Source organism: Achroia grisella, unplaced genomic scaffold (genome assembly GCF_030625045.1).
Source record: "Achroia grisella isolate CSIRO2021 unplaced genomic scaffold, CSIRO_AGI_Agris_v1 utg782, whole genome shotgun sequence".
NCBI lineage: Eukaryota > Metazoa > Arthropoda > Insecta > Lepidoptera > Pyralidae > Achroia > Achroia grisella.
The window spans coordinates 1,285,188-1,357,276 of record NW_026713022.1 but is presented as its reverse complement, the minus strand read 5'-3'; positions in this window follow the sequence as shown (position 1 = coordinate 1,357,276).

Sequence of the window (72,089 nt, the reverse complement as noted above, 5' to 3'; positions counted from 1 at the left end):
TGTACAATTACAGAAATTGTTTAAATTTTGCTGCGTATTCTTCTAAGTTGGCCCCATAGAAAGACATTCTGCGAAATTATAAAGTTTACGTAAGTCTAATATTAATTAAAATTTTTCTAATTAATTTTCTTTCAGTAATTAATTAATGTCCGTTTAGAATTTTAATGTATTAAGGTAAAAAAACATAGGTTTTCGTGAATATAATTGACTTTATTTTGATTGGAAGATTTTTTGTTGCATATCTAGTAATACTAAGTTTACCTGTGAATTCGTCTGCTTTTTTAAGATAAAAGTTACCCCATGTATGTCCTCATGGTACAGTCTATTTCCGCGCCAAATTTCATTTAGAACCGTTTAGCCGATTAGTTCCGAAAATTTATAAGTTTGCGCCACTTTATTATATGAATATGAATTATAATATGAATATGAAGTTGTCTTACATAATTATAAAATACTAAATATACTAAGTAACTATTAACTAAAATTGAGCATCGACGAAATTGAAGTGAACCATAAAAAGGTGCCACAACCGTATTTATCACCGCAAAAAGATCGATAGGTAATTAGTTCACGTTGCTATAACAAGCAGGTTGCGCTGACAGCTCGTTAGTCCCTCATAGAGGATTAGCAAGCCTCCTGGGCTTAATGTTTCCTTGAGGGGCAAGTACTAAGGGATATTAAAGACATTTGCGTATATTATTCATACTTGCAGACTTGATGGCTTTAGTATATTCATATATAGAAGAAAATGTTGTTTAAAAGTCACATGAAATCAATATAATAATAAGATCAACATCACGACTTAACAGTTGTCGTATCCCAGATGTACTAATTGATCTCGATAGAAAGCAAATGCGACTTCACGACCCCGAGACCAAAAGCGTTGGAGGGCACATTGGAGTTTTAGCTAGTACGATTCCGTCCATGAGATTTTTTTGCAGGGAACAAAAAGAGGTGGTATTAGGACATTGTTAATTATCGACATCTCAAACTCACATTCCGCTGGGTTTATTTGAATTCAACGTGGTAGGTAGCCCACAGCCGTCTCTCAGTTTCAATTTGGATTTGTCATCGGTGTTTCAATTATCAGAGTCATGCTGAAATATTTTAGTATATTAAAACAAAAAAGAAAACATTTTGCGTGTGAGTTTAATAAAAAAATAAATGTACAATTCTAGTAATTGTGGAACACTCACAAATTTTTCGAGGTTTCTAAGAGTTTAGTAGCTAATATAAAGTTGCTTCGAAAATAAGGTTTCTCATGTCAAATAATTAATAAGACGTAAAAATGATGACACTTCTCTAATTACAAAAAATATATAGAGAGAAAAAATAATACTAGAATACAAGTGCTGTTAATCATGAGATGATCTGTTTTATCTGCGTGGAATTTCAAGTATTATATAATGGGAATTGTTTTTAATAAAAATGTGATTTTAATTAATATTCTTTTACTGAATTCCAGTGATTCCCGTACAAATTCCAGAACAAAAATTCACAGAATTAGACATACCTATAAATGAACCAGACAATTAATACCAAATATAAAGTAATACCAGTGGCACTCAATGAGGAAGTAGCCATTATTATTGCTAAAAGTTGCATATAGATGGCGTGATTGGTATCGATGGAAATCTTCATAGTTTTGCAAACGTTTTAAAAAACAAAACTGTGTTTTCAAAAATGTTTAATCAATTTTTAAAAAGTTATATATACATGTTAAAATGAAATAATGCGTTTAGAAAAGTAATTTTCATATATTTACTCATTTTGTTATTTTCCAGTACTTAATTACACTTTAATCATTGCTAATACGGGGCTCAATGTTTTCAAAATGCTTTCATAGATGGCATTGTCGACATTTGTATCGGGCTAATTAAATGTCTTTTTTATATTTTCCAGTAATAAGCACTTAATATATTATTATTGTAAATTAAACATATAAAATTTTTTTAAGTAAATTAAAAATAGCCGAACAGGCAAGTAATACTATTTCCAATAATACTTATGTATGAAGTGTTGTCATATTAAAAATAAATACATGTATTATCGATTTTTTTGAATAATCGATAACAGGATTTTATTACAGCGCATTATTCGATGATGCTTTTAATGAGTCGTTGTGAACAGTAAATTTTCATTATTTTGTATTATATTATCTTCCGTTTCAAAGAACGGAATATAGTAGTACATTATTAGTGTCGTTGGTTATTTACATTTGTACTGAAAAATCGATTACATAATAATTTAAAATATCGAGTACGAATCGTAGCTGTCTTCGAATACTGGCAACTGGTAAGATTAAAATAGTATTTAAAAAAAAGAGAGAAATCGACCCTAACTCGAATACCATAAAGTTGATTTTCCTTTCTCATTAATATCATAGCAGTTTGTTTTTAACTTGCGTATGACTCTGTGGTATGATGTTTAACGTGTATTGTTATTGTACGGTGCATACATTTCAAAAATTATATTTTAATGTAGGTACATACATTTCATACATGTCAAAAATTATCTTCTAATGTAGGTACATACATTTCTTTTATACATTTCATACATTTCAAAAATGAACTTTTTATGTAGGTACATACATTTCTTTCATACATCTCATACATTTCAAAAATTATATTTTAATGTAGGTACATACATTTCATACATGTCAAAAATTATCTTTTAATGTAGGTACATACATTTCTTTCATACAACTTTTTATGTAGGTACATACATATACATTTCATACATTTCAAAAATTTCATACAATACAATTCTTTCATACATTTCAAAAATTTCATACAATACGTTTCTTTCATACATTTCAAAAAGTATCTTTTAATGTAAGTACATAACACCCCATGTCAGACCCCTTGTATTTGGAAGAAACTTAAAAATAATGCCCAAAATATTAGATGAATATATTTTTAATACGAATATTGTTTTATTTTTGTTCATCAACTTTATCCCTCACTAACAATACTAGTAGTAGTACATAACCTGGTTTATACCGCTTGTGTGGGACTGTGTATAGGGCGCTGGGGTCGGTGCAGCCAACGATGGTGGTAATTAAAGATGCAATATGTAAAAGGATAGTATATTATAAAAATATATGTCGTAACAAACTATATGAAAGCAAGAGCAATACAAGGAATAGTAAAAAGGAATATATAACAAAACCATAGCAACCGATATAAATTATAAATATTTAAAAATAAGGAATAGTCGTACCAGCCAGCGGCCCAAATGTAAGGAGTCCTGTACATCCTCACCCCCAGTGTGAAGCACTATTTTTACTATGGCGGAGCCGCTGTCTGGTCGACTGGGATGATATGGCGGCGCATCGTGCTACCGCTTGGGAGAGTCAGGTCTACGACCTGTATGATACTGTCCGCACCCAGAAGATGTTTGCTTACTGTCCCCAAAGGCCAGATGCCACGCGGTGAATCGGCACTGATCAGCATCACGACTCCGACTTTCCATTGTGTAGCTGTCTGTGCGGTGGCTGGACATGGGGCTAAGGTAGGCAGATGTTCTTTGGCGCATCGTGCCCCCACAGATAACCTGCGAGTATGAGCATGCGCTTCCAGTCGCTGCGACGAATGAGGTCCGTGTCATCTGAGTGTTCGGCGAATTAAGGTGTCGGTTCACGACATTCCGATTAAGAAATGAACGGTGTAATAGCCTCTACTCCGTCCAGGTCCGTAGTAATATAAGAGAGCGGTCTGGATTCTGTCGGTGCGATCTCACGAAGTATGTATACAGTCGAAGGTGGTCTATATTGACTTGACTAGACGCTCCCAACTTCCAACCATAAAGAAAGATATGGTTGCTACTAGGTGTTGATAGTGGTGGTAAAGTTTCGTAATCAGTTGTATGTAACTACGAAGCCCGTGCTGATATGAGAGAATGTTTATGTCTTTCTTTGCGGCGTCTGCGCCAAAGATAGTCACGACACATGGCTTTCAATCTGTTGCTACAGCGAATAACATAAAACCTCTGCTTGACCTCGTTTGTTGTAGGTCTACGGTTGCCATGCCTGGTTGCAAGTATGAGACGTAACCGGACTATATGGTGGCGACCATTCGCGGGAGGTTTCATTAACTCACTGACATCTGGGGCACGACGTATTTGTGTGCTGAGTCGTAGCAATCCATTTTTATCGAGACGTAGGGTGACTTTGCGTAGGCGGCTGTCCTTGGGGAGGGGTGCGGACGTTTGTATACACTCATGTTCTTTACTGAACTTATCTAATGTCATGTGAGTGTATATCATCTCTTCGGTCAATGTTGACGCGGCAGTTGCTGAAAGACAATTTTGATTAGAATATAATTTAGAATTTGGGTCAACGGTGGGCTTAATAAAAGATCGAAATAATCTGCGTTTATTAAATATTACGCGCGCGGTAGCCCTTACGAGGCGCGAAAGTTTACTAAACCGCATCACGGTAGGTGCAGGCGGGATGAACGTGATGTGGTCATGATGGAAACCTATCATCTCACATGTTTTTAATTTGATAGATGAAATACCTGACAGGGTTGCATCATTGATAGGTTCTGGTGGCCGTGCCTCTGGAGAGGCGTGATGAGAAGATGAGCCTGTGCACTGATTGTGAGATGAATCTGAACTGTGACTGGTGATGACTGTATGGATTCTATGAGTGACAGATGTAGCGAAATTAATGTTATCTGTGTCTGTATGTGTACGTACAGGCCCAAATAACGCCCAACCAAGACGTGTCTTACACGCGATTGGTTCGTTGTATTCGCCTTTCCTAAATTCGCGGCCTAAAGTTAAATACCAATCTGCGGCACCTATGAGGACGGTAGGTGTCGCGTCGGTATGACACAGATACTTTGTCAAGTCGGACAAGTGACGATAATTATCAATATCAGTGTCTTTGCCGGTCTGTGGCGGTAATGCAAGTGACGTTATTGAGCGAGCGTTTCGTATGATATACGAATATAACATTTCGCGCCCTTTAATATAAAAGTTTACGTAACTCACGTCACTGTGGCGGGTCATACCACCAACGCCATCGATACGCATCCGCTCCTTGGGGCCCACAGCTCCGATGCGTGATGCGATATCGCTGTCGATGAGCGTGGCGGTGCTGCCGTCATCAAGCAACGCAAACGTATCGCATTCGCCGTCCGGTCCGCGTACTGTCACAGGGATAATTTTGAGTAGAACCCGAGGATGTGTGGATGATGACATGTCTGACATATATGGTGACTCAGATACAGTCGAAACCTTGGTGATAGTTTCAGGTTTGTATAACTGTGTGATGTCATCATTAAGAGACGAAGTTTGGGGAACACTGGTCGAAATAGTGCGTGATTCGACATAGTTTACGGTAGGTGTGTTTGTCGGGATGTGTGGAGCAATACGGTGGAGCAGCTGATTGTGTTGACGTGTACAGCCGTCCAATCCACAAGGCTTACATTTACAAAGGTTCCACTTGTGTGGATTTCCCTTTAAACACCTATAACACAACTTATTTTTACGAATGAAATCCCACCTATCGTCTATAGGGAGAGATTTAAAAATGGAACATAATTTAATATTGTGTGCCTTTTTACAAAAAGCACACGGGGTCGGAAGTCGTTCGGTTGACGTGTGTACTCTATCACGGTGAATTGTTGTGTGTTTATCAATGTGATGAGTACGTGAATAGTTATGCCCAGTGATGGGTTTCACGTCTAAAATACTGCCGAACTTTAATTGCTTGTCAGCCTCGAGAAGCATAAATGAAGACAGCAATTCGAATTTTGAAATGTTATTACTTGAATGAATACTAGCATAGTCGAACCATCTAGTTTTAGTGCACTCGCTTAGCTTATTTACAATACTATTGAACAATTCGGGTGAGTGTAAATATTGTTCGTGTGCGAGTGCTTTTAGGGTTGCTACGCAATTATTAATTTTGCAGGCAAACATGTTTAGTTCTCTACAGTCGGTACTTAACTTAGGCAGGCTTCGTAGGGCGACGACTTCATTGTGTACGAGCAGCTCCGGGCGCGCGAAATGCAGTTCCAGTGCACGTACGACCTCATCAGGCTGTACACCCGAGAATAAGAGTGAGGCGACGGCGTCACGCGCGGCTCCGCGCACTGCCTGCCGCAGCCGGCCTAAATTATCCGCTGTAGAAAATTGCCGTTTAGTTTCCTCGTATGATTTTTTAAATAAAAGCCATTCCGAGGTGGAACCAGAAAATGGAAATAATTCTGCACATCTCGGTTTATGTGCCATGTTATTGATGGCGCTGGCTAAAAGTGCAATATCAGATTGAACTATTGTGTTCCTTGGAAGCGGTCCTAAACAATTGGTTGTAGGCAGAGGTTGAGTGGCTGCTGTGAGGTGTGTGGCAGGACCACAGTGCACGTCGTAACCCAGGACCGAGGTATGCGGCTCGGCGTATACGAGCCCCTCTGTGGTCGTGGGAGCGACTGTGTGCGGGACACGCTCGCAGTCCTCTACCCATTGTCTAGTCCTATCGCTATGAGAAACAATATGGGACTTATCTGATGATGCCATATCCAGCGCAGCGAGCTCGGCGCGTAGTTCGCACTCCTCTGCTCGTTGCTCCATCTCTAGCAGCCGTCTCTCCCGTTTTAGCTTGCGGCGTTCAAAGAGCGCCTGGGCAGCTAGTTTACGGGCAGCCACCGAACTTCTGGACGATCGGCTGCGATGTGTAGTTTGTTCGACGATGGACTGCTCCCGGCTCGAAGGACCAAAAAAGATGTGTGGGACTGTGTATAGGGCGCTGGGGTCGGTGCAGCCAACGATGGTGGTAATTAAAGATGCAATATGTAAAAAGATATTATAAAAATATATGTCGTAACAAACTATATGAAAGCAAGAGCAATACAAGGAATAGTAAAAAGGAATATATAACAAAACCATAGCAACCGATATAAATTATAAATATTTAAAAATAAGGAATAGTCGTACCAGCCAGCGGCCCAAATGTAAGGAGTCCTGTACACCGCTAAAGATATTGAAAGATATACGAGTAATTCAGAATGTTATCAAGTTCAAAATAAGCACACATTACTTGCTTAGATAACAGATAAATATTACTCGTAATAAAAACATTTGTAACACCCATATGTATACTACGTATGTATAGTAAGTACTTACGCTGCGGCGCCGTGAGACTCGTCTACGCGCGGTAACCGCGCCGACCGACCAATAGGAGCGCGCCTCTCGTGTTTCCAGAAAGTTCGCGACTAACGGACGATATAGTAGTAAGGCAATGAGTGTCCCAGTGACATCATTATAATATTTTCTCGTTAAATTTTATTGTAATATACACAATTTCGCACTAAATAACGTGTTACCCCGTTACACATTTCTAATAATGAAAAACCTAGACCGACCCTGTTCACTTCATCTTACAAGATCTGACTTTAAAAATTACGATATCCTCATATATGCTTTCATTTCCCCTTTCAATACTTTTTCGCATTAAAAAGTAGCCTTTCTCAGGGTCTACATTATCTGTCTACCAAATTTCAATTAAATCAGTTCAGTAGTTTTGGCGTGAAAGCGAGACAAACAGACAGACTGAGTTACTTTAGCATTTGTAATATTTGTATTAAGAATATCGTTATTAAAAATAGGGGTTGGTGAAAGACGGGTGAAAATTTAGGCGTGTATGTATTTTCAATGTAACATTATAAATAAATAAAAAATTGTCCATAATACAAAAAAATATTTTTTCGGGGTAGGCCACCCCTATGACTTAGGGGTATAAAAAATAGATAACAACCCTACCTCAGACCTGACAAGTATACATATCAAATTTCATCAAAATGTGGGAGAAATATGGCAACTAACACTGTGATACAAAATTTATATATAAGATATAGCGGAATTCTCATTAGGTAAAAGAGGGGTACATCGTAGAATACATGAGGTATATACCAGTAAATTAATTGTAGCTAAAATCAGTCTCATACATATAACGATTGAAATAAAAAATCGTATAGCCCGATGTTGATACGTACGAGTATAAAAGTATCAAAATCAGGCTATACGTATAGCGCAGACGCGTTACAACATATCAAAAAAATAGGCATGGAATGTAAAATAAACCATAACATAATAGGTATATACATTGGCACATAAGCCATATCTGCAGAGTGTCGGCTAACGATATTATACCTACACATTTATATTGAATCTTGAATCGTCCCTAATGAGGTACACGATACAGTTACCTACATATCTATTATATACATATCTTTGCAAAACAGATGTCATGTAGACTGAATTGACTGCCATCTATTTTCATGCTTTGTTACTAAGCACCCACTAGTAATCCGAACTGCTTCAGATCTAGCGACATCTAGCGGCTACGGTGGCGAAATAAAATAGCCCGAAGAATAGCCCGAGTTAGGAAGGAACCATTTTCTTGTATGGGATGGGGTATCTGTATGTAATATTATGTTATCTGTGGTAATACTATACATGTTTCATTTAATAATACATGCTGAGTTATAATGTTTAGTACTTATTTTTATTTAATTATGAGCTTTATTCAACATTATTAAAATTTATTTTATAAGTAGGTATATAGATAGGTAACGGCAAACCACAGAATGAGTTACATTTTATATTCTTCAGCAATAACAGGTTGATAAAATTTTATACCACAAAAAAAGCAAGGTTTAATTGTGACGATACGCTTTGTAGGTAACAAAGAGAATCATCAAAAACAGTGCCGAAAAATGGAGTTCAATTGATAATCTCTTTATCTACGTTTTGAGACAATGTCTTTATTTGTATATCTAATGAAAAAACATGCTTGCTAAATATACATCGTAAACATAACAACTCACTGCAGCAAAAGTCAGGTTAGCAAGTGGGAAAAAGCAGAATACAAATGGTATTGTTTTTTTAAAAAAATCTACGTTAGGTACTTACATAAGCCTACGGCGCTGTGAAATTAATGACGTCATAATTTCCGGGTCGTCAGTCACCCTAGGCGGGGCGTGAATGATCAGCCAACCATTACGTGATGCTGGAGCCTTTTTAAAAACTTGACGCATTGTCCGTAATAGCTTTTAATAGGATTATGAAGTGAAAACTATACCGAGGGGAATGACAAATATTTAAACTATATTTTTAGCAATACTAAACAATCGTTGTAGTGATCAGTTGACATGTGTACATGGAATCAGTCTTAAACCGCAATTAAAATTAAACTTAATAAATATAATAAAACACGTTGACACTTTTTTTATACTAACAATGGAGGCAAACAAGCATACATTTGATGGTAAATGGTTACCGTAGCTTATGGACGGCTGAGACACCAAGTGTGTCACGTGCGCATTGGTGAAATTGAAATACCCCACATTGTAATCTCGTGAAAAAACCTCGGCAGGTAGTTTATTCTCAAATCTCAATCTAAATGAGGAAGCTCCTATGAAACCGCACTGTCCAAGTCACTTAGATTCTAGCGCGTGAGGATAAATTCCCAGTCGATGGCGAGCATTGCGATGGTAAAAGGTAGCCGTAGGCATCATGTTGAACAATTTCTCAGAACACAGTTCGTTGTATAGAAGAACACACAAGTTTGGTGGTAGAATACATAAAGCGAAGAGAAATCTCGTCTGAACCCAAATTGTTCGAGAGATTGGAAGTATCGACAATTCTCATATTTGAATGTGTAGTGTAGTATGTGTGCATATTTACATTTGTGGTACCTAATTACTATACATGGTTAGTTCTAAAGAGCTGGAAGCCAGTTTTAGTATTCATGACTCTGAAAACCTTTCCAGAAGAAACGAATGTAAAATTGAAAAGTTTTTTTTATTACAAACTGCGCGCTCAATTCACCAATTTGAATTTGTATAAAACGTCCAAATTAATATTCAGATTTCCATATTGTTTTTTGGTGAAAGTGATTCAGTTTTATGAGCATTTTATCCGCTACTACTACTACCTACCTTCCGACTTCGCCTATTTATATCCGTACCTCACAAAAAAAGTAATAATAAGCCAGGACAACTAACACAGCGCTATCTAGTCCGAAATGTAGCAGATCTTGTATTGATGTATTTCTATTAGTTGTCTAGTACCCAACTAAACAATTAATAAAAAAAACATTTGTTCTACATGCATAATAAACAGAAAACATCCAGACCAGATATGAACAATCATATACATGAATACAAATGTTACAAACATTAATATTCATGTATATGATTGTGCGAGAAGTCAAATACGCGACCATCGGAAGTAAACCGGTGTGTCAAACTGCTAGATCTGTTCATATCAGAGGTCAACAGTAACCTTAATACGATATTGGCTATTAAATTGTAACACTAGATTTGGTAACATTTCAACTATGCGGCAAGGGTAAAACCGCCATTTCTCGAACTAATTATATTTCTGTGTTAGTAATATAAATTGGCACAAAGTTTTTGGTGTTAGCCAGAATCATCACATCTCTTTGACATTGACTGTCGTGCTTTCAAATGAATAAACTAATGAGTAGTTACTAACAATTTCAAAGCAATGAATTAATGAGTCGTAAGTCATCATTTCAAAATCTATATAAAAAAATAATTAACAGCTTCTCACTAAATGCAAAGGAAGTTATATATGGTCCGGTCTGTTTGTCCTTGCTGAACACAGACCACGGCTAGGCCGATTTTGACGCGACTTTATAGTAATGTTATAAGGAATACCGAAAATAGGCTACATTTATTTTAATTGGAACATGCTCTAATCCTCCCAAAAGTAAGCCAGCTTATAGGGTTCTTCTAATATCAGTCAGAGTTCTTAATTATTATAATTTGTGTATGAATATGACAACACGTCATATTTATGTTCAATAAATAGCGTAGCCAATTACGTTACATCATTGCCATTTAAATGAAAAATTAATTCAGTGATCAAAGCAAATAATTAATAACTCAAAAGGACCACAAGCCTCAGTCCCAAACACTGTTTTATCTCACAGTTACGCAATAGGGCCTTGTTTATTCTGTACAAAAATATAAAACTATAGTTAGACCTTTGAATTATCCTAAACATACAAAGGCTCAAGATAAAGCCACTTTTTCATTCTATTCTATTGTGTTAGTAGGAGACGGATTAGGCTTCCACGCGATTATCTATTCACAATTTTCCGATGCCACTAATTTTTCCAGCAACACATATCTCACTTATAATATTGCTACTTATCACACGCAAGTTTCTTGCTCGTTCTTTTTGTGATGTCAGCTTTCTGAATGAGCGGTAGATTATAAAAATAAGTATGGCTATTTATCAGTGCTTATATTTAAGTTAATTTGAGTAAAGAATTTTCTATTCCATTCTATCTTTTAGTGAGGTTTAATAATACATTATCAAATATCATTTTAATTCATGTTAATTTTATATTTACACCATATTTCTAGTAAAAATCATTATTAACAGAAGTCTACTAGTCTGATGATAAGTAATTACCGCCGCCCATGAGCATTCGCAACACTAAGGGAATTGTCATTGAAGTTTTCAACATCGTATCGGTATGGAAATACCATTGCTGGAAGGTGATCCCACAATATGGTTGTGAATGACAAAGAGTTTTCAAATTTCTATAAACAGTTTTAATTTAAAAGTTACTATTGCTTCAAATTCACACGACACACGATTATTTACGATTATGTGTGTATACCATGTAAGACATATCAGTGAGAATAATTTATTGTATTAAGTGTATTATAAATTGACATAAACAACAAGTTAACTCTTAACTTCCATCAAGTCGGGTGTAACAGAGAAAAGGGTGCTAGGAAACAAACGGCAACAATAAAATGGTACGATTTGTCGTGTTAACAAATTGAAAGAGATTAGACCTACGGGCTGGGGTGTAACTTTTTGAATTTAATCCAAGGTAGTTTATGGTATAGTGGTAATATTTTTACAGATTGGATAGATAGAATTTGATAACAAAAACTTGATAACATAGCTGGTTTAAATTGAAAACCGCTACAGGATATCTACACTACGATACAATTCAGCTTAACCGAGGCACGCTTTGTAAAAAGTCGTCTGCTTAATTACTCTGCCTACTTATGTCAGGTTACTTTTCGGACTGTATTTTGGTTGAAGGCTAAACAGTGAAATCACAGGATATGAGGCATGACATGTTAGTTGTCCGGAATGCCAACGCATGCGTGATATCACGGCAGTGACATGATAACGTGATGTCGTAGTGCTGTTCATGTGTATAGGCGACGGTTCCCTTCTTCAGTCATTCACTCTTGGCAGTGTGGTCGTGGATTTTGTGATGGTATATCTTGTGGTCTTTGGCGACAAAGCTCCTTGCAATTTGCCTTCACCTGGTACGGTTTTTGGCTGCACGAGAACATTGTACAATGGACTGCTGTGTAGCCATTCTATCTATAAGGCGACGTTTATCATTTACAATTTAGGTGGTCATTTGGCTTGAAATAGAATGGTGTATTTATTGTAGGCGTGATTAATTTACTTACTGTATTTTAAGAAACTATATTAGTAATCACAGCTTGTCGTGTAAAGGCGCCTTAATATAGAAACGGCTATGCTTGGTATTTCGTTTACGTGATAGAATCCGAAAGGAGTTTAATACACGGGATTAAAGTGACCGCCATAGTCTAAAGGATCAGTAAGCAAACAAAATGACCAACAAACGTTAGAAATTTAAGGTTCAAGTGGCGAACCCCTTTGAACGAACGTAATATTTTATCTCTTATGTTATTAGAAAATTTAAGGAGCTGAAAACCTACATATACAAATACACATTAAAAGCATTACAGACATATCATCATATCATTATCATGAAACGTCCGTATTACTCATCATACGTTACCATTGCGGAGGACTGAAGTGTCATGTCCCCACACTCATATCATAGCTTTTAAAACATGCTACTCTACGACTAAAATAAATGAAAAGTGTTAAGAAATATTGAGTGTTTAGTGGCGTAATACTTGTATATAGGTAGCTATGGCTGTTACAATACGATAGTGACTGTTGTACGCTACAGTTTATGACTTATATCCAATACAAAGGAGGATTTAAGCCGTTAGGAACTCTCAGCGACGCGATGGGAGTAACATCCGAGATTACAGCACAGTTGTATTTCAACTTCTCGCGGTTTATGACCGAAGTTATACGGAATGGTCCGGCTTCTACAGGGTTGTCGTCGTTAGTCATTTTTAATAATAAAAAAAGATAAACTAATCTGTACTCATAGTATAAATTCTGTTTAACTTTTCCAGTAAGTCCAGTAATTACTGAATGTATATAATAAAATACATGAATATATATTGTATCACGAACTCGGCGTTGGATAGATTTATTTTTATGTTAAAAACATATCTGGACTGCGGTTCAAGTAGGGAATGAAAGTCTGTGAAAGCAGACGAAGTGGCGAGTACGAGAATCGCTAGTTCTATTTATAATAGTAATAATAATATATATAGCGCTGAATCGATTCACATATATGGTCCTTATTAAGATAATTGATTTATTCTTAGGTGTACGTTCACTAACAATCGAAGGGGGTAGCATGTATGTATGTATATCATACCTACGAGTATTAGAATATTAGAAAGTGCATATTATTTGCGTAACTTAAAAATATTAACGTACAACCCTGGAGTACACTTTGTAAAGATTTTGCTTTTTATTTATAGGTTGTTCGTGCAAACTTTTCTCGGTCTTGGTGTTCACGCGGACACGGAAATTAGGGTGGACTTCAGCGAAAGTTCAGATTGGTTTTATATTAAATTATATAACTTTTAAGTCTGATAATACCAAGTATGATGCTATTTCAAGTAAATGTGTTATAATAAATGATTCTAGTAAATAAGATTACCTGTTAGGTGATCAGTTTATTGGCAGTAAACATTTTTTTCTATAAATGGTATTAAGTCGATAGTTTCGTCTATCTGCCTATTCGTTTACGTTACTTAATTATGCTGCGAATTTCTATACTGTTTTCATTATTATTTAGAGATGTTTTGACGGAAGGCTTGTATAATATTTGCATATAGTTATAAGACTTTTGTCACAGATAGTTATACACTTAAGGACACGTATACTCCATATATATGTATATATATATGGCTTGCTGGACATCAAATTAACCTATATCTAGTTATTACTTCCTATATTCATAATTCCTATACATGTATATATTTATATATTTTAATATGTTGGCACAGGTTCTGTTCCATTCTCTTGTATTTTCAGTTAATTATTTGTATTAACAGTTTGCTTTATGTTTACGGTTTAAAACATTTTGTAAGTAACAGAACGGAATTAATATAAATTTATATATTTATAGCAGTGTAAATATTTCGGGTATAATTGCCGGGTATACAATAGTATAAACAAAGTAGTCAAGGGAACGATCAACTATTGACGTTGTGGTAAACGCACCACTTAACATGTATACATTATTGGACATAATTTAAATCGTAATGTGACAGGGAACGCATCTATCCACGGTCGTTTGGATTAGTTGATTTATTATCGGAACTTTTCATCGCCATACAGTTAGTTAATGATAGTTTGGGAGTCGGGGAACAAAAACAAGATTAGAATGCTCTATGAGGTTGTAGTTTTTAATAGGTTACTTCCAATACAGTTTACACAATGAATAATTAGAATTATTCATTGTGTAAACTGTATTGGAAGTAACCAATCATTAAATCAAGATCATTTTAATAAATCTGTATTTCAACTCTCTATTATTTTAATGCATGAATCTATACTAATACATAGTGTTTTCATTTTACGAGCCAAACGGCTTAAACATTTGTACTGAAGACAGACATGGGCATCTTATGATGAAAAAAAGTAGACGATATCGCGGGTAGCAGCTAATACAGAATAAATAGGCCACGGTCATGTTTTATATAAAAAAATGTGTTCATAAATAATCAGTGCGGAGAAACCATAAAATACAATGACGCAAGTCGACTAGGGACCTTCGGAAACTACTTCTTGTGCAAATGGAAAAATGCGTATTTTATGACTTCTACATCTTCGAATTCAGAGCCTAGTCAATAATAGAGTATATTAAATGGACGATCACAAATTCAGCTGACACTTAAAATGGGAAAATGTGATGACATATTATTATCTTATAGAAAGTCATGGTAAAATGTCATTTATAGGCTTTCTAAAAGATAAAAATTGTTAAAAATTTTGCTATATTGAAAGCAAAATTTTTAACAATTTTTGCGAATTTTTGCAATTTTATTGTCATGTTTACTGTAGTTATGTTTTTATGAGCAATCTCATATTACAACAAGCATGGTGATTTGACTGTTATAAATATAAAATTCTATTTTTCCGTTCTTCGTTATTTTTCTCAATTCTTGTCTCTTAAGACAAGAATTGAGAAAAATAATGTATCTTTCAGTAATTAAGAAATATACGAGCAATGGACAGCTAGAACAAGATGTCTTCGAAGTAAAACATTAGCAATATTCATTTGTAAGGATAAACCGAAATCCCCTGAATGGATGGCTCGAAAATACTTAAAGATCGTTGGCATTCAAGATCATCTTAAGCTTGTTTAATGGCGCGAGCTCAAGACAAAAGTGCTCATTTTCAAGTGAACATACACACTTAAAGGATTTTGAAACGAGACTACTGAAAATGAACTTTTACGACCTGAAGAACAGGCCGTGGTGAAAACAAGTGAATTAGTTATTCATAAACGAGGCGAAGCTAATAACTGGATTTCTGTTGTTTTAATAGTAGATGAAGTTTAAAAATACCTACGACGAGGAATTCTTTTGAATGGATGAATGAAAAGTTTGTATTCTTTTTCTCATAGAAAACAATTATTTTATAAAATAAGAACTATCTTATACAAGGTATCTATTTGTTAAACATTTTTTTTATTGAAAGATGTATGAAAATTATTTTTATATTCATATTTACCTATATTCCATAAATCTTTTTGAAAATAGTCGCGTTACAAGTATTCACAATAATTTCACTTTTTGTATATATTGTATTAGTCATTAAAATGTAAATATAATATGTAAGTTCAATTATTGTAATGTCTACTTTAATAAGACGTTTTGATGTATATTATTGAAATGACGGAATATGAAATAGATACGATACATCAAGGTCTACTACAAATTGCAGCAAGCAGAATATCTTGATTGAAGTAGACAAAGACGCAAGATAAGGCTTGTAAGTAAAAAACATGTAGCATATTACTATATTTGAAGATTTTTACTCCATATTACGTGCTACATGTGATGTAAAACAAAACTTTATTTGGATTTATGGGATATGTAATACTTTTCCTAAAAAAATGTTATTATGTTATCAAATTGTATTCTGTATTTCTGCAATCGGAATGCGAAGTAAGCTAAGGGTCCATCTGATGGTATGTGTTAATCATCGCCTATATACACGAACAGCACTACGGACATTGTACTATCATGTGAAACCCGTGACATGATACATGCGTTGTTATTCCAGAGGACTATGATGTTATGTCTCTTATCATGTTTAAAGCACGACACAAGCGGCTTCGTGGGGTGTAGACGAGATATGCAACCGATTTTTTACAAAATCTACCTCTGTAATTTTTTCTGTAATATATGAAATATCCGAATATTATAATATTAAGTAAGAATATTTCGTATTTAAAGAATTATATTGAATGAGAAAATGTAAATAATACTGATATAGATAAATGTTTTCGTCCAATTGACAGGGACTATTGTTTAATACATTTCTAGAAATTGGCTATAAATACATCCAAATAAACATCGAAATAATAATGAGTTGTCAATATTAATAAACAAGATATGCCCAATGCAAGGAATTCGTAACAAATTTGTAGTACATTGTCATATTTCAAAGGAATTTTCATTTGAAATCTGTAAAATTTAATCAACATTAAAGTCGAGGGGAAGTATTTTCCGAGTTTATGATCTGAATTTAAGAATAGAAATTCTCGCCTAAAGTTCATTATCTAAAATAAATAACTTTATGCCAGTGTTAATTTGCTATTTGTTAGCAAACTTTGATAAGATTTCGTATTGAAATAGGATGAAAATCATTTAATGGAAATTTTAGTTGTTATAATAAGACAATTGTTTTATCATACATTTTAATCTATATTAGAGAAAGACTAGATATAGAAGAGAAGACAAACTTCTTGGTATTCCATGTATTAATGGTGCGGGAACCGGCTCCATCGTGTGACAGAACGATATTATTAAATTATTTAGCATGTATTCTATATCTAGTCTATATCTATTTCTAGTCTTTTTTCTCTTTCATATAAATAGATAGATAGATAAAATATATTATTTTTTCATTTTTTAAAAGTTTACAATTACTGTCCTGCAAAACTACTGTTGAGGATTGTTTGTAATAAAAAAGTTTTTATTTACTAAATAGGTACATATTTATATTATTTAGACAGTATTGTAACGCACATATAAAATACAATATTCCACATACGCTTTCACAATATTTATATATTGCTATTAAATAAAGAAAAGTGATTAGAATTTTCATACATGATAAGTTTCTATGTTATTATGTGTTTTGAATAAACGGTTTAAATTAAGTAATTGTATATTGTTTATACTATTAACAAATATATTAATTATCGGTTTAGTTTACTACAATCTAAACCAAAAAATACTTGACAAAACACAAGATTGGGAGTCATTAAAATTTCTGACTAACTCTCGACTGATGGGAAACACTAATAATAAATTAATTTAATCCGAGAAACCCTGTGTTCAGACACATGGACATGTCAAGTGTTACTGTTACATTCACCAGCTGACAATCTCTCAACTGGTTAACTGCCCTATCTGGAATTACTAACGTCAAGATGTATTTGTCATTGTCTAACAATTCAACATTGAAAAGGTGTTCTACTAGTCAATAATTGATATCACAAATAGCAATATATAGTCATTTTAAACATATATAGGTTTAAAATTAACAATGGTAAAAGCACTACCACTGCTTTACTGGATGTTGTAGATAATATTCTTGACAAGATGTTGGTAATGGTACTATTTTGACTTTACTCGACTACTCTCGCGCTTTTGATTGTTTAAATGTAAATGTATTATGGTTTGGATCGGCGTTACCTTAGCTGAAATTGGTTATGGTTTGGATCGTCAGCTAGTCAGTAATAATAGTAAAAGCAACTTACAAAAGATATATGCATATTACATATACATTGAAAGTATATTACAGACGATATACATACGTTTATCTATCCTTATGGGACAATATCCTAATGGGTTTCCCGTTTAAATTCAGTTATATTATTTACAAACTGAACCCGCCGACTTCTTACCCGGGGTATTTGGAATTGATACTACTATTGATTTATTGATTGTTAGTAATATTATAAATGTGAAAATGTTTCTGTCTATCTATTACGTTTTCACGACTAAACGGTTGAACGAATCTTAAAGAAATTTAGCGTGAATATATTTTGTGATAAGAGAAGACTATCTTTTATCTTAAAAGAGCAGAAGAAGTTACGGGAAATAACTAGCAGTTTTTAATTTGTATGTTTGAAAACAGTCAATTGTTAAGGTAAGTATGCAAATATATATCAGTTAAAAGAGTATTGCTGCAGAATAACTTGATATAAAGCCAAAAATACTACAAGGGGTTTTTGACTTCGACGGCGTAAGTACAATCTAAGCAAATAGATTTTTTACACGTGTGTATGTATATATGTGTGTGTATATATATATGTTATTAATGCTGCATGTTGTTAAGTCCGCCATATGTACTTTTAATTATGTGCATTAAAGTTTTAATAACTAAATAATTATTGGATAATTAAAGTGGAATGAAATAGAAAATCTAGTACTCAAATAAACTTAATTTAAGCACTTTTGAATAGTCATAGTTATAATTTTTTTATAACTATGACTATTCAAAAGTAGACACAAGAAGAACGAGCAACAAAATTGCGTGTTGCTCTTTTAAATAATCATTGTAACTTTACATTTCCAATTTAAAACGTGCGAATACAAACCACCAACTAGCAATAATTTATTAGCTTCAGATATGAAGTACACAACAAGATTAAAACAGTCATAGTGATTAGATCAGACCACTCCCTACAAGCACGCTCACGAGTATGACGTATGATATAATGATGATGTGATTATGCATATTGAAAGCAGGATTTCATTCGTATGATGTAAATTTATTGTTTCATATAACACAATGCTATAAAGTCGTGTAATGATGAAAATGTACTGTGATGCATCTAAGTAATTTTTCGCGTTAGTGGGTCGACTTAATGGTGCCCTTAAGCTTTCTCACAGGAGGACGTGACGACATATTCCAGACATGCATATTTTATGGAGTTCACTTATGGTGTCCTATTTCTATGACACTTTCGCAACACATAATGATTAAAAATTAACTTAGTTTACATATAGTTCTATAGGCCCTGGAAATATGGTCTTCTTTATAGATTTTGCTTTGTTATATTTTTCTATAAAAATTACCAACTCCCAACCTTCTATCGTCGAAACTATCGCGTCAAACGTAATGTCCTTTCAACAGTTTAAACATAAAATTTTCTTCACTATTTTCTTGTATATATTTTCATTAATATTACATTAGCATTATTCAATATCAAGCTCTCTAAGCACGAAAGGATTATGAACTCTGACGTATTGTAAAGCATTTATTCGTATAAGGCCCGTTTAGTTATGACATGTGTACACCAATTTAGTATATTGTTACCCTAACCGTCTATTTGAAGTGACTTATCTAGTTTTTACTTAACTACCACACCGAAGAAATTAAAATGTTGTTATTTTTAGCGTTAATCTGTTGATATGGTATTGTCACTTATATGACAAACATCTCACTACATAAGGCATAAAACTAGGTTATTTTGTACTGACACTTATGAAAGTTATATCACAAAGTATTTTTTTTTTATTTGACGCAATAAAGTCTATCATTAAAAGTATAAACGCTTAACGTATAGGTAAGAAGGTATAGTGAAAGCCTTTTTAAGCACAGTTTGATAGGCACCCTTTCTATTGGATATGGATGACGGGACGTCTAAGATATTGGGAGAATTAGGTAATACTTAGGGAATAAATTGTATATTTGAGAGCATAGGGGTAGGAGTGGAAAGCCTTTGATCAATGCCGCTGGCATTGAGCGACGTACATCGTATTCGTGTAGTAAATAATACATTTCTGGTTCTGACATATCTATAAGATCATACAATATAAATAGTAAAGTCAATTTATCTGTCGATTGCAGAAATACACTGTGGGTTATAAAAAAAATATTACACTATTATCTAAATTGATGTTTGACATCTTAAGTGATTTCTATATTATGGTAATATGAACATGTACAAGATATACGATGCTTTCAATTAAAATATATATAAGTAATGTATTTTTAAATAAAATCCTATGGTAATTATCTATTTTCACACCGGAAGCAGTAAATTTGAACACACAAATTTCAAATTTAGCTGAAAAACTTTGTATTTTAATTTATATATCGTACTGTCACTGCGGACTGACGGAAATACCAATAACAAATCAAATTAATCATAGAAACAGCGGTACCCTGACTCCTGTTACACCCAAATCAAATGGGCCCAGAGGTTCGCGTACACACACGCATCCAACATTGAGTAGGGCGAAATAGATCGTCCTACAAACGAGTAGGAAGATGGAGAAGAATTTACAGAATGGGCCAATGCCACCGGAGAAGCGGTAGAATGCTAACGCTACCCCGTAACTCCGATATCGGTGGCTTGTAAGTACATAGTGTACTTGGTGGTGGTTTTAGGGAGTAAGAAATTCACACACCTACTCCGCCGTCACTCCGACGGGGGGACTGTAATTATGAAGATTTTTCCACATATAAAAAACCAAAAGGGGAACAGTGTGGATGTTAACGTGGTACATTGCTATCTAAGGCATCATTAGTCCATATTACTAAAAATACTTTTTCCTACCCCATTTGGAATAAGTCCTGAAGGTATACTTTTGTTTTATTTTGTATGCCAGAACTTAATGTGGTTTAATAATAGAGTTTATCATTATATCAAAACAATCAAATATTCCACAGCCAAATATAAATATATCAATATAAATTTATCTTTTTTTACCTTTACATAGGAGAAAATTCATTTAATAGAGTAGTAATGATATTTTGTAGCGACCATACACTATTCACGAAGTTACTAATGGCTGCTGTGTATTTACTAATTTATAAAACAGCGGTTTCACCCGCATGTTTGTAGCCTATGTGTTAGTCTGATATATGAGATAGTTTTTGCGTGAAAGAATAACAAACATCCATGGATTATCCATAATTCACAAATATCCACTTTTATAATATTAGTGAGATAGTACCAGTTGGCAATATGGCCGACACTTAGCATATGCTGTGATAACTTCTATTATTACTACTATATAATAATAGTACCTACTTAAGTATATATTATTAATTCTTTTTCGAAACTTTGACCGCATTTGCCGATTCTACTATTACTACCGTATAATAATAGTACTTAAGTATATATTATTCATCCTTTTACGAAACTTTGATCGCATTTGCCGATAGAAATGCAAGTAACTAAGTGCTTAAGCGTATTCCTCGTTAAGACGTCGAAATGGTGATGCTAAAGTGCAGACCGAGTTATCTACGAGCTTGTAGAAGTTATACAGTAATGTAGAAGTAGTAGTATAGTAGTTTGAACTCGCTTTGTTATAGACAGCATCGAATTTCTATCATTAGTAATGGAATATTAACGACTCGACGTTGATGTTATAGTAATACATAGTATAAAGTGCTATTTTTAGTTCCACTGTTAGTTACGATTAGTAAAATTAAATTAGTATTGATTAGTTCCAATTAATTTGTACAAATATTAAAAATGTGAAATGTATCTGTCTATTAATTGCTTAGCACTAAACGTAGGTATATGAAACAGATTTAATGAAATTTGACTTTGTATCACGAAGAACAGACGTAAGGTGTGTTTATTAAAAAACCGACTAATGTGTAAAACAGCAAATATTATTGTTATTGTAAATGTGAAGGTGATTTTATTAATTTTTTAATGAGTTAACCATTTATAATGTAATTTAGTATTTATAGATAAAATAGTAGTAGAAGTATTTAAGTTAAAAGAAGATACATTTTAATCTCGGACAAAAATGGTCAGGTGGGCGACATCAGAAATAGAAGCTACTTACTATAATAAAAGTAATTTTAGTAATTTCATAAAAATATTTTCCTTTTATTAACAAAACTTCGAAAGTTATGATATTTACCTGACGAATATCTAGAAAAAAGTGACGAACGTATAGAGTTAATTTTAAAAAGCAATTTGAATATTTTTTTCCAAGAATAGGAAAGAAAGAAATGTATCTACTAAAGTATTCGTTTCAGCCAACATCGACGTGACGTATTTAAATGCCGTGAAAACGGTCATCAAATCTCTTTGATAGGTATTTTTAAAGGAAGCTATATTAATATTCATGTCTATGAAATCGCTTAGCGAATCTTTTTTTAGTTTTATCGTTCCGGCCCTGGTAAATCGATGACCGTCTACATTCGCCAGCAAACTGGGGCGTGATAACGCTCCTTTATTGAGAAGTTTGTTGGTATATTTGTCCTGGTCAGATAAGTGGAGACGACTTTTATATAAAACCAATTTTCTTTCAGTCTGTATTTGATTATCTACTTTCGTTTTCTGTTGATATATACTTATAAATAATGACCACGGTAGTCTAGTGGTTTAGAACATAACTTTACTTTCGATTTTCGATAGTCGCGTTTCGATTCATACATGATTTAAACATGTGCAGGAATATGATTGTTTGTATTTACGTGTGTGCTATGAATCAATCTATGATTTTGTTAAAAATATTGCTATATATATATATATATTACTATATCACTCAATTATTGTCTAATATTATTATTGTACAATTGTAAACAACAAACAAAAATGCTCACAATGAATTATATTTAGCTGTCTACGGGAAAACACCTGGCGACCTATAACTGATTTCACCTAGCCAAGGCACCAGACTGTGATTAATAAAATTATAACTTTGGATTGTACACGTATTATTGTTAAACTCATACGAGTTAGAACATAAATTCTATGTATGGTATGTATTTGTAGCGTAAATTTTTCAACCGTTTCTTTGTAAGATACAATAATCTATTGTTATATAATAAAATGTTTGGGTATGACAATATTTACAATTTAATCATTACTTTATATTATAATGGAATTCTCTATCTACTCTTTTTTATTTATTTCAGCCGGCAAGCAGCTTGCTTTATAATATGCATTTCGAATTGAAGGATGAGACGTTACAATTAAATTACTCGGTACAAAAGCACGAGACCTCAGTCCTCTCAGGCATTTTAATAAAGAGAAAGTTAAATTCTACGCGGAAGAAGTGGTAATTTACTTATTTTATCCAAAGCATTGGGCAGTTATAAAGAATTGATCTTCTGAGTAATGCTCTCTTTTATACAAACTATCTCATATTGAATTCTATCAATAAATCTTTTCCAACGAGTTCCAACATTGCAATTCTCTTGGTAGCCGACGTCATTCTATTCATTGATCCCCTGTCGATGCCCCGAGAGCGGGTTCTTCGAAGCCTTTGTTGTAAAACATCAGAAATCAATTAACCCTTTTTATTAGCAGCTTAGCCATTGTTACTAGATTTTCTTATTAGATCCTGCGGTTTATAAGCACGTCGGTTCGATGCTTGCTACATTTTGTTTTCATTATATTCGTTATTCGACGTTGTAATCGAGGTGGGTGTTGTACTATACATGTATTATTCTATAGGATCTTTAATGCAGCGAGACATGAACTTGAGATAAATTTCACTGAATAGAATATAATTTAATTTGTTATTAAAGTGCAATCTACAAGATAACAAATAATCTACAATATGTATTTAAGTTGAAATATATAGAGTTACATTTAGTTTTTATATGAATTGTGAATAATTTTCAATTCTGTCATAATCTCAGATACACGCTAATGGCCCAAAAAATATGGTACTCTATTAAAGTTAGTTTATCAAGTTTATTTTGTTGAGGCGTCTTTTTTAGAAACAAGTTGACAAAATTTAAAGGACGTGCGCGTTCTAAATTTCTTGAAGTTCCAAACTTACAAAAACTTGCGATAAAATAATTAACATTCGCTATTTTACGTCCACTTTTTATAATAACTTGTAAAAATAAGGCATGTCCAACAAATACATAATATAATAGCACCAAAGTACGTTATTAATTGTAAGTATTTAAAAAACACTTTTAATGACATAACTATTACACGTTGCATAATCTCTCAGAGAAAATGTAGTAATTTTTAGCATCCTAAAATACACGAAGCTTTGCGTAATATTTTGTTATTTTACATAATTCTCGGTGACAAAAATTTCTCTGCACCGTTCATTATTTCAATGCATTGTTATTTTAGTGGACACGGCACAGTCCTAAAACCTTACTGTTGAGACACGCAAGTTTCTGACAGTTTGCCATATTTATACTGTCGTTCCGTTTAAGTGTAACATTACCAAGACTGGACTAAAACCATATAAGTTTTATCCTGGATATTTGAGATGCCTTATTTTGTTAATTTAATATATATTAATATGTCTAGAACTTATATTGGCATTTAGATACCTTTTAATTTTTTTATACTTCTTCGGACTCTTCTATGACAACACCAAAAAAATCTAGAGAGGTAGAAACCTGGATATCTATTGCATTCACTATTACGATTAATATAATAACACGAGTGTCAAAGAATTAAGAAGAAGGTGTAGTGGAAAGTCAAACTGTGATAGACGGACAAGCAACTATCAACATATTTTTTTGTAATCGATCTGAAAAAAGCGAACAAATGACGGTATAAAACGTTATGTTACTAAAAATAACAACATCAATCAAGTTGAGAGCAAGACATGATAAATCCAGCCCAATAATGTAGGATTTCGGGTATCTTCTGACACGAAGATTGGCAATAAAACGTAACTCATTTCACACTTTTATTTCAGTTGCTTGTTTTCCTTGCGTCTGTGTGTTATCGTGGGCTCCTCACTTTACGAGGTCTACGTGACATACGGTATACTAAGTTTAGTCTCGCGATCACTTTTCAGCGGCAAATTCGCGTGTTACTTGATCTGTGATCTAATATATTATTCCAGATATGAGAGGATGGAGTAGACTTTGTCGGAGGTTACTTTTATGGTGATTACGTTATACTATTTTCAAGTGTATATTTAGGTATGGAAAATATTCCGCTACAATTTACGTCACCTTCGCTGCAATCGACAGGGTTTTTCTTGTGTTAATCTTAAAGTTAGTTGTTTTATTAGTTACGTCACTAGATTAAAGTACATTTTTATTTTGGGTAACAACAACATACACAAACGACTTAAACATATATATATTTTTTTCTTATGTTACATCATGTCTCTGTCAATTTAGAAAGGAAGTCAATAATTCCTTTATAATAGATACCTAATGTCGTGTCAATCCTATGTCTAATTCATACTTACGGTTTTCTTACCTTTTCCATTATATTGAGATACATTGTCATAAATATTTAATAGTTTTGTAACATCTGAAACAGAAGCACTCAGTAGCAACCTTGTAGCATAACTAATCTTAGTGTGTTTCCCTCTATATAGCAGCCTATTTGGGTATCATTGAGTTTCTATATTAGCTTGCATACCAGTATAATGTTTAGGGTTAAGCGATAATCAAGACTGTATGACGTTTACATGTGTATATTCAGTGTATAGACTGTAAAACTTTGGTACTATACCTATATAAGACATTGTAAATGAAGTATTCGAAGCTAACTTTTTCAATGGAAATATTAATTTTTTCATTCTATCCATACTAATATTATAAATTCGTAAGCATTTCTGTCTGCCAGCTTGTTTGTTTCTTTGTTACCGATTCACGATTAAACGGCAAAATAGATTTAATGATATTCAGCATGAAGATAGATTATATTACTATGGCGAACTTTATATTAAATAGATATATAGATAAAATATACTTTATTTGTAACACACAGTAAAGAAAAAGGCATAAACGATATATTAAAGGACAACATGTATAGTTACAATACGGCGGTAGTTACAATAATTATTACTATACTATACATATGCTATCCTTTAACTAACAAAATGCAGACGAAATCGCGGGATACAGCTGGTTTCCTATAAACAATGTTCCTCCAAAATAATATTTTATGTTTCGTAAATAAAAACAATATTATATTATAGGGGCTTCATATAGTTTATCGAGTGGATCGAAAATATCTTCAATTTTTTGTCGGTGTCATTCGTTTATGTATGTAATATCTATTTCCTGACATATTTTGTGATATGATCCGTCACGTGTGAACATAAATTTGCGTAAACCACACGGCTGTGACCGCATCTAGTTTACTTATATTATTACATAGCAATTTCAATCAATTTGAAAACGTTATTAAGTAGACTGAACTGTAGACTATGTTTTGTGGAATATATATTTTATATATATGTCATCTTTTTATAATAATAGATATAATATTAGTTATACCTAGTTTGTTATATTTAATTCTTAGATATTTTAAGATAAATGTGTAACATTAGGGATCGTTAGTAGACTGAAAAGGAATCTATAAAATCAGTTAATAATTGCTCAATATGTCATTTATCATATATCAACTGTCACATAGAATATAGTCTAATTTAGAATTCTGCCTTTTCCAAATATACTTTAAAAATTTTAAGCTCTAGGAAAACTCCCTTCAAATTTCTTTCAAATATTACAGGGATAGAAAATTGGACAGATAATCAATTTTCTACCATTTTCCGTTAATGTCTAACATGGTTAGATATTCATATTCAACATAGTTAGAGTCTACAGCGTGTGATGTCTATGAAACTAGGCGTGTTACACCAAGATGAATCCTATTGTGATACGAGTAAAGTAGGTTTTTTACCTCCCTTAGTTCAACACAGAGCCTAGTTGCGTCGGAAGCCGCAACAATCACGATTCGTTATGAGTTTGACAGACGTCACGTCGGCCATCTAGTAGAATAGTGAATTTTCCGCTTTATTAAATTACAAGCTGTTTACCGCGGCTACATGCGCGCGCAGAATTTATTATTATCTCCTGTATTCGTATACATTTTAAGAAATTTTCCGGTTTTTCTTCCGTAAAAAATATCTGTAGTTATCTTCGTGGAAAGCATTGAGATTATACGTCAGTATATAAGATACTACCACAGATAACATAATATGATACTACTGACATCATAAGATAACGTGATGGCCGTGATACTGCATGTATGTACATCATGTATGTATATACGACGATTGCTATATACTATCAGGTGGGCCTGATGAAAACGCATTAGTACAGTCCGCTTCACAATACCATCATTAGGCATTTACAAAAGAGCATGAACATTCCATGAATATGTTTGCTACATTTCCATGGAATATCTCGAAATTTCGTGATTAATCAGTGAGTGAATGCGTTAATTTCATTTTGCAATTGATTTCACTGATATTCATTGGACATATAACTATGTATAATCTGAATGAACACATGGCATAGGTACTTGTTAATCTGAAAGACGTGAGTATGGAAAAGGTGCCGGGATCAGGAAAGTATAACATAGCATTGAGGGGGACGCAGCTGGATCGAGTCGCAGCAAGAGTTTCATGTCTGAAGTCCAGGTACCCTTCAACATGCTGCCCACCTTCATGAAGGAGGACTACTGGCCGAATGGTGGTCTATCGTTGTCACCGTGACTGATTACCTTCGTCAGCGACGCCACCACAGAGTCAATTTATATTTTATTACTATTTCATATATGTTAGTTTATAATGTATTTATTTATAATATGGGCCAATAGTAGCTTAAATGAAATAAGTAAATAGAATTGTATTTTGATAAGAAATTAAATGTACGCATATATAGGTACTTAGTATAAAAATATCTATACCCGAGATAATTTCCGACAGACTCCGGAAATAAAACAGATTTATTTTGCTGAGTGAAATACAATAAAAATCCTTCTAGTAGTACCTACCAAGCAATTTCCTTTTTTACGCAAAAGTATATAGATATTCAAATTAGACATATCCTCCCGCAATCCACTCGGTTAAGCTCAAAACGGTTTTATTTTATCCGAACTCTTATCTATTTTTCCTTAATTTCAATGTTTAGGTACATATTAAAAAGAGATTACTTGTATTTTATCGTTGAATACTCTTTCTGACAAGGGAAGGGGATTGTTAGTAATGTGGATTAATAACTCCATTGTTAGTAATATACCATGGTAGGTTGACCACGCGGTTCCTCCTGGACACCAACGTGATAAATTCATGGTGAACTTACTATGATGGGCTAACTGACCTGACTTCATCCTCATCTTATTATCCTCCACTGGTGCACTTCCTGCGTAATATGTTACCGTGTGTGGGTGCACTATTCAATTATCATCCATAAGAATATTCTTTCTGATCCAATTTCTATCAAGTTGTAAGATGGATGTTGAATCCACATATAGCCTCTAATCTGGGCTATTGTGCGTTATGAAGGTCTCTAATCGTGTCGAACTCTACGCGGTCCTTCTTTGAAACCATCATGTTTAATTCCTGGAGAATTCAGCACGATGAAATATAATGATTTGACTCTACACATTACATTATATACTAATATTACAATATTCTTTATAGTGAGGGTCAATCCATTTTACATAAATCAGATCACACATTCGATTCTCGATCAGGACATAAAGTACTTTTTCGACTTGGGTTGCGTCATTAGTCATATTTATGGGCAATTTTTATGATACATATATAGCTTAGGAGAGACTTTAGTTATTAATGATGTAGAGTATTGGTCCTATTTCTAGCAATACCTAGTTAATCGACCTGCGCGCAGTTTGAACTTGGAAACGTCCATTGATCTTTAACTACTGCTAATGTTTCAATTCCAAGATTAAAGTCACCTCACAATTATACCCGTATAGGTATTATTAAAAAACCTAGTAATGGAAATAAAAATACTAATTAGATTAGTATCATAACTCATACTATTAATTAGGAAAACTGAGTTTGTTCATATTACGCTCTCACGTTTAGGCTGCTAATATAACCTGACATTTTACCGACTGTGTATCAGCAGCCTTAACGATGTAACGAATCATAAAGATTAGTATGAAAATTGTCTAGGAAGTGCCATGTATACACGGCATATATACATGGCATTTAGGTTGAAAAAGATAGGTTACTTTTTATTCCAGTCAATCGTAGTTACGGGAACAAAAAAGCCGCGCAGAAGCCAGTGCATAGTATGTATAATTTCAATCTAAAATATGTGTCTAACTGCAATAACGTTGGACAAAGCAATCAAACCAACGTAGAAGTTCTAATTTCAGTTGGATTGAAACAATTAACTTACTTTGCTATTCGAATGTGGAAGAGAAGGCTTTGTGGAAACCCGTTGTTACGTTTGATAGGTACCTTTATACATTAGCGCCTGCAATTTCCTCTCTTCACTCACGAATTCCCTAATATTTAGATCAATCGTACTTTGAAAACACAATTAGGGTTGTCGATTACAACTTACATAATAATAACATTGTGGGTTAAATGTATTGCATATGAATATCTATGATCATACATTATTTAAAAACAATAATAATAAACCTTCATTACTGTAATCCCAGATAGTATAGCCAGAGACTGCATCTACAAGGTCTAAGTCAAGGTGATAAACAATACCACGAACAACGCTCTCGAATATAAATATAATTTAAAAAAATCTAATAGATTTGTAATCCATTATTTTAATATATTAATATTTATAAAACATTCTTCTTTATACTACTAAAATAATACATATACTCATAAATTTCATTAGATTTTCAAATAGGTACTTCTATTGGAATATCCGATTAGCGTTGTCAATTTCACCTGAAATAATAATGACATTGTGGCTTTAATCTGTCGCTCGGAAAGTCAGAAATAACAATATCGCTCATTACAATACCGAAATACCTATTTAATCAAAATGCGGGGATCAAACATACGACCATAAGAAGCTGAGGTCGTATATCAAACCGTTACACCACTGTGATCCTCAAAAGTTGGTAATCGCCTAGTTACAGCAAGGATTCTATGCTACAAATAACAATATTTACATATACGTAGTATGTTCCCTAATGTTTAATTCATAAAGCGGGAAATTTATGTTGTTCAGTTAAATTTGATCTGAATATTAAGCTTCATATTCAGATCATTTCATCGGAATATGGAGTTAAATAGGCAAACTTTTGTATTACAAACTGACCTCCATATTTGTGTTATAATACAAAATAAATACAGTTGGTAATTCATATTTGTAAAACGGAATGTACACAAGAATGAAAGTTACAACAATAAAACAAAATGAAAATAAGAGTAAAAAATGAAAGTATAATATTTTAACAAAATAGGGTCGAAATATCAGCAGTATGTACGGAAACACCCTCGCATGCGAGTACTGGAGCTGATAAATATATAATGTAAACGGGTCAGCAACGAACTGTGAATGTTCATGGAATAAAAATCTACCTACCGCAGTAGAATATGGCTAGTAAATGAAATGTAGAAAATAAATCAACCTGTATATATAAATTCTTGTATAATAATCCAACTATTATACAAGAATTTATACATACAGGTTGATTTATTTTCTACATTTCATTTACTAGATATGTTCTACTGCGGTAGGTATTTTTTTTTGCACCCACAATTATGACACAATAGTTCGGTATAAATAAATAAATATACATATCACTTGCTCTAAAACGCATTAATAAAAAAAAATGGGAAATAAATGTCAACCTTGATGTCTGTTTTGCAAAATAATATTTCATCTTATATACTTTTATGTAATATTTCTTCATCTATACAATTTTGTTCATGACATCAAAACATTCATGGAGAACGCAAATCGTATACTGTAAGAATGAGAAGATATTATTTATTACCTTATGATTATTTGGTCTTAAGAGACTAATTATTTTATATAATATTCTTTCTGATTTATTACTACAAACGTAAATCTATCTTCATGACAAATTACATTAAGTTTTAGTGAAAAATAACAAACACACAGGCAGGCACACTATTCATTTATATTTTTTAAAAGTTTTACTTAAATTGTTAACGGGGAGAAATTACTTGCTTTTGTATGATATTATAACATATTTGTGCTTAGCTTGGGACTAGATGGCACTGCGAGAATTGTCTTGAGATATCTTATATATATATATATATATATCATATATCATAATAAACTTAGTAAACTTAGTAAATGTTCCATTTTCTATACCTACTAGTTCAGTATGCATAGAAAAAGGAACATATCAGCTGTTAATATTGCATATAATTTATGGACTGATAAATTATGTACATAGTAATATAGAGCCAACTCTTTACCGAGTGTAATCGATATACGATGTAAAAAATCCGAAACATTCACACATAAAAAGAGAAATAATGAACCACGGTGTAGTATATACTGTGTATACATATATACACATACTTCTTGCACGTATGCGCAAAATATTCTTTGCTCATTTTATTGTAGTAACATAGTACCCACCTATTATGTGACTGTGTTCCCTCCATAAATTGTGCTTTTATAATAAACTCATAGAATTTATGTGTCTGGAACAGATTTCAGACTCTATTCTCTTACATTTTAAGTTCTTATGTTGTATATTTCTATTTCCAACTGTATTAGCAGTCAAACGAACTATTTGGCTTAGTAAAGCCAGGACTAGGGTAATGTACGAGTATTATATGTATGTGTACGTACACATTATTTTGAAAGAATACAGTTCCAAAGAACAATCATATACTTACAGAATAAACATAGCTATACAAAATATAACTATAAATGTAACAAGTATGAAATATATTACAATGTAATGTATTGTATTTTCAATAAAAAAACTCACCGATAAACCGTAACGGGTCTGATCATCATCTACATATGTATATTGGTTACGGCATATACGTATATATTTTTTGTTTATTTTTACCTACATTATCTCTACACGCCAACAGTCTATTTTAGTTCCCTTTTACACTCTTACGCAATCGCTTTATTTCATTATGCATCGGCAATTACCAATTTTATAGGAAGAGTTCACTTGCATTTTTAATTTCCATAGCTGTCTCACTCAAGAGCACGCTCATCCCAGATATGTCTTTCCCTGTCTGTTTTAAGCAAGCAAGATATCAAAAAACAAATGAATACCTCTGTCCAGTTGATCGCCGATAGCCATACAAGCTTCGTCATAATAAAATATTAATAAAGTTATATATTTATATTGAATATATAATAATAACTAATGAATACCATAATTATCTCTCTGGCACTATAATTTGTAATTATATTTTCATTATATTAATTAATATTTTATAAATATTTGACCTATATACATAAAGTATTGGAATCTTCAAATATTTAACAACATAACATTTGTAATTTTATAATTGTTTCGCTGATTTTCATAATAAATGAAAAACATATAAATGTTACTACACTTTATATTCACAATAAAAGAAACTGCCAATGTATCAGTCAGCACTCACGAGCAGTATTTTTGTTTATGACATTTTCATGATAATCGGAAGTTTCGTCTGAAAGTTTGGATCTAGGTGAGCACCCTTGGGCGACACATGCCGACTAAAGTTTCTCAGTACGATACAGAATCTGATTTTCGTTCCATATATACCACAATTTGTGCCAATTGTGGCAATTCGTTGGAATAATCCTTTGAGTTCTGTTTGCTTTATGATGTCACTTTTCGACATCCCACTAATAAATGCCTTGTCATTTACAGTATTCGTTGTTTAGGTATAAATTTCCTAATACAAATATTTATACAAAATATATTTTGCGTATTTATTCAGTGATGGATAAATGGTCGTTTATTACACGTAACACCTACTGAATGGATTTTGATGAGACTTTACAGTAACACATCAGGATAACACATAGTCTACAAATGTCATGCGGATGAAATCACAGGCACAGCTACTATTAGGTACAAAATGCTTTAAATGTAGGTCTCTGTAGATTGCCAATGCCAATGCTTCGTTAACTTTTCCCAAGTATTTGTAAATTTATTTCGAATCGTGCTTGCAGCATAAAATGTAGAAATAGCACCTACAATTTTAAAAATATAATTAAACAATACATGTTTATTTGGTACTTGTTTTAGTATGATGATATTTTATTAAAAATTGTGTATTGACTGTATAATTAATCTTACTTTTATACATATAGACGTGGATCAATTGAGGAATAAAAAACAATCATTAATTGGTAGTTCTAAATTAAGTTAGGTAATAGACAAGAGTTTTTGCCGTAAAAGTATTCACCGGAGAACTTTTTTCAACATTTTAAATTGAGTCCGGGACAGCTGCGTATTGACAGTTCACTTGACTTGAAAACTTGCTCCATTCTATACAATTCACTTCTGAATTGTTGGCGTGGAAAACGTAACTGTTATTACTGATGGTTGCCTTTAAAAAGTAACAGATTTTCTCTTTTTACATGTTTTTATTTACCTGCTTCGTTTTTATTTTATTTAAAATAATTCTAATAAAAATTATCAGTTACTAGTTGCCATGAAAATGTAGTCACATAGTTGATATCGATTGGTTTCATTAATCCCGATGTACTTGCTTCAGGTATATCTGACATTGTGACAATATTTGGTCGGCAGAGAATTGTAACATCGGTTTAGCACACCTTATGTATAATCCGACAGTCGCGGGTTCTTGGTCTGGATAGTTTCTATGTATGTTATGTTCTAGCTCTGCTCGCGGATTCACCCGCGTGAAATGTATATGTTATTCTTATGTATAAGCTACTATTATATTACTATATATATATAAATTTTTCTTCAAAATCCATTCTGAAATTTTTACTTATAAAATTTCGCGTTTAGGATATTGTTAAGTAAAATAAGATGTATTGACAAAGAAACTGTGTGTAAGTATTTATATTATTTATTTAGTGCCCATAACACACGCGTTGTTTAGCTTGAGACTACTTAAATGGGCCTGTAGATTGTCCAGGGTTATTATTATTTAAACTTAATCTATTCGAAAGTTTAAAAAATAATGGATGTTTTTATAAGATGTAAAAAAAGACAGCTTTAATGTATACTAGCTGCGAGTAGTTCTAAACCAAGAATACTGAACAAAACAAATCTATTTATGTGATGTCTTTGAATAAAATGCCATTTATACTGTATGTAAATACAAGCGTGGTTGAGTCAGGTATTTCCACAGAGTTGTATGGCCCTGGAGTAATACAATATTTATAAAGTGTCTGCTAACGCTTTTGGCGTGGTCAAGGGAGCATAATAATGAGAAAAAATTCCCGATTCAACTGTAGAGCTTGTGAATTTGTATTGTCGGCGTTATGTATTAAGGTCTGTTTGTGTAAAAATATTCTCGTATTTCTTTCGCTTTATACTCAAACAGACGTTGCTTGAGGATTTTTAGAGAAATCACGGCAGTTTCTTTGTATGCAAAGAGTAATGACTAGAAACAAACAATTCTTCATATATTTTTAGACTTAGATCTTTACTGGACTGACAAAAATATAGTAATTAACATAGTTTCTAAAAAAGATCTTTTTCTGCTTCTTTTTTTGGGTTGACTGTCTAACATAGTATGTCATAGGAAATAGTGAATAGTCAGTAATTTAATGTAACAAATATTCCGCGTAGGATAGTTCACCATTGGCCATATGCCTTTCCAATTGGTTCCAAGCAGCACAGTTTATAGATGTGGATTGGAGAGGAATGTCAAATGGCGAAAATGGAATGGCAAGTAACACTTCATTGGAGTAGCAAATAAACCAAATATCGAGTTTGATCATGTAGAAATTGAAATTTGCCATGACTATCCTAGAACAAATTCTATTTATACCCAAAGGCGCTGAATGTCCTACGAAAATAAGCTCGTCCTTTGTACAAATTAAGAGTAACAAAATATATAAAAACATCCTCTGCTGTAACTACTAACAAATGTCCGCGACTTCATTTACTTAGATTAACACTACTCTGTTTCATTCTTCGAGCTTTTTTTCGTACCGTAACTATATTGTGGTGAATTAAGAAATAATTAATGTTACCTACAAACCAGTATCCACTATTTAAGTTTTTTAGGTGATGATTTCTTAGCTAATAATCTCTGGTACTAAAACAATACTACTGATATTGGTTCATAAGGACATCTGGTAAAAGGTATGAAACAGATCTGACAATCAGACATACAGAGTTACTTGTGGATTTATAAAATCATCATGGATTATTTTATAACGTTAGAATAACATTTTCTTTCTCTTTGTTGTGAAATCAACTGCATACCTGACTGAGGAAATATAAAAGCCATTGTTATTATTGTTAAGGATTTTCAAAGACGGAAAGCCGTTTCAAATTGGAACTTAACGCCGAGATGTCTTAAACGAGATTAAATAATATTTCTACGTGCTTTCTCGATAATGAATACAATTCTTCTTGTTTGTTTCAGTATTGACACCACTACCCTGAGTGGTGTCAATAGTAAAACTTTCGAAACATCTATTACACTTAAATAGGATAGACATTAAATTAATGATAGAAATGGTACCTGAAGTATATTTTTTATGTAACTGGAATGATAAAAGATTGACGTCAGTCGTGGACCTGGAGTGATAGTCAATCTTTTATCATTTTCACCAATGTTCAGCGCATCTATTGAAACCAACGATGGAAAGTAGCATCCACTCTCTATATCAGTACCACGAACATCACTTCCTACATATATATTGCTATTCCATACGATTATCTATACCTCTGAATCGTATAATTTATCGTTATAATTTCACTGAAATATCACAACTTTGAAATCAAAACACAGATTACAAAACAACCAAGTTGTTGGCTGAAATAAGTGAGACAGAAATCACTGGGCATGAACCACACCGAACTATATCCTATTTGCACTGCTGCAGTACAGAGAATCATTAACATGTGTGTGACAATTGCGACGCTTGGTTATTTTTTAATTACTTGTTTTGTATTATTGTGTTGTATGTATACTAGATATGCAAACAAACCCTCTGTCTATCCATGCAGATGACTTTATAGAATTTAATTTATCAAATAATAACTGTGCCCGCGGTTACACCCACGTTAAAGTTCAATATAAAATATAGCCTACTTTACTGTAAATTTTCAACAAAATCCGTTCAGTAGTTTTTGAGTGAAAGAGTAACAAACGTCCATACTTACAAACTTTCGCATTTAATAAGATAAAGTAATACTTATTAAGGTCAGGTCGACCTCACAGGGTCCCTAGAAGCCATCTTACTTCATTTCTGGTGAATTTTTCACGATGGGCTAGTTATCTGACTTCAAGCTTACCTTATTGTCCTCCACTGCTGCTACCGCTAGTAAATACGAATATATATACTAATGGGATTGAATATCCTTTTGCAACTTTAAAGCAATACCGGTTGATCATGCATGCATTATTCGTGCTTCAATAACTACTGAGTATGCAACGTTCTCCATTGTAGAGAAATCTCACAGCTTAGCGATTAGTTCGAGGCATGGGAAATATTCATACATTTATGAAGCTGTATAAGATTACAATATAAACTTAAAAGAATAAATAGTTTGTAAGTAAAAAAATAAACTTAGATGCGAGTTCCAATTTCTAATTCCTCGACTTCATACTCTTGAGTTCGTATTTAAAGATTTTAATCTTCGTAAATGCCTTTCGTGTATGCATTTATTAAATTCCTTTCGCCTCACTTTGCTCGGGTTCTCTACACGAACTGTAGTAAATTGCCTTCGTCACTGGAATTTTATATTATGAGGACATTTTTTGTAATATTCAGGTAAACCGATTTATTAAAGTAAAAAATGTAACATTGAAAATGGTTTGTACGTATAATATTATATTTGGGTAGGTAGTATATGTCAGTCTTTTATTATATATAAAAAGAAAAAAGAATAACTACTATCTATACTTACATATCCATATTAATATTATAAATACGAAAGTGGGTCTGTCTGTTTATTATTTTACCATGAATAAATGACGGAATAGATCACATGTATTTCAAATACATGAAAATAAATTATATTACGAGAGTATATATAGGCTGCATTTAATGTAAAAAACAGACTAAGTCCCAGTTACCAGTTAGTAATATATATAAATATATATTATGCTCCGTAGGGGCGGTCAAATAATTCGAAAAACCAATAACTGATAAGGAGGAAAGGTTCGTGCGTGAGTATACAACCAAACATAACATCGCTGTGCAAGATGTTATAGAGTTTTTTCTTTTGCCTTTCCTATTTTAGAAGATATGAGTTATCTCTTTTTACCAAAAAATATGTGCTTCTTGTTATATACAGAGATACATTTATTATTGAGGATATCAAAGGCGTTGAAGAAAATAATGAGGACAATTTATGTATCAAAATTTTTCTACATTATTTCTTGTTAAAATTTGGTTTAATTTACTTAATTTTAGAAATAAAGTAATTCTTACTACAAAACAAAGTTTATCTTTAAATTGTAGTTCGTCTACTGTGTAAACAGCGGTTTAACTTCGAAACAGTTATGGACTAAGGGTAAAATAAGTATAAAGCAATGTTTATCTATTAAATGAAGATAAAAATTACAATATGTATATATTAGAAAAAAAATGTAACAAACTATTACTATGTTATTAAAATAGCACTCTAAATATTTTTTTATATTGTAATTCTCCAATTACAATCCTTCATTATGTCCCACGAAAAAATATATAATAAATATAAAAAGAGCTCCTTGTCCAGTACGCTCTATACCTATAATAATACAGATAAGTTAGAATCGAGAGTTACTGAAAGAAAATATGTATATATACATATTCTTTGAGGAAGGTGAAAGGGTAAGAATGTTTTATTATAGAACTTGGCGTACAGGTTACGTACTGTCCGCCATTTTGAATAAATCTCAAAATGGCGGCTACTTACATATCTACCTTTTCATTACAACAAAGTAGAACTTTGTATTTTATACTACTTTGTACTGCAAGGTTCTGGATACAGTGTTTTCTGAAAGCTATTAAACTCTGATTCAACTAGTCGCTGTATTATATAAAAGCTTTTCAACCGTATTTAATTGAAATGGAGTTAGGTAAATGTTTCTAATTTATCAAAATTAATTATTCTCTTATTAATATAGGTTTTTCAGTAGAAATAGTAATATACTAACTTACCCTTTTGTGACCACGAGAGGGTTAAATTCTTATACAATATAATCATTTCTATTCATATATATATATATCTGTTTGTATAACTGTATGTGTATCATATACGCACCTGTAAAAATCTACGTAACTACAAAAATGTATGTAAGTACAAACATACTAATGAGGTGTCTAGCCGTGTGCTAACACACCGCTTTACTTCCGATGGTCACGTGTTCGATTCCTCGAACGATTACATTTGTATGAGTGTTTGTATTAGTCTCTATGTATACTATGTATGTATTTACAAAAATTATATGTTCAAGTATTTATTACTAGATGTATGTGATATATATAATATTAATACAATAAAATAGGCCTAACTATTATTATTAAGAGGAGTTCAGTATTTTCTGAACGAGCACATTATTTTGGAACAATATATTATTACGGAGAAAATATAAAATAAATCTTATATCTTAATTTTGTTGTTTCAGGTATGAGGTTCTGATTTACGATCTACACCCAGCTAGCAGGTATAGTATCATATGTAATTCTGGAAGTCCATTATAAACTCTCAAGTCTTAATATTTATTCCGATCTTATTTATAATATCACAGCAGCAGTATTCTCTATAATTGGGTTATTTTGTATATGTGTGGTGTATTTAATACACGTAATACTCTAATAAATAGAAGTCAAATAGGTGTGTTGCTTATTTTACCAGAAAATGTAAATTGTAGTGTATTTTCTATTTCTTTATTGATTATATCTTCAATATTATACAAAATATTTGACTTTTTGATTTGCTAATCTACTCATAATGTCTTTAGTTTCTCTTTTAAAAGATGTCAATAGAAATGTTAAAATAATTAAATGTAATTAACATTCGTTTTGATACAAATTTAAGTATGTTTTGTATATATTCAATTAATCTCCCTCGGCGGCTATCTCCAATACGATCAAATAAAATGAGTACCTACAACGTAATTTCAGTATTTCGCTGCATTGAATGAAACTAGAACCGGAACACTGCAATTTTCCCTTTTTGCCATTTGACCGTCGCAATTTCCTTCAGACGTGTTCCCGAGCGGTCACGTACTGAGCACAGTTAAATGAAGTGTAGATTTAAAATTATAATGATTGCGAATTTTCTTTTGAATATCGCCTGTAGTTTTTTTTTTATAATTCATAAATATTTTAAAGTTATTGTTATAACAATTACCCACATTCATCCATGAAAGAGTCTGTCTCTTTGTTTAACACCTTTTAATGAGAGAACAGCTAGACTAATTAACGAATTTTTTTGTGACTCTACAGATACGCTAAAATACTTAAATATTTCCACTATTTAACCTGAAGTAGGTTGGAAGTTGTCACTTAGAATTCTCAACCTACCAACTTGGGTAGTAATAAGTCAATTTTGCCGTCCCTCATTTTTTGCAGCTCTGAGCAAATACCCGACTTGCCCTCCATCAGATTGGGAACCACGCCTTTGTTAACCATGCCATCTCAGAATGAAAATCTAATATATGAAATAACTAAATATGTAGTTCATAATTGCAACTTGACATAAGTGCTTGTTTTGTTATATCGTAGCTGTGGACATGATTTATGGTAAATGTAGGTAGCGTGAACAATGTTATGACAATAAAGTGAGACAGTATTACAACCATCAACAGCTGCGTTGGTGCACAGTAATTATATGTATATTCGGTCTACACAAACGTAGATAATCTACTTGCTCAAGATGAGACATCTCTTGATATTAATGTTATGTTGTTCACTACTATTGTTGTTGCATGTACTAAGCTGCACTTGTGGATTAAGGTTTCACAGCTTAATAGGCGGTACAATACATAGATACTATCTGTTACCCGCAACTTCATCTATTTCTATTTGAATTAAAAATAGTCGAAGTGACGACTATCTCAATGTTAAATTTAATTAGGTTGTTTAGTCGTGGAAATTTAATAAACAGACTGATAGACTATAGGTTGTAGGGAGTCCTTAATATTCATGTTTTTTCATTTGTGTAGGTAATTGTTGTCATTTTGTGTTTTATGAGATGGGTCTATCTTATGAACTATTAATCTCTTAACACTGGTGCCACAATTTTTGCTACGTGTTAAGCTTTAAAAGGTTTTACAATGTAGAGTTATTAGTTAAATTGGTTTCGAACAGATCTGACCGTGAGTTTGTTTATAAGCTCTCGGAGCTTTTAGCTATTGACGAGTGGTTAAGCCCTTATAACCACTCGTCAATAAAATTGCTGGACATGTAACCTTTGGGATGGAGAAGAATAAAACCACTTTACAAATCTGTAAAAACTTCATACCATAGTGTAATAACTATAAATAAATAACTAAATCTACATTACATCGAAATCTATAGCTGCGGATATAGATTAATATTATTTTAATTATTAATTATCTGTTTAAAAATAAAAATATATACTTAAGTTTAAAATAAGACTTACCTGATATTTTAAGTTTTACATGTATTACTTTTTTGAATATACCATATTTTATGTCCATACTAATACTATAAAACGGAAAGATTTGACTGCCTGTTTTTTCAATTGTTTGTATTGAATATGCTTGAAACTACTGTACCTATTTGAAAAATTCTTTTAGGGTTGTATTGTCAAAGTACAGAATAAAAGTCATCCAAATAATAATGTCCAAATTTTCTTTATAATGTACTCTTACCCCGAAGCAAAAATAAAGATGTATGTTAAAATTTATATTTTTTCATTATTTCATTAAATGCCCATGAGAAGCGGGTTAGAAGCTTTAAAAACCACTAGCGTTATTACTATATATAATAAAATATACTGAGTACCTACTTAATTTCTCTAATATACAATTATAATAAACAAATACTTGTTTCTGTACAATTCCAATACAATGAAGTCTGTAGCTCACTTGATTATAGTTGCTATCAATGTGTGTACAAAGTAATTGTTTTCCTCTAGTTTTGTTGCTAACTGTATACTGTAGAAACCTTATCTAACCTATATTTTTGCTACACGGCATCTTTGAACGATGAAACGGCGACCTACATTCTCCACATGTTCCTATCTGGCTTGAACATTGACGGATAGATTGAAACGATTACTTAGATAGCATCATTATGTGCTTTTTATTTTCGCTGAATTGCTATTTTATGTAAAATATTTACATGGAGTCATTGATCAGTAATAAATCATTCGATTTTTTTTTTGTGAAAACCAAAGACATTGTTGGTAGTTTTATTATTATTAAGGATTATATTTACATCAGTACTACTGATGTAATATAAATATTGACGATTTCTTACTTGGAAAACTTACGTGTAGGTTCAATCATTACTTTTCTTAAGCGTGTAAAGGAAACTGGGTTAATTATTTTCTTGATTCGTTAGATGCAAGAAATTACGCTTATATTATATTTTTTACACGAGGTCTACACTTATAACTTGTATTTTAGTATGGAGTAGGGTCAATTTCTAACATCTTGATCTATACTAGAATTCACATGTTTTGGCACCAGACGAGTAGGGGCGATCTGTGATAAATTGGCGTACGGGATACTAGTTGCGTTATTCGAGATGGCTGTGGAGAAAATATCCAACTTCAATCCGACTGACATAAATATTCAGAATGCAAGTCCAAAATTTGGAAACAAGGAAAGGAAAATATCAGTTGCTTCTTTAATATAAATTTTAAACAACAATTATTGACTCTACGGACTTTACTTAATATCTAACAAAAATTCTATTTTTTATGATTTATGTAGATAATAAGAAATTATTAGTTTTACATTACAATATATGTAATATTGTAGGTTGTAATGTTGAAAGTTATTCAAATACAAATATCAAAGTTTATGTTGATTGGTTAAAATGAACGCATATTATTACGGTCCCTGAATATAGACGTTTTCTCGTTTAATGAATTTCCATTCATTTGGAATATATGAATTCCAAATAAATTTCAACCCTATCCCAAGGGAATAGTATAAACTTTCCATAGAATTGATCGCACTGCAAGTGTTAACTACATCACTCGAAATATCAAATGCAAATATTATTCTGTCAGTATACGTATATTCGCAATTCGCAGCATTCTCGTGTAACATGTATGATATAACGTCGAAATTCACATGCCGTTAATTTAGTGCCATTTTACATGCAATTGGAAAAAGTAACGCATGTTTTTTTTTCGTAAATACATACATATTATACATAGAAAACGCTCAAACCGACGTAAAAACATCAACGCAAAAAATTTGTATTCATATGATCATGAATACAAATGTTTGTGCCGTGCGAGGAATCGAACCCGCGACCATCGGAAGTAAAGCGGTGTGCTAAACCGTCGTCAATTAGAATAGACACATGGGTATTACCGTTTTTTATATACTATTTATATATATAGTGTAGTTATTCATAAGACAGATTAGTATAATTCACAGAATAGGTTTGTGCGACGTTTTTTATATATGTCTACTATTAAAGTAACGATACGTTACTTCAATAGTATTATATTTTTAGGTTAAATAAAATTCGAAAAAAATTATAATATTGGTGTATTGTATTACAGTGCTAGTAATTGCGTGCTTGTAAATTTATTGTAACTTGTGCTAGAATGTACTACATCTAATGTAAATACTAACTGTCATAATTAAATTCTAGTACAAACCATATTGACCAAAACGTTTCATTATGTTTATTAACCATCATGCGCGCTTACTAATTTCTCCAATTGCCTTATGGAGTGGTAGAGAATGCCCTTTACTGGTAAGTTCGCGATATGTACATTTACATATTGTATTTGTGCATTAAAGTTGAAATAAATAAATAACATAACACAATTATGATACACCTTATATTTGTAGTACGAAATAGTACTGACATTTTTACAATGTACGGGAATAATGAACATATTTAGTTTTAAAATTAATGATACAAATAAGCGTCTTTGTTGAGCCGTAATATTTTGGTAAAGCAACGTCTTACTACTACGCTGTACAAGATACAGATAATTTAAGAAGTATTTCTATATTTCCACTGATGTGAAGGTATATTTAAGAATAATAAAATTTATTACAATTCGTCTCTAGGGCTATAATACTGGTCAATTAAATTCATTCAGAATAAAAATCTCAAATGCAATTAATATCCCCCTTAGAGAATTTCAGCGAACTTAAGAAAAGCAAAAAAAGCTGTACTAATTTTTGAGACGCTAAACAGAAAAGTTAAATAAAGTCATTTTGTAGAATAATTTGATGAATAAATGGGGTCGACTTTTCGTGTAAGTTCACGACGGCTACGTTTTAATGGTTCGTTAGGATTTCGGAGCTTAAACGAAGCTCGTACACTGCCAAGTCGTTGGCAAGAGCTTGTAAGCTATACGCTACTTTTAATTCTCTTTCATCCGACTAGCAAAAAAGGAGAAATTCAACATGGCACATGCTTTTGAATAATACACATCGTGACTAAACAAAGTTTGATAATAACTATTTACAATCAATAGAGTTTCTTATTGAAGTACCATTATAATGTTATTACTATCTTATTTGTAGTGAGTTCTTTGAGAAAATAAATCTATTTGTCATAACACCTTATCTTTGTCTAGAAAATTTATTCAATTTTCTTTCATTGGTACATTAGATTTATTGCAGATTGCACAAATTTTTATTGTTTAAAAATTTATATGTTTAAACTAGATGTCATCCAGAACTTAGTATGCTTTTTATCTATCTTCATGTAAAATGTCATGAAAATCCGTTTACAAAGAATTGAAAAGGTAACAAACAGACAGATAGACTTTTATTTACTAATATTATAAATGCGAAAGTTTGTGAGTATGGATTGATATTTGTTACTCTTTTAAATTCAAAAACTACTAAATGTATTTTAATGAAACTTTACAATAATATAACTTATACATTGGAATAACACATAGGTTATAAATTTCAAGGAAGTGAAATCGCGGGCATAGCTAGTATACATATATTAGTATGGATACAAATTAATAGTTATTAATAGAATTTCCCAGTTATATCAGCTTTCATCAACGAATATTGTCTACATGCGACTATTTAATTAAATTATCAATTATGTAGACATTTTACCATAACTCGTAGTAAGTATGTTGTATGTATTTCAATTCAATTTTATGCCTCTCTAAATTTATTGGATTCTCCAGGTCGATCTTGGGATGACGCATGAATATTATATAAGCGTTATATTAACGGGTTATTACACAATAGGGGTCCCTAAACATTTATAACTTTCTATACGTCAAGGTATCATTTATGACTATAAATTTAGTCTTTTTATTTAAAAATAAAATGAAACACATTCTCACGGTTACATGTAATGAAAAGTATACTATATATTATATGTAAGTACATACATATGTGCATCTTCGCACGATACCATTTGTCCTCCTAACGGTTCTTTGATATGTCCAGAATGTACATTTACTAAACTGTATAATAACATGTCCGAGTCTTCACACATGCCAATAGGTCAGACACGAACCGAGCAATTGGGTGCCTAATTGGATAATGTATGGAAATTGAAAATCTGTTCGATTATTATCTTTGTAGTCAACAATCGAATTTTTACCAAAAAAGTAACCAATAGGCGTAATAGTAGACGGTAATTACTACGAGTATAATAATAGATTGTTGATTATAAATTACTAGCTACTCGCCCCGGATTCGCATTGCTGTACATGTATTTTATATATAAACCTTCCTCTTGAATCCCTATATCTATTAAAAAAAATAGCTTCAGAAGCCGTTGCGTAGTTTTAAAGATTTATGCATATGTAGTGACAGACAGTGACAGTGACTTCTATATATGTATGATATTTGTAATGATAATGATAATAGCATATCGTAAAAAGAACCTTAGAAGAAGCGTTATCCACTGATGATGTTATGGACGCAGTACTTGACGTGCCCTCATTTTGCGGGAATTTCACATATGACTTCAGGTAGCAGTAATGTAATTAGGTCAGTTATCAGTGTTGCTATCGCCGGAGATATTTGTCTTTTTGGATGTTAGCCAGATTTGATCTCACAGCCTTTGAGGTCTAAGTTGGGTAGTTAACCATTAGGTTATAATGACCTCACGATAGACGGTTACTGCATTTTTTATTTTTTTATTTTTACACTTTTTTGCACCAGTTACAGAAAATATTAATTACCATAAAAATATGTATAACAATGACGAGTACAAAAGGCGGCCTTATCGCTAAGCAATCTCTTACAGGCAACCTTTAGGTAGACACCTGTAGTTTAGTATATACAAAAATAGTAACTAATATTAATTGTAGTGGAGGTGGGCAGCATTAAAGTTATTATACATATATGTATATAACTATATACATTTTATATAATTAGAATACCCAACAAGTTGTCGGTCCACCTGATGTTAAGCAGTAACCGTCGTCTATATACATGGACAGTCTACTGTTATCACGTTATCATGAGACACCCGTTGCTGGCAGCTTGTCTACCATTCTTTTTATAAACTTTATATTTTTGATATCTGTTTTTTTATATGTCACTTTGACTATATGTTGTTACTCCTTCGCTGTGAGCCCTTTTGGGAAATATACACATTTATTTCAATTATTTTATTTTTATTAAGAGTTATCGTGTCGCCGCTACAGTCACATAATACTAGTCATACATTGCCTAGAGAATGAATCTCTTATCCTGTAATTTCGTCGTGCAAGCACACATTACAACCGAAAAGTTTTTTAACAAGCTGCATTATAGCTGATGAAGATACAAAATTTATCTTTGATAAGGTTGCCATTGACATAAAAGAAGTAGAAGAAATGCAAGCGGGTACTATAGCTTATGAACAACACTATCAGAGGTGTCACGTTCACGTTGCGATCCTAAAGAATTCTTATTACAACGATTCATTTTTATTTAGCCTAATGCGGCAGTAGACAAGTCTGCCAAAGTCTTTTGGATTAGGCAATTGAATTTATTAACTGTATTACACTTGCAAGAGATTTGGTTAGGTTCGTCTAAATTAAAATTTACCGGCTCAATGCCTGTCTTTTTGATTCAATATTACATTACTAAGCGCTCTGTCACTCTGCTCCTTTCCTAAGTAACTAAACAAGCTGTGCTAATGGTCTATAATGAATATTAAACATTACAGAAGAGATGATACTTGCATATTGAATTATATTTCTTTTGTATTATTTTGAAGTTGACGTTTGTTGTAATCTGTATGTTACAGATAAAATATGCTGAGGCAATATGTCTATGGTGTATGTTTCTGCAATAATTTTGTCCGTATTTATTCACTGATGTATTTCCCTAGAAAACAGGTGTCAGGTAAAATTTTATTTTATTGGAATAATTCAACTTACCTACTTTCAATTTCAGATTTTTCTCATACATACAAATATATGTATACATTGCTAATACTTACCCGCAACTTCGTCGGTTTTTTTTCTAATAATATTTATAATGACTGAATATATAAAAAAGTTTAAAATATTAGTCACATGGTCTGATTGTAATGTATAATGTAAGTATTTATGTTAAATATACAAAATAAGGCATAAACTTCTACGCGTGGATCGAAGTCAGAATATACCATAGATATTGATAATATTTGTCAGTAATTAGCTTAATCAAAATACTTTATTATCTGAAAATTTTTAGTACATTCTTACCCTGAATTCCTTAAACTAATTAATATGTTCCAATATTTATTAGCAGTACTAATCCCAGATAAGTTAAAATTAAATAGAATTTAAACAACCCATTTCAACTTTAACGCGGAGTAGGTAGATATCTGAATACTGAAACAATTGAAATAGCAAATTCATGCTTCAACAAATGAAACATGGATATCCGTCTGTATTTTATGGTACGTTGTTTGGTATAAGTGAAAAGTGAAGAATAACTTATTGGATAATAAAATAAGTAAAGCTAAAAGTACGTGGGTATTTTTAATTTGAGAATTCGTTATTTGATACGTAAATGTCTAATACAAGGAGACTATTATGAAATGACAAAATTCGTAGTTTCTGTTATAATACTGTACTATTTCTAATACTCTATATTAGACTTTTTTCTTCTATCCTATTTAAATTTTACATTTTTAATGTGTCAATAATTACTCTGTTACAAAAATGTGTATAATAGTTTTGACATTTTTTATCAAACTCTATATAGCTAAGTTTGGCAAAACGCGGTTGAGTATCTTTCTTATCCAAATATTTTGGAATTGCAATTTCAGAATTGACAATAAAAAATCATAAAAATACAGTTTTTACTTGCTATAGGCGATCACCTATATCTAGGTTTATGATGTCAATAAATTATTGAAAAGAACTTTTGAGAAATTAATAGTAGAATTGTTAGTTTACTCTTTGATGACTTTAAACCCCTAAAGAAACAAATATCCCATCAGACGGTGATAAGCTTCCCAAACTGTTTACATTACGTATATTTATTTATATATCACTTACTACTTCACTATTATAAATCACTGCTTCAACTGCAGTTATATAGCACATAGATCATCAGTTCAACTCATGTAAAACAGTTGTACTGTTTTTATTTTTCTCACAACCGAATCGAACTCCATGAAACGTTTACAAAATTTAAATCTGACAGTAAATCTCGTAAATTATCCACAGGATAACCTCAGTCAACTTCGAAGGATATCTCAAAATTATTCTCGTTTCGACCCTCATCATTAAAAGTTGGGACAGTAACGTCAGCCGAGTCTGTATCGAATTATCATTTTATGTCTGTATTATACGCAGCTGTTACCTATTTATTCACATTGTTGTCTTAAGACAGATTATAGGTAATCTAATTTAAGAACTGATCACCCAGTATTTTACTTTAATGATTTTTCTAATTTGTCACTTAGAATATTTCAAAGAGTAAAGTTAGTGTTAGGTGACGACATAAGTACGTAGGGTTGCGGATAATAATTAATAGAGAAAAGGCCTATATCCAGCAAAGGACTGTAGTGAGCTGATGATAATATTTCGCTTATATTATTATTAGTTGTTACTATGACGTCATTTATTCATTAACAACAATAATAAGAATATCTCAGGACAATTCACACAGCGCCATCTAGTCCCAAGCTATATGCAGGGCTCGCTTAATAGGTAATAGACAACTGATATAAATACATGGATGTATTATATATGTTTTATAAATTGATACATATTATACATAGAAAACACATAGAACAAATTGTACCCGCGATCATCAGAAAATAAAGCGGTATGTAAAACCCACTAGATCACCGAGCTAGTTAAATTTCAATGGCCAGAAAAAAATTGTCTCTTTTACCAAGTACTATCTCTGCTTCATGTTTATTTACCTATTCAAACATCAAGAGCGTGAAACCTATATATATTATAAATAGAATACATGACATACATCAATCATGTCGCTTTTTGTTACAACTTACTTATATATAAGTCAAAAACATTTATTTATATAGAATATTTTAGTCCCTTGTTTCATCCTACCGTCCAATTTAGCTGACAGGTTCAGTTAAGAAGTACCAAGTGGCGGCTTAACTGGTATTCTCTCCAAAACAGTATATTGGTGTAATTTTTACTAGTGAAGTGTATTAGTATAATCAACAATACGACAATTAAGTTGTTGGGCCATTTGATGGTATGCGTTAATCGTCGTTTCTACTCATATACATGTATAACACTACGAGTATCACGTTATCATGTAACACCCGTGTTAGCACTTTACACTTTTCTCAATAAATCTTTCTTATGTAATGTTTACGATTTATTGTAATCTATATTCAAAATATACATCGGTACACATTCTAATGTCTATACATAATAAAATCTATTAATTTTATCTAAACGATACTTCGGAACAGCAAGTTTATATTTGTATTTAGTATTATAAATTTTTCGTTGTTGTTCTTTCAAACACAATAAGATTTGAGCCTAATGTTTAAATATTTGCTTCTTAATATTACGATGTAACAATTAAGAGATAAATGTTCAATAAGTAATTGTTAATATTATTTACGGGCATACGATTATAATAGTTATAATCGACATTCTAATATATATCTGACATCTGTTATTCGATGCTACTCATCGTCATTATCATTTAATTCAAGTCCACTAATAAATATAAGTCTCTATTATTGATCCCCATTATATACTTCGAACTGTACTAGACGGGTTTTATCCAATATTTTTTCAATCAGCAATTTTCATGGAAAGTTAGCTAGCGGCCAATATTAATGAACTGCAATTTACATAGTTCGAAAGGTCATCTCGGGTCTCTTATTACTTTTGCGTTCGACTTAATAACGGCAGCAACCGAGACAGTACTTAATTATTCTATCTTCATACCGCCAGTAATACTCTTGAACGCCCAGAGAAATTAGCGGGAACCATTAATTTGGACTTCACTAAGTCCAACGACAACGGGCTTGTTTCAATTTCACGTCGAACGGATTCCGCTTAAAGCCTCTTCGGGTCAGTCTAAATCGCTTTATATTTTTCTATTTCGACTATCTGATCATGCAGTTTGAAAATACTTTTTATTAAAAATAAATGTTTGGTTTTATTCAATATATTAGTTCTTTATTTTAAGTGGGCATATTTGTCAACATGTATTTTGATGTCTTAAAAAACTTACTGTATATAATGTTACAATATTTATGAAAATAGTTTCTCGTAAAATCTACGTTCAGCAGTAAGTCATTTATTATTCAAACTAATTAATATTAATTTGTTGTTATTGTAGTAGTAGAATCTTAAATATTACCACAGATAACATAATATTACATAATATTACGGAACTCCAACAAGATGTCTTTATAAAATTGTTCATTATTTTACAATTTAAGAGACCAAATGCAATAATATAATTCTTTACAAATATTCAATCACTCTTTCCTATTTTACTAGAATTTTTAACAAACATGATATTTAGTGTTGTACACGGATATCTAACAGTTCCGTAATAAACATCCGTACCGATAAATCGATAGTAAGAAAATTAGTATGGGTCACAACAATAAACTCTAATGAACCACCGTTCCAAGCCCGCTCAGATTTAGAGTCCAATATTCGATAAAAAATATTAGGTGAATTAACAACTTCCTACATTCTGAAATTGGTTAAAAATAGCTTTTATTAGTTATCATTGTTTTACCATTCAGTTACTAGCAATCAGATTTTATTACGCCAATGGGGTCGTTGTTGGAATTGTTTACGACTCTCGTTGTTATTATAAAATTAGAAATTGATAAAATTGAAAGAAATAACAATATAAATACGCTGGGCATACCCCTGAACAATTCACATAAACCATCTAATCTCAAGGAAAGCAGAACGTGTGTTATGGATGCTAGACAACTGATATGAATAATTCGATTTTTTTTTTAAATATACAGATAATATATAAATATATATAAAACACCCAGATTGATAATCATACTCATGAATACAAATGTCTGTACTGTGTGAGAAACAGAACCCGCGACTATCGGAAGTAAAGCTAGGAGCTAAACCGCTAGACTACCGAATCTGTCACAATCACACAATCACGTAGGCCGTACTCACAATTATATGCTGTGATGATCCAAATAAGGTCGACAAAATAAAATTAAAGATACATATATTCTATAATACACATATAATATGATCTACACATAATACGTATTCAGGTCTACCTCCACATACATTTATTGTTTGATGTCTATTGTTACTTTATGCCGTCTATAAACGATAGAACGAATTCGATGGCACTCAACTAGCTAAAAATAAATAGTTTATTCCTTTCGATTGATGAGGTTCGTGAAAGGCTTATGTTTGAATGGCAATAGAAATGGGAAACATCTGTCAAGGGACGCTATCTGTATCAGGTTTTTTCCTTCAATTCGGGATAAACTTCTAAAACATTAGTTAGAATAGATTACTAGACAGTACAGTTACTAACAGGAAATAATACTTTGAAAGTAAAATATTATTTTAAATTAGTTTTATTGAATATTTCATTGTAGAGGTAAAGGCTTGTATAAATAATATAAAGGTAAGAGTGCACCTGTAATTTCGAATATACTCGTTTTGTCAGTGCAATTGGAGTCGCACTCGTAACTCTATCTGCCGGCTTTGTGTACATAATTTTCCTCTGACTGATTTTCTCGTCTGTCTATCTGAAAGTTAGACTATTCTGGAAGCAAATATACTGCTGCTATAGTTAGGCAAACTATAACAGTTAGTACTAGATATATAAGATATGTTTACTATTTTAAATTAATACAATTTATGAATATAATTAAAATAACAAAAACATAGATCTAAATTTAGAAATTGACAATATGGCTATTACATTTATTCAGAGGCAGACTATTCCATAATAATCAATATAAAAGAACTCATGGGAAGAAGAAGAAAATAGATTTTGTACTTGAAAATCCATTTTATATTGGGTACTTATAATTTGGTAACTGTATATTTGTAATATTCACTTTATATTTGTGTATTATTGTAATGTATGATTGTATTAGCTAGATGAAGATCGAAATAGTGACCAACAGAATGTGAAGTAGTGTGATAAACCACTGAACTACCAAACTCATAAAATATGTAGGTAAGATTGTCTTTACTATTTAGTCTCTGCCTAGCATATATTTTTTTACGTAAAGATAATAAAAACAAGGCATAGAAAAGCTCATTGTTGGCCTTCCTATTCCGGCTACTTAACTACCTACATAGTAATAACAACACATTGTCATTCTATATTGCATAGGTACATTTGCTAGCGTTCATTCAAGTTCTTACAATGCTTCGCGAGATTAAACTGCTTATTAGGCACTTGCTTTCTATCCATTTATTTACTTATTTTTGTACAGTTTTGATTCAGACTTCCGAATGCATTTATCGTTATTTAACAATTATAGAGAAACTTCCGTGAAGTCGAACTTATTAGACACTTACTTTCTATTATTTTTTTTTTGTATAGTTTAGATTCAGACTCCCGAATGAAGCAGAAACATATGATAACAAATTCATTAAATTCCTGTAAGTACATACTTATAAAATATTTGTGAAAAAATTATCAATTTTATAATACTGTCTTGATTCCTTTGAAAGAGGTAGTAACGTAAGTAGTAATACAATATTATATTTATAATTTTTAATACATTATATATATCAAAACTATACAGCTGTTCTGTATGTAACTACAATGGCAACACAAGACAAGCTGAAAGACCTGATGGTATGTGGTAACCATCGTCTATGTATAAAAAGCACCATGTACATCACGTTGTGACATGACATTCGTAATCTCACTCATGCCCGTAATTTCACTACCTAATCTCACATAGCTTATAAAGGAGCTTGGCAGCTGAAATAGGTGAAGCTGAGTTACCCACGCAAATTTTTTACAAACTCTACCTACGGTAAACCTGCGATCATTCATGGAATTATTACGCAAATGTATTTTACTAATCCTTGTTAGTTATGTCTTATGTTTACAAATAACCGATACATTATATTTCGAAATTACATAGAGTTTATACTTATCATCCATATTATGATAAAAGATATCATAAAATATCATATCGAATTAAATATAATTACATTAAAAATCTCTTCTCTTGAAATGAAACCCATTCTAAAATTGCAATCTTTTGTTCTGAGCTGTCGTTGATCATTTTTATGCCAGCAGGCGTCGCATTGTCTTCAGCTGAGATAGCCATTATTCCTATAGATAATTATAAGTATTGTAGAGAATAATTTCTAAAAATGTTTCTATTGAAATAATGTATCAATATTCTAATAGTACATTGTTCATTGATGAATGCTGTCTGTTGGCTACCAGTATGACGTATATCCAAGCCGTAGGCAGAGGCTTCAAATTGCTTCTACTGAATACTATGACGTGATCCATAGTGTTGTTCTCCTGTACTGTATCTACAAAAGAAATACTAACAAAATATGTATTTATTACTTAATAGGAAATTTATTACAATAATTCATCGCACAGAAAAATACTAGCAATATTTCGAGCTTTTTAGAGCTTCTTACATCTTTAACGCCTTTTCACTTTCACAGCTTTAAAATTAAATTTCAATACTTAACAATAATCTAAAAATAATATCAGGTTATCACACCAACGCAGAATAAAAACTGAAGTAAGTTTTTAATATACGTTCCTGTGAAATTATTACAGTACTCAGGTTTATGACAAGATTAGGCTGAATTTTACTTTTTATTAATTTAATTAAGGAATAAATCAAATATTAGAATTAATAAGGAATTTGAAGTACTCTATACTTCATTGCATTTTATACTTATATTTTAGTAATATTAGTCCTAAGTTTATTTACTCTTCAATTTTGGAGGAAAAATGTAAGTAAGTATATTAATAAAATTATTTGAAGATTTTTCGTTAAACAGTCGATAAATTGAAATAAATTAATATTATGTTTTTATTTAGGCAATATGTTGATGTGTACATGTGTCATGTACAACATTTGTATATGTATGATGCATCGTACACATACATATTAAAAAATAATGTTTCTGTTACTGTGTATTTTTATTTGATATAGAAAAATGTTCTTTTGATATTCTTATTCTTCTGTTATTTAATTTACTTTTGATACATCAATTATGATATACAATTCCATCCTAAAACCGTTTTTCCATAATTATAGGTACTTACTAGCCTAATATATATCCAGTCCTTCAATCATAATAACCGAGTTGAATAATGTTCAAATCGAGATGAAATATGTACGATAAAAAAAAATATTAATTAAATAAAAAATATGAAATATCTTGTAATAAATTAAAATTGATCTATTTTAAATAAATTACATAACATTTCAAAGTATTATTTACGTTTTACTCCGTACGTATATTAGTAGTAGTCATACATTTCCTCACACATGCATACACATGTTTCTATACTTTAATATTAGCTTTTTTCTTATCAACATTGTGTTCTCTAATGAAAATCTTTGCATCCTTATCCGAGTATCCGAGCTCAAAAGCTTTAATTAAAAGTCTTGCTTTGCAATTTTGTGTATTTTTTTCGAAGACAATGAATTAAATTTTAGGTCCTCAATATGTAGTTTACTTGCCATTACGTACTATGTAGCATATCATATAATGGAAGTTAAATGTTTTTATATCTTAACTGATTACGCTAGTCCATTACAGTAAACAGTAACCACCTTATTTACTATGTATAAAATTGTTGTAATTTTTGAAACTCAATGATAATGATACACATAATCATTGAGTTTGTGATCAAAACAAATCATCAATTTATCGCATATTATAATTGTATACATTTGTATTTAAATCTATGAATTCGACACGTCCTTTAATAATAAATGGGATAATCAGAATGATTGAAATACGTTAAATCTGTTTATATTGATATCAAATGTAATATTGTTACTATAATTAACATAACAATGTGATAAAAACCTTCTAACGACTTAATTCAAATTTTATTTACATAAATATTAATCCTTTTCGTTAGTTGCGTATTCACAATAGACAGTTATTCTCTTTTCCTGCATGGCTGCTCTACCCGTACTAACCTAGTTTCAAGCTTCAGGCTGTTCGTGGATGGATACCTTGATATATGCAAAGTTCCTAGCACGGGCTTGGCATCCATTGTGTTCCAGTCTCCCGATGACAACGATAGTCCGCTAGTCGCACGGAGACCGCGGCGCTGAAATACCGCTTGCCAATTTCGAGACGGGCACAATTAAATATTGTCGGTTTAAATTTAGAATTACTTAAAAAATTAATACATTCTAAATTTAAATTAACATTCGGTATATTATAATTATTTTATGGTGATTATATTTTTATTAATTCTAGTGTTCGTGGTTTAATTGAAAGACTTTTGTGTTGTGTTTGTCTATAGTCAGTATCGTCTCTAAAGGTAAGTTATCACTACTTATTTGTAATATATCATTATAGTTAAATATATTACGAAATATTTAATTCATTTGTATTATTAAAAAAATAAAGTTATTATTAATTATTATAACTTCTACAATAAAAAAAATAGTACTACCGTCAATATGTACAATTACGAATTTTAAAGAAAAGACACTTAAAAAATATTTTATTATTAAAATTGATTGATGATTAATGATTAGAGATTATTACTAGATTTTCGAGTAGAGGTCTCGAACAGAGAAACCCAATATTGGACAACCCTATACGAAATTTAAATGAGTTGCAGAGTATTTATTGGATACAGGTCGTTCAGGACTAGGTATTGCAATCAAATATATGCTACATTACGTTCAAAATTGAAGATGAATGGCGGAAATTATGATCGAAACGCAATTTCAGTTGCATTAATGATGCTGACAGGGTACCAGTTAAATCACGTCATTAAGCTCAGCGTTGTGAATTCGTAGGGAAATAACTACGATGGTTTTGAGATGCGGCCGGAATCCATCGCAGCAACGTTCATTGTTACGATCCTAGCTCAATTTATCTCCACACAATGATTACATTATTATAATTACTGAATTTATTGTAAAAGTTCAATATTATTTTTTGTAATTACCAAAAAATGATAAGATTTTAATGAAGTAGTCCTAAATATATTATTAATGACTTATATAATAGTTTTTATTAGGACTTATTTTGTAGTACATTAATTGTCAATATTATAGTATTGGGTATAGGAAGTAGGAAAATAATTGTTTTGATACAGAATTCTCCAATAATACAGATAGGGCGGGCGAGTTCAGTATTTCATGTGAGAGAATGTGAACATATTTTCTCTTGGTAATTGATATTTACTTTTAATTATTTCAGTCCCCTGTCGCAATATTAAGCTGTACGATGTGCAAAATCGCCACCGATGTTACGCCTGAATTATATTCCATACGCAGTCATCCGAGAGTCGTTAGCTACGGGATTTTATAGTAATTACCTACCCGTGTACGTTGACAATTAACCTATTTTTCCATGGTTTTATAAGGGCTTATGGTTACGACCGATTTGTGTTATAATAATTTAGGCATAATTGAATATTTTTTTACTGATTATGAGCTGAAAACGGATTTTCAATGTGGATATTTGAAAAAATTCAATTTTATTTAATTATTCATAAAATAACATGTAAAGTACTATTAAAGAGATTAATTTTGTAAAAAGTTGTCGGCGTGAGTACCTCAGGCTCACTTACAGTCATCAGGTAGTTGACTTTGTAAAAAAAATGGTTTGTTAACTGTATTTCCATTGTAGGGTGATCAGTAGTGATCAGGAACATCATATGGTAACTTGATATCTGTAATGCAATTCATGTATGTATGCCACGGTTATGACGTACCATCACCTGAGCTGACAGGTTATTTGCTATTCTAATTACATAAAAAAAAAATAATTAAAGGTAAATTATTTAAATATTTACAAAATAAAAAAAAGAGCAGTCAGATAATTAATATTTGATGTTTTTAGGTGCCTGTCTTTAATCATACTTATATATATGTTAGAGTAGGCATAAATATAATTCTGCTAATTGGCTGACTGACTAACTCATTAATGTACAATCGAAACTACTGAAGTTAGACACAAGAAACTTGTAAAGTAAGTTCCACAACTGAGGTGGGCGAGTAATAAGTAGAGATTTTTGTTAGTACTCTCTTTATAGATATACAATATAACATGTAGATATGTATTGTATTGGAATACCTGTATTGGTCATTTTAGCATAGGTACTACTTGAACATAGGTTAATCCTTGAAATGAATTTAGCTAGATATTACTTTAAATGTGAAATATATACATTAGTGGCTGCAAATAGTTTGTTGAGTTATTAGTAAATTGACTTTAGTTATACTTATTATTACCATATATCTTGCCATCTGACGGGCCGGCAGTTCTAATTCCATAAAAGAACTATTGGACCAGTTGGGACAATTATATATATAAATAAAAAAATTAAATAGTAAGCTCGACTATGGAATTAAAACCAATTGTGCATTCTAATTAATATAATAGTAAGGTCAGAAAAGTATGCCTATATTTTCATTGTAATTTTAATAAAAAGAGAGGTCTGCTTCGAAACAATCGTTTGTTTTTATAACTGCTATTAAAAAGGGCTGCTAAAAAGAATTGGGAATTCTATTCACTTAAATGTTTGGTATCTTTTTAGTATCACTTTGGGAAATTTAATCTCTTATTTTAATTTTATTGTAAATTGAATATGTAGGTACGCGTTTTAATGGAAATATCTTTTCCCGATATTCTACTGTGTATAAAATAAAACACTAAAATAGATATCGAAATGAAAACATTTTACTTTATTATATTTACTAGAATAAAACACTGCAACATACAGCGTTGTATATTTTGCCACTGAAATTTTAAACTACACATTTTTGATGAAATTATATTACTAAATTGAACCAAAGTTGAAAATTGAAATTAAAAAAAAATTAAACAAATAAATATATTTTCTGATATATACTGGTTTATTCATAAATATCTATATTGTACATCTGTTGCCAAAGAAATTTTAGCTGTTGCTGACTACATATGGTATGCTATTTACAAAAATATAATTAGAAAAATTTTATGAGCTCCAGTTTCTGAGCTACTGCTATATAGGTTATACTTATATTTTCTCTCAAGTTTCTTCTTGGGACGGTAGAGCTAAACGAGAGCATTGGGTAAGAACCCAATGCTCTTGTTTAGCTCTATCATCATATATAATAGCTCTATCATATATAAATGTAGACAAATTTGCAATCAACACAATTGAGAGCCCAAGACTTCTCATTTTTATCCAAGTGCATCCTAATATACTCATAATAATTATTTTTTAAAAACTCTGATATAACTTTTCTACAATCGTTGAACATATATTCTTCGCATATATAGCAGAAATGAGCTGGATTATTCAAACAAAGTCTCCTTGTACTACTCGTGACACAAATATGTTCGATTCTAATCTTAACAAAATAAAAAAATTAAGTTATTATCTGATATAAACGCTTGATTGACAAAAATTAAAAACAAGTCATAAGTGAACATTACCGACCAAAAAATTCGTGGCAACAGACAAAAAGTTAAATTTTGTAAACTAGTGTTATATATATATATTGTAGTAAATATACATATATTATTATTATGTAATGCTTACATAATAATAATATATGTAATAACACATTTATCTAAGTTAGGTAAATACCAATATACCTTTTCCTATTCAACCGCTTTCTGTTGTCACCCAATGGTTAGCTGGTAGAGAATGCCATGTGGCATTAAGCTCGCCAACTGTACATTTATTTTAAATATAATAAATCATATAAATCAATAAATAAATAAATGAAAATCTATTTATTTATTCTTTATTATAATTATACTGTCTATCTTGATATCTAAATAGAAGAATCTTAACTTAAACTTCTGTGCAGGTTAGTCTTTTATACAAATGATTAAAAAGCCTAAACCAGAAAATAATAATATGTCCCTGTTTCCCAAATATTGTAGTTGTAAGCTCTTACTTGTAATATTCGTAAAAGTTTAGTAATTTTTAAGAGAGAGAGAATTTTTGAAGAGTCAGAAATTATTTTTGTATGCATAATCTTATGTTCTTACATTTCCTCTAGAGTGATGCTCAGTGATTCCATTTTTACGTAATTTTTACTATAGTATTTTTTTAATATTTAGTTGTTTTATACCCCTCTAAAGCTAATCTGTTTCTTGTGTTCCCAAGTGAAGTTTTCCTTTGATCGATGTAAGAAAAGTTACAAGCCCCCACATCCAGAAACAATAGCATCAAAGTGTATTATGAAAATTCTTAAAAGCAATTAAAACTTTTAACAGGAGTGATCAAGAATGTTGGGTCATGGATCTTATAGAACCATCGAAAGTCTCTTTCCAGATTTTGGTATAAATAGGATGTTATTTTTTCGAATATATTAACGTATTCTATAGTAGGTATATAGTTAACTCCATTATTTGATTTCATAAGTATTTTTATCGATATATATCTATATACGAACGATTCAGTTGATGTAAATATATTATATGATAGATGTGATATTATGCATTCTACCGCCATGCCATGCCAGAATGCTACGACCCTTATACCTCCAAAAAAAATAATAATAAGTTATTAAAAATTATTTTCATTGAAATATTTCCACAAATAAAAATAATGCTCACATATACATATGCATATAGCAAGGGCAGGATATAGATACATATAACATATAGGATTATGAAAAACTACAGCGATCACAATTAATAAATATCATAAACATTTTGTATCGCTTTCGATGTGGGCTCTCCGTTAAATAAATTTCTTATATGAATCAGTATCATATAGTTGGTATTATTATTTTTTCTATACAAAAAAAAAAGACTTTTGCTCAGATCAGTTTAGTAGCATTTTTTCAAAAAGCCAGATAATTACAGATACTATTACCGTAGTGCTTATATCGTTATTACTTTTAATTTATAATCTTACTATTAATATTATTAATATAAATGCGAAGGTTTGTAAGTATGTATAACTTTATAGTAATATAGCTTATGCATCAGAATAACACATAGGCTATATTTTATATTGATATTTAACGCGGGTGAAACCCGGATACAACTAGTGTAAAATAAGGATATCACTACAACTTAACATCTAGCTTTGTTGTATATATAATTTCATGTTATTTTTACTATATAAATAAGAGAGATATCAGCAGAAAGGACAGACAAATCTATATTTGTTATATTAAGGATAGAAGGATTTACAGATAGATATATTAATTCGGATCAAAGAGGGCAATATTCAGTTAGAAACGAAAGCGCCCGTATATATTGACATCATTCCGCACGAACGCGTGTGCAGTGGAATGTGATGGTCACTAGTAAGATGAAAATTTAGTAGATAAGAACGTACTTTATGTGATAATATACTCACGTTTTCGATTTTATTGCAATCCGATTCTTTTTCAGTATTCTGATGACTCTCATTTCTTATTCGAATATTTTTAAAAAGAGGAGGTATTCTTTACTATCTATACATATAAGTAAAATTGGAGTGTTTGTTTGTAATATTGAAATAACCGTTATTTACTACATGCATATGACTATAAATACGGTACATATACCAAAATATCATTTTTTACAATTTTTATCTGTCTGTCGGTCTGTTCGTTTCGGCTAATCTTTGAAATGGCTGGATCGTTTTGACGGGACTTTTTTTGGCAGGTAGGTAATCTAAAAAGGAGTAACTTAGTCTACTTTTTTTAGAAAAAATATTTACTTTATTTTAGAAAAAATATTTTACTTCAGAAAATTAAGTTAAATTCCATGCGGATGAAGTCGCGGGAACAACTAGTACCTATATAATAATTTCTATAGAATAATTTATCATGAGAACTTTACAGCTACAGCTTGTTAATTTATAATCATATTAACTTACGTCCACATCTTCGTTCTTCATTCTTACTTAAAAGAAAAAATATTTTTGTATAAAGTAAAATGTTACATAAATATATATAACATTAGATCTTTACTATTCCTGTACATCTATATATATATAAAATTCTCGTGTTAGTTGACATACTTCTCCGAAACGACTTGACGGATTTGATGAAATTTTATATTATATATATCTCGGTAGATCTGAGAATCGGTTGTTTATTTTATTACTCTCAAGTGATTAGTATGGCCCACGGCAAAAAAAACATTTTTTTGATTCGACATTAAAGATACTATATATAAATATAATTTTTTTAATAACGATATTAATTTATGCGGCAAAATAATGTTTGCCGAGTTAGCTAATAATATAATAATAATTCTTTATTTTTCACATATTCTATACAGGTATATATTTATGAAGAGACTTCAAATATAAGTAAATACCTATGTTTCAGAAGTTACTATGCACTTCCATATTATAGTGTATTTCTAAGTGAAATAATAATGTAATTTTCATCAAATGAAATAATACACGTATATACAATTATATACATACTTTCACATATTCTAAGTGAATAGACAAGTATATATGTATATCGCGGTTTCATGATTAAGAAGCTGTCAAGGGTAAAAATGTAACAAGCACACTTGCGTAAAATGCTGTCCATATTAATATACATTTAATCAATGTTTTGGAGTTGACCCGCCATTAGTCGTAGTGATGGGACGGTAAAACAACCGCGTCCTCTAATAATGAAAGTGGTTTGCGCCACAGCTTACTATGATTAAAGCTTTGCTACCGGAATTCTGAATAAGCCATCATCAACTAATGTAATCCGTATATTGAATACTAGCAGTGCCCGCGGTTTCATACGCGTTAAATTTCGATATATAAATTTCAATAAAAAAATAATTTTTGCGTGAAAGAGTAACATCAACATCTATCCATCCACACTCATAAACTTTCGCGTTTTATATATCAGTAAAATTATATGAAATATTATAATTAGCCCACTCGTGACGTATTAATTAGAAATTTTTATCTTGATATACCATCTTTCACAGAGAGACTACCGCGTGGATGTAAATAGCCTATGTGTTATTCTGATGTTTAAACCAGCAAAATCCGTGACGTATTAATGATTTATCTGCCACCCAGAGAGAACCGCGTACTATCAACCCCCTAATACTAACAACCCCCTACTATTAAGTAGGATTGCGTGGTAGTTGTTTTATATTATGAAGAAATATATCTACTTTTTTTCGGACTACTCTAATGCTGTAGGCCTTTATAGCTATTGATGATTTAGATAAAGTTATTATTATGATACATAGCAATGATTATCATGTGTTTAATTGTCACAGTAAAGGTTTGCCTTGAAGTTTAAGTATGACGTCACAGATGTTTGAAAAAAAAACTGCTATATGAATTGAACTTAGAAAAAACACGTGGGTGAACTTTCAGAGATTCATTCAGAAGTTGTACGAGTACAACCTTCCGTCGTATATAATTTTCATATTAATATGACATCTTGATATCTTATGAAACTTGAGACGTATAGCAAGACTAACTAGAGTCTGACTTAGTTAATTAGTTTCATTTACTGAAATTTGCTAACAACCCCTGCCCAACTTTTTCAATTAGATGCGATGAGATTTAAAGATAAAGTGTCCGCGTTTTTGGTAAACCGATTTATAAGATCCGCTTTAACTTTTACATCAAAGCGAAATTCGATTTGAGAAATATTTTAATGACACTAGATATTTTTTATTTTCTATTTCGATATTCAGCAATATATATATATATATATATTTTTGGATGTCGAATCTAGAATTACACATTAATTTTATAAATATGCTCTTCCTGCACTCTATTTTTAAGTCTAAGTTGCTTTATTTTATTATCAGTTATTATTTTTAGTTTATTACAGTATTCGTCTGTTGTCTCTGAATACTTATGATACAGGTAATTTTTGTTTCGTACCTACAAGTAGATCTACTTTGTTGCTGCGGCTTCTTTGATCGGACTTTTACTATGATAAACATTGGTAATTCATTCATGACGACAAATTAGACGCACAAAATATAAGGAAAAAAGACATGTAATACTTAGATAAGATTGCTCATTTTTTATTATCAAGATTACCATGTTAACAGGATGGACCACTCAAGATACTTCTCTAAATATTTCTATAACATTATTTTATTTTATATTTAATTTATACATATAAATAAAATTGGAGTGTCTGTTAGTAATTTTGAAATAACCGTTTTTTACTACATGCATATGAATATAACGGTACACACACCAATATAATTTTTTTTACAATTTTTGTCTGTCTGTTTGTTTTGGCTAATCTCTGAAGTGTCAGAACTGATTTTGACGGGACTGTTTTGGCAGGTAGCTGATGTAATAAGGAGTAACTTGGCTACTTTTACTTTAGACAAGTAAAGTTAAATTCCACGCGGACGAAGTCGCGGGAACAGCTAGTGGACAACAGAATAATATATACAAATATAGCAACTTTATTAGACCATCCCACGCTTTAACTTCTAATTATAATGCTTATACCGTCCTCCTGATTTGCTAAAAGCGACATCATAAAAATGCTCCCTTCAATTCGGCAGTATTAAATTAGACTCGAGACGAAAACTTAATAAAAGATTACTTGGTCACGTATCCAAGTATACTGCTCGACTTGTTTCGTCACGATTTGGTGTACGTAACAAGGGCCCGAAACTACTCGTAGTAACAAAAAGAACGTTTATAAGCTTGGTATGCGAATGTCTTCATGGAACCCCACTACGAAACTCTTTTCTTATTTAATTTCTGCTCACGTAACAATTGAATAAACTCCCACTGCTTATCAGCTCTTCCCTTGTGTTGGATTCTTAATAAAAAAAAATATTTGAAATATATCTCTGAAACCAGCTTGAGACGAATCATGAAAGTGAATAAAGGAAGTGTTGTGTATAATAGTAGTTTGTTCGAGTTATATTTACTGTTACCGTTAAAGTAATTTTATGCCACGATAAAAAGAAAGTATTTAAGCTACGTGTATTTGATTTGTATTGTATTGTTGAGAGTGACATATTAGATGGAGATCGTGTTCTCTGGACTCCTATAAAATTTTCAGACATGTGTGTTGGTACACAAGCTTCGCGAGCTTCGACGTGATTCGAGAAAATCTAGTACATAGTGAGAACATAGGTGTTTATTTACATATGTAGGCACTACATATATTGTTTTTATTTTATAACATACCTGTCAAAACGAGAGTCGAATTTAAATCAGTTGAATTTACTACTTTAGAAATTAAATAGTATAAAATTGTAATTTGAGTTATAATTGATATATAATTCATATTCTAGTAAAAACATAGTAAAATTAATTTTGCGACTGTACATATTACGACTTCTAAATTTCTCGTTGTATTAAAAGCCACCCATTTATTGATTTAGAGGTTCAGCATAGCATCTCAATTCGTATGGTCGCGGGTTAGATTTCTCATACAGCACAATTATATATTTAAATCAGTTGTCTAGTACCCACAACACAAGCATTGCTTAGCTTGGGACTAGATGGCTCTGTGTTGACCTGAGTTATTACTATTTAAGTAGGGTTTTATATAACTATAATGCCTAACAAGTTGACGTCTCACTTGATAGGAAGTGCTAACCTTAGCCTATATACATTAACTTACCATGCAATGCCTGTAGTAATTCGTGCGTTGTCAATCAGGAGGACTAAGCTGTCATGCGCCTGTGCCTTGTAATTTTACTGTCTTATCAACCGAAAAACATCTTACAAAGTAAGCTGCTTGTCGTTAGATATAGATGAGACAGAGGTACAGATGCAGACGGCTTTGTAAAAAGTTTACCACAGTAATTTATTATTCGCAAAATTTCACCTTAAAAACACAGCGACTGCAATATAAAGGGACACGATTTACTTCAAAAGGCTATCACAAAGTGAATAATGCCTCGAGTAATTTGGGACAAAGAAATAGTCTGAATTGATTATACGAAATTAAGTGAAATCGTCCAACCGCTTAATTTTTAATGGAAGCGCTTGTTTCGTCATTAGAGTTCCAAATTCAGTTAAGAGCAATTCAAGATGACTCGATAATTCGTGACCCGTCTTAATTTCACATTGGGTATTGTGGAATCTGTAATAGAGCGCTCGGTGCCAATTGTTTGGTCCCAGTCAATCTCAGTAATCAAAACCTTCGATTGATGATTCAATGAGCCACACTTAAGAGACAAGTTAGAAGCCGGGAATCTGATTAAGTCGAATCTAATTATTGAAATGTTTATGCGCATTATTTTGTTATAAAAAGTCGTGATTAATATAGCTTAGTATTTACTACACTGATTTACGATGAAAAGTACGCCGTTACGTACGTTATATACAAATTAATCAGAGAGATGGCGGTAGGCTCGTTTCTGCTATGTTGGATTTAAATATATCCAGGCAAATGTGGATTCATGTTGCACTCACTAAGAGTTCTAAATACCTATCATTATTTTAACTCGAATTTTAGTTTAATTCATGCTGTAATTGTGATTACATAGTATGGGTGTTTTTATAGTATTATGCAAGTTGTAATATATAAAAGTGTAATAACTTACATTAATACTTTATAGTACACAATTCTAATTTAAGACGCAGTTGCTGTTTCTTGAAACAAAATTAAGTTTAATAATTTTATTTAATTAATAAGTAAGACTTTACTTATTATATTACTGAGATATGAAATGTGAGTTATTTCTAAAATGATATGTTTTTTCATTTTATACAAAAAGATTACGAAAAATTTTGATCTGAAAATCTCTCCCTTATAGATTGCTTATGTCCTGCCAGGATTCACGGGTATTACTAGAATTGGAGCCCTATCTGTAATACCTAATAATTCCAACATAGCCTGGCAGGTATTAATGGGTAAAGATATCTCTCATGAAACACAAATAACTAAAAAAACTAAATACGATAAAAACTAAATAGAAAAAAAGAAATAAACAGTATCTTAAAAAAAAGCGGTCTTGTCGCTATAAGCAGTTTCTTACAAACAACTTGATAAACATCATGGCTTAAAGAAATATATTTTAAAAATATTATACTTATAAACCAATTTTAATTGAACATTTCCATATTTGTAAATCTGAAGGCACGGAATACCTATTCCATTAAAATTAATTTGTAGCAGTGATACTCATTCCGAAGAGCTTTATCATTGAATATTCCTTGTATAATTTATAAAGTTTCCGTCTACGTCGCGTGGAGAATAATGTATAAAATTACGTTAAAACCCACCACATAGCCTGATGGAGATAAATTGTGGTTGGGCCCCGACGGAGAGCAACCGACGCAGTGAGAAAATGCCGATTTACTTTTTACGGTTGCAGGACTGAAACGAATGGAAGCATGGGTGTGATTATACCATTATTTATTGTGCTATTATATTCTGTTTGCATTATATAATTGAGTCAGATTTATTTCTATAAGTACTTGTAAGGAATAATAATGGAATAATATGCCTTCTGATAAAGTGCTTATTATTTTCAATCAAATAAAGATTATTTTTGCTCTATTTTTAGAAAATATACTGTCATTTTTATGTAAGTGGAATAGATAACAAGCAGACATCATACCTACTGGTTAGTAGTAACATTATCTATAGTAACATTATAATTTGACCACAGACTTTATCAATAAACCAAAGGATATATATACGTGTGTGTGTCAAATGTATGGTATAAGTCAACAGTACTAACATCACGTTATCGTTTGACGCCCTCAGTACCACTCATGCACGCACTTTAGAACTACGATGTAATGCTTCCGTACCCTTCCCTTCCTTCACCCTTTAACCTAAACACATATTAGAAAGCAAGCTACTTGGCGACTAAGATAGGCAAGACAGTGATACTCACACAGGGGAATTTGAACAAAGTGTACTTTGTCTATATTCAGAATCAATAGGATGTATAATGTAAATTATAGTTTTTATTTATTACTTTTTTAATTTTATAATTTGCTTATATACCAATACAAATGCTAATAACCGGTTATTCATGTCCACAAAAAATACAGTAACGCGCGGGCTTCTGTAGTCGTGGTCAGACTGCATTGTTAGTGATAATAACAATAAATTTATTGGGTCTCTGGGCAAACGCCGGAAAACTTACATGTCGCAGTTCAACCGAAAAAATAGCTACTAAACGGAGATTTATTTTATGGGACAGGAAAATGTTTGAACCGATGCCGACAACTACAAGTATTATAAACACATGTCGTTTATATATGACACTGTGTCGCTGAATGCCTTTTAATAAAATGCTAAAGCTACTTTCCAAATGAGTGCCGGAATGAAAAAAGGGTCATATTATTTAATTCTATTTTAATAACGATTTTTTTTCTATTCTATTCTATATATTATTCTAGTCTAGAAATTAGGTAGTTACATAGAATAATTAATCAACATGACAGATATGATTATAAATTACTTTTCATGTCAAGTATTTTCCTAAATTAGACAAGGCATTGCTGAATTCTTTTTCACAAAAAAAAAAAAATTTGGAGTTTGTAGATAAAATTAACGTAAAATAGAATTGAAAGCTGGATATAAATTATAGTAGGCGATATTTTAATGAAGAAGGGTATTTGATTTTAATAAATAGCTTTGTAACATCAAAATTACTGGAACTAAGATTAGATTTCATGCAAAAGTAGAAAATTAAAAGGATTCTAAAGACGACCACAGGAATATCTTTTCTTGAAGAAAGTCAGAATATTACCGTCAGAAATGTCACTGATCTTATTATACTTTTCAACGGATAGGAAATCAGTTTCAACCATTTCAAGAACGCATAGATAATGCGAAAATTCTAGTTTGATGGGTTTCCAGACTTTAATTCCTTCAGAAGATGTCATCTGAATACACTCTGTAATAGTACGGGAACTATAGGGAAACTAAAATAGAACGGAATTATCATTTGTGTATTATCCAACAAGACATGGTGCAAATTAAATGATCAAGTTTCTTACATACGCATGACATAAATTTTATATTATTATAATGTTAGAATGTAGAATAACAATAATAACAATATTGTTTATTTTAAATTAAAATTCGCTCCTTTTAACACGCATTGAAATAAGAGTTAAGTTTAATATGTCTACTTGTAGAATCATAGTTCTTGCACTAATGGATCGATTTTGATGCGCTATTTAGCTAGGTAACTGATGTGATAGAAATTTATTATGACAAAAGGATTTTACAAATTTTTTCTATGGTGGAACTTATATTTATTTCATTTAAACTTGTGATGGAGACAGACAGTAATAAATGTACTACCACAAACACTACCATGTAAATCGAAGGCAAACCAAAGTAAATGTATTTAAATTGTTTCAACCAAGAACAAAACTCTTTTGTGCAAAGAGAGCACTTATATATACTTTATGCAAAACAGTATGCTAAACTGTTGCGCCGTAATGTCTTTTAGTCTGAAATTTGTTTTAAACGCATCTAGGTGTAGATATAAACTTTTAAAATACTATTTTATTGTTAGTGGAGTTTCTATTATTATTCGGTACAAGTTGATTGTAACCATATTCAGTAAAAGTACTATTCGATAAAATTTCTAGTAAACTATTATATTTTGTTTATTTATTTTATCTCTACTATGTATTTATAGGTAGATATTTATATTATATTATTTTTTATTTAAACCCCTTATATTTCAACTATGATACTATACAAACAGCTTGGAAATTATAGCTAACTTCTAAATACTACAAACGTTTAAATTTCAAATTTGCGGTAAATTCCCTTTGATTTGTGACTAAAGCTACAAATTCTCTATCCCAACAATATCAGGTAAGTGGACAGGTCATAGAAAAATCCTTTCGTAAATATGACAATCATTAAGAAGTCTAATAATTCATACATAATATCTCTACAGTCCTTTCCAAGTCTAGAAGTTATAATTTTACTACAAAACAAACCCTACAAATTATTTTCAATGAGATTAATGCAATTGATCTTTTTTGACACTTATTACGATGTACAAAGGGTTCAAACTTTTTTAATTCAAATTGAACAACCAGTTAATTACAGTACCTAATCCTTCCAATCCTTAACCGCTGACCATTTCGGTAAGCATGCATATTGACCGCAACCCAATGTAGCCGCAAACCGCATAAATCCGTTTTAGCATTATTGGGTTATTACACGTATAAACGAACTCAAATAATAAAATATATTATAATTTGAATTGTTACTTAACATCTGCTTTATTTTTTTTTTAAATAGACATAGATATGTAAAATGAATGTTAAATTCTTTAGTGTTAATTATAGTTTACAGTTTATCGTCTATCGTATAAATGCATTTATAGAACAATGTTTATCAGTCATTATTTTGGTTGGATTTTAAGTATGAACAAGAAGGTGACAACTCTACTATACTTTATTGTGTAAAACAAAACCGAATTCGCTGAATTTTCGCAATCGACCATTAAGTTTATTACTCTATCAACCCAATATAATTTTCTCATGATTGTATCCAAATTTTACATGTATGTATAAGTTTCAATTTCTGATTATGTTAAGGTACAACGGCATAACATTGGAATCTCGAGTTTACGATGTTAACCAGACATTGACAAGCTAGGCTGAGGTGATTGTTATGCGAAACATGTACATGTCCTGAAACGATAAACGGGCTCACGTATCGGCGACATAGATTTGTCGCGAAACATGTTGCACGACGTCGCACGTGCAACATTGTATACTCAATGTGGTGAGGACGTGCTTACGGTTGTGTGAACTGGCTTTGTTGTAAGACTGTACTTCACTAGATTGTAACGTGTGTTAAAAATCAACTCAGGTTGACAATATTGTTGTTAATATTAAATTTACAGTAACACTTCTAATTAATCCGAAAGACGGCAGCAGGCTGAGTCCCAAGCTCAGACAAATTGTTTACATATACTCTGTCTCATGTTTCATGAAGTTGACAATTGCAATGTTTCTAAATCTCTGTAATAACTGGAAACCATCGTTGTCAAATTCTGGTAAATTCAGCACGATGGACAAACTGACCTCAGTTTACGTTCATTTTAACATTCTTCGGTGGTGCCCCGCCAGCGCAAATCGTTAGCATAGGCGGTTGCACTATTCCACTACCATCTCTGTAGCAAATAAAGGTTATTTTGAAAACAAAAACATCAAAGATCTAAATATTTACATATTTAGATGTTTATTATTATTAATTTAAACAAACATAATAATTTAAATGTATATAACTCAAAGGTGACTGACATAGTGATTTATTAACGCTCAGCCCAAACCACTGGATGGGTCGGGCAGAAATTTGGCATGCAGGTAGATGTTATGACGTAGACATCCGCTAAGAAAGAATTTTGATTAATTCTACCCCCAAGAGGATAAAATAGGGGATGAAAGTTTATATGAAACTTCGTCAATTTTAAACTGATCGAGCTGAAACTTTGCATGCATAAAGCTACTATGACGTAGTCATCCCCTAAGAAAGGATTTTGATAAATTCCACCCCTGAAGGGAGAAATTAACGCGAGCGAAGCCGCGGGCAAAAGCTAGTGTTAAATAAAGTTATTAAGAAATTCACAATATTTAATGTACTAACACAATTTATCAAATGTAAGTATAATTACATGTATATAAATAGATAAGAATTCATTAATTCATTATATTGATATAAATAATGAAAAAGCTAAAGAATAATAATTTACTTAAATAAGTCACATCAAAGTAACCACCGGTTTCTATTTAAGTTTTATCGTTTCGATCTGAGGTGGAAGAAATGGAAAAACTTCTGAGAAGGGTCGAATGTTTAACAAAACGTTTTTTTATTGAAAGTTATACGGTTGTTCAAATTTAAGGAGTAGGTAATTATTCTCATAATTACGAGAATATGAAACAATCTATATTTTATAAACCTCAATAAATTATAATTTTATATTTTCGTCTTCCATTTAAGGATTTATAATATGTTGTTTACGCAAACGGAAATAATTCAAATATTTGCCCGCATCATAAATCAACGAAAAATATTCACAATCTTTCTTTCTTCTTTTGTTTTTCTAATTTTCACTCAAGCCATAAACTAGTTCAGTATAATAAGATACCTTACACGATACCTTATACTTATATATATATAGCACCTAGTATTTATATTGTAATTATTTTCAAATTAGACAATAGCAAATAAAATGTAATACATGTTTCAAGAAAAATCAAATGATTTTTCTTATAGGCCTTACTTTTATTCAGCATAAGTAAAGGAAATACATTTTTCATGACGTGTTAAAAAGGATTTTTTTATCTTAAAATGAGCACTCCAATATACTATACATACATTTTGTAGACAATTGTTGAAATAACTACAGAGATCTCTTGAGGCCCTGTAGCTCTCCGGCCTGAAGGAATAGAATTTCTTCATTTTCTTTTTATGCTTTTAATATATTTTCTTGTTGAAGAAACAAAGGCAGTTGCGATAAATTATAATGAAAGAAAGTAGAAAAAATTGGTACTAAAGTCACAATGAAACTTTTATATTTAATAGATTTTAGTAAATAAATTGTAGTTAAATGTTATTTCTTTTGTTTACTTTATTATATTTAGTACGTTAGGATACAATAGCTAAATTTTATTTAAAAATACCTAAATGACGATATATATAATACCTACTACTACTAACAATCTATTTATGTACCTGCCTATTATTTATATTAAAATATTTATAATGTTTCTTTAATATTAAATAATAAAATTTCATTAAAAAGCTATTGAATTGTACCTAATTTATTTATACTCGCAATAACAGCCTTAAAATTATTTTTTTTCTGGACATAAAAACACAATTTTCGAAAAAGACCAATACAAAACATACGTACTCATGAATATAAATATGTATCGAATCCGCAACCACCGGAAAACGAGGCAATGTATTAAACCGCTACATCACCAATATATGTAATATTATATATAATTCTTATATGCACTTAAATAAAGTCTGAATTATTCAAATTTACAAGTGATTAAACAAGAACATTTTGTAATAAGTGGCCAATCCGATTCCTCGAGATAAATTGCTTCTGGAATTGCCATTTATCTATTGAACAATCTCGCCAGAGAGTTGAATGGAGCTATTTTTCTGTCACGATGACGGATTTTGTGTCTGCAGTAGAATAATATTGTTGGCTGTCT